The sequence below is a fragment of the Eleutherodactylus coqui genome, chromosome 6 (genome assembly GCF_035609145.1).
Source record: "Eleutherodactylus coqui strain aEleCoq1 chromosome 6, aEleCoq1.hap1, whole genome shotgun sequence".
In the NCBI taxonomy this organism is placed as follows: domain Eukaryota; kingdom Metazoa; phylum Chordata; class Amphibia; order Anura; family Eleutherodactylidae; genus Eleutherodactylus; species Eleutherodactylus coqui.
Genome location: NC_089842.1, coordinates 7,365,456 through 7,437,544, shown reverse-complemented (window position 1 = coordinate 7,437,544; position 72,089 = coordinate 7,365,456). Strand labels below are relative to the sequence as shown.

The 72,089-nt window shown below is 46.9% G+C and overlaps 1 protein-coding gene across 1 annotated transcript; it reads right to left on the bottom strand.

Moving 5' to 3' along the window:
* Positions 1–16,375: 16,375 nt before the first annotated feature.
* LOC136631776 (NXPE family member 2-like) lies at positions 16,376–65,767 on the bottom strand. Its single transcript, XM_066606111.1, has 6 exons — positions 65,703–65,767; positions 56,148–56,248; positions 52,917–53,605; positions 46,874–46,935; positions 29,691–29,909; positions 16,376–17,009 (listed from the first exon to the last, which is right to left on the bottom strand). The coding sequence occupies exons 2-6, from the start codon at positions 56,238–56,240 to the stop codon at positions 16,471–16,473; spliced, it is 1,602 nt and encodes a 533-aa protein (XP_066462208.1). The 5' UTR covers positions 56,241–56,248; positions 65,703–65,767; the 3' UTR covers positions 16,376–16,470.
* Between the last annotated feature and the right edge of the window lie 6,322 nt (positions 65,768–72,089).

Sequence of the window (72,089 nt, the reverse complement as noted above, 5' to 3'; positions counted from 1 at the left end):
GAGCTGTATTGTCTCAGGAAGTCAGAGGGAGATCCGGGTATTGCCCATGTGCGTTCTTTTCATGGAAGTTTAGCTCGGCAGAACGTAACTATGATGTGGGTAACCGTGAGTTACTGGCGATCAAATAGGCCCTAGAAGAGTGGTGACACCATCTTGAGGGAGCTAGACACCCCATTATAATAACATAATAATAATCTTTATTTGTATAGCGCCAACTTATTCCGCAGTGCTTTCAGGCATGGATAATTGCAAAACAATACAACAATTGCAACAAATACAATGTGAGGTACATTGGGTTAGAATAATAATAATCTTTAATTACCGTGTATACCGATCACAAAACTTGGTATATCTCGCTAATGCTAAAAGACTCACCGCTCATCAAGCCAGGTGGGCGTTGTTTTTCGCCAGGTTTAATTTCGTTGTGACTTATATTCCGGGAGAAAACAATGTGAAGGCGGATGCCCTGTCACAGAGTTTAAGGTCGCCCGAAAGTGAGACAGTTGCTCCTGAAAATATCTTGGCACCTGGGGTGGTGGTGGCAGCTGTAGAAACTAACCTCGTCCCCCAACTACAGAACTGTCAGCTGGACGCTCCTTCGGGGGTACTGGAGGGCAGATGGTTTTTGCCAGAGACCTTACGTCTCAGAGTCATTGAAGAATCTCACTCTTCGATTTTTGCAGGCCAACTGGGGGTACAGGGGACTTTGGATCTTTGTTCTGGTGGCCAGGCATGGCTCAGGAGATCCGCGACTTTGTTAAGGGATGCTCTGTCTGTGCACGCAATAAAAGTCGGCGGTGTCCTGCAGAGGGGCCTCTGAGACCGTTACCGGTACCTTTGCGTGACCTACCGGAATCTCAGAAGTTCACCACTATTTTAGTGGTTGTCGAGCGGTTCTCGAAGATGGCACATTCTGTGGCATTAAAGAAACTATCTTCGGCAATAGAATTTTCTAGGATTTTTGTAAAAGAAATCATTCGCCTACATGGGGTTCCCGAAAACATTGTATCTGATTGCGGGGTTCAGTTTGCTGCGCAGTTTTGGCGAGCCTTCTGCAGAAACGTAGGAACGTCACTTTCCGTTTCATCAGCATTCCCCCTGCAAACCAAAGGTCAGACAGAGCGGAAGAACCAAGATTTAGTGCAATATCTACGGTTGTTTGCTAGCGAAAGGGCTCATCAGTGGGCAAAGTTCCTGCCGTTGACAGAGTTTGCGCTGAACAACTGCACTTGTTCTTCCACTAGGGTGTCTCCATTTTTTGTGTATACGGGCAGCATCCTCACTTTCTTACAGCGGTTCCTACTGTCTGTCTGCCCTGCAGCTGACGTCGCCAAAGATATGCTGCTAGGAGTATGGAAAGAAGTATAGAAAAATTTGGAAGCAACAGGGGCTCGAATGCAGTTGCGTAGTGGGAGGAGTCTATTAGTGTCTGGACCTTACAGCATAGGGCAGAAGGTGTACCTGTCTTCTAAAAATCACAAATTAAAGGTCCCGTCCTTCAAGCTGGCGCTGCGTTATGTTGGGCCCTTTGTTGTCACACATGTAGTGAATCCTCTCGCCTATGAACTGGACTTGCCAGCTACATGGAGGGTTCACAGGGTCTTTCATAAGTCTTTATTAAAATCTTTTGTCTCTTCGGTGATGCCCACATCCAGTCCCCCACAGCCCAGCCTGGTTCGGGATGAAGTGGAATATGAGATCCAGGATTCTCGTCTGTGTTGGGGGACCTTGCAATATTTGGTAGCCTGGAAGGGCTTTGGTCAGGAAGATCATTCTTGGGTGGCTGCACGTGATGGTCATGCTCCAGTCTTGGTGTGGTGCTTCCACCGTCTGTTTCCAGATAAGCCTGCACAGTCGGCTGGGGTCCCGGAGGTCCCCTGTAAGAGGGGGGTAATGTTACCATGCGGCGGGGGCTGGGCGCTGGGTCCCGCGGTCAATGTGCATCCCCCTGGCTTGTTGTCCTGCTGCTGGGGACGCGGGTGGCTCATCGGCGCGGTGCGCATGGGTCCGGGCGGCGCTGCACGTGCGCCTGTGATTGCGGATCCGTGCATGAGCTCCTGTATATTGGATCCTGCTGGGAGGTAGCGCCTTCCTCTCTCTGCCCCTGGGCGGAGGCTTCTGTTTATAAGGCTATTGGTTTCTGTCAGCGTGCTTGCATCTTGCCTCTGTCAGTCTCCTGTTTGTCAGCTTGTTTGCTGTTCTGCCAGGTCTTCCCATCTGCCTTGGTCTGTTTGTATTGTTTCGTGTTGGGTCTTGTCATCTGCCTCTCTTGTCGGTGCTAGTAGGTAGTTGTCTCTTGCTAGGTACTGCGGTCCCTGCCTGTCCCCCCTAGTAAGCGTAGGGTCAGAGTTGTCAGCCTGGACGTATCCACCATCTGGGCTATCTCCAGGAAGGGACCATGGCGTGGGTGTAGTTCAGGGAGCCCCGCGCCGTGTGTACATAGCACCCCACTAGTACCGTAACAGCCAGCCTTACTATGGCTGCTGGTCACAAGGTTATAGAAAAATCTTCTGTATAAGACCACGGCCTAATTTACAAATGAGGCAACCCAAGCAATAAATAACCCTCTACTTGTAGGCAGATGGTAATTGCTTACATTATTCGAGCTACTAAGCTGTAGTTCTTATGTCATGTGGCAGGGTGGCTCCACACCATACCCTTTTGTCAAGGAAGCTGCTTCAGTTATACGGAGTGCAGGATGGACTTCTAACCGATTTTGTGAAACAACTTTAAACTTTACTGCAATTGGTTATGCCCATTCCATGTTACCACAGTCAATCATAGCATAACGTGAGGTATTATAAAACAGCAGTAGATGAATGATCATTTGGTTATCGTGACTTTAGAGGTGGCTGCTTTAGCAGAGTAACTGATTCAATTCTTAACATGCACAGTCCAATGTAGATTAGCCTCTGCTGTGGGGTTGCACTCAAATTGCATTACAATTAGAGATGAGCGAGCACCAAAATGCTCGGGTGCTCGTTACTCGGGACGAAATTTTCGCGATGCTCGAGGGTTCGTTTCGAATAACGAACCCCATTGAAGTAAATGGGCGACCCGAGCATTTTTGTACATCGCCGATGCTCGCTAAGGTTTCCATTTGTGAAAATCTGGGCAATTCAAGAAAGTGATGGGAACGACACAGCAATGGATAGGGCAGGCGAGGGGCTACATGTTGGGCTGCATCTCAAGTTCCCAGGTCCCACTATTAAGCCACAATACCGGCAAGAGTGCCCCCCCCCTCCCAACAATTTTTACTTCTGAAAAGCCCTCATTAGCAATGCATACCTTAGCTAAGCACCACACTACCTCCAACAAAGCACAATCACTGCCTGCATGACACTCCGCTGCCACTTCTCCTGGGTTACATGCTGCCCAACCCCCCCCCCCCCCCGCGCGCGCGCGCACGACGCAGTGTCCACACCAAAGTGTCCCTGCGCAGCCTTCAGCTGCACTCATGCCACACGCTGGCCTCATAGCCACACCACCCTCATGTCTACTTATAAGTGTGTCTGCCATGAGGAGGAACCGCAGGCACACACTGCAGAGGGTTGGCACGGCTAGGCAGCGACCCTCTTTAAAAGGGGTGGAGCGATAGCCCACAATGCTGTACAGAAGCAATGAGAAATATAATCCTGTGCCACCGCCATCAGGAGCTGCACACGTGAGCATAGCAATGGGGAACCTATGTGCCACACACTATTCATTCTGTCAAGGTGTCTGCATGCCCCAGTCAGACCGCGTTTTTTTATAAATAGTCACAGGCAGGTACAACTCCGCAATGGGAATTCCGTGTGCACCCACAGCATGGGTGGCTCCCTGGAACCCACCGGCTGTACATAAATGTATCCCATTGCAGTGCCCATCACAGCTGAGGTAACGTCCGATTAAATGCAGGTGGGCTTCGGCCCACACTGCATGCCCCAACCTGACCGGGGTTTTAAATTCATAGACACAGGCAGGTACAACTCCCTATTGTGAAGTCCCTGTGGACCGACAGCATGGGTGGGTGCCAGGAAGCCACCGGCGGTACATAAATATATCCCATTGCATTGCCCATCACAGCTGAGGTAATGTCATGTTTATTGCAGGTGGACTTCGGCCCACACTGCATGCCCCAGTCAGACTGGGGTTCTTTAGAAGTGGACACATGCAGTTACAACTCCGTGTGGACCGACAGTATGGGTGGCTCCCTGGAACCCACCGGCTGTACATAAATGTATCCCATTGCAGTGCCCATCACAGCTGATGTAACGTCAGCTTTAATGCAGGTGGGCAAAAAATTAATTGGATTACACTGTAGGCGAGGGCCCCAAAAAATTGGTGTACCAACAGTACTAATGTACGTCAGAAAAATTGCCCATGCCCAACCAAGAGGGCAGGTGAAACCCATTAATCACTTTGGTTAATGTGGCTTAATTTGTAACTAGGCCTGGAGGCAGCCCAGTTAAAATAAAAATTGGTTCAGGTGCAAGTTTCAACGCTTTAATGAGCATTGAAACGTATAAAAATTGTTTACAAAAATTATATGACTGAGCCTTGTGGGCCTAAGAAAAATTGCCCGTTCGCCGTGATTACATCAGGTTTCAGGAGGAGGAGCAGGAGGAGGAGGATGAATATTATACACAGATTGATGAAGCTAAAAGGTCCACGTTTTTGATGGTGATAGAGAACAATGCTTCCATCCGCGGGTGCAGCCTACGTATTGTTTAGGTATCGCTGCTGTCCGCTGGTGGAGAAGAGAAGTCTGGGGAAATCCAGGCTTTGGTCATCTTGATGAGTGTAAGCCTGTCGGCACTGTCGGTTGACAGGCGGGTACGCTTATCTGTGATAATTCCCCCAGCCGCACTAAACACCCTCTCTGACAAGACGCTAGCCGCAGGACAAGCAAGCACCACCAGGGCATACAGCGCGAGTTCAGGCCACGTGTCCAGCTTCGACACCCAGTAGTTGTAGGGGGCAGAGGCGTCACGAAGGACGGTCGTGCGATCGGCTACGTACTCCCTCACCATCCTTTTACAGTGCTCCCGCCGACTCAGCCTTGACTGGGGAGTGGTGACACAGTCTTGCTGGGGAGCCAGAAAGCTGTCAAAGGCCTTAGAGAGTGTTCCCCTGCCTGTGCTGTACATGCTGCCTGATCTCCGCGAACCCCTTTCCTCTTCGGGTATGAGAGTGGAAAGGTTCTCCTTATACCATGGGTCGAGCAGTGTGTACACCCAGTAATCCGTAGTGGCCAGAATGCGTGTAACGCGAGGGTCACGAGAAAGGCATCCTAACATGAAGTCAGCCATGTGTGCCAGGGTACCCGTACGCAACACATGGCTGTCCTCACTAGGAAGATCACTTTCAGGATCCTCCTCCTCAGGCCATACACGCTGAAAGGATGACAGGCAAGCAGCATGGGTACCCTCAGCAGTGGGCCAAGCTGTCTCTTCCCCCTCCTCCTCATCCTCCTCCCCCTCCTCCATCTCCTCAATGCGCTGAGATATAGACAGGAGGGTGCTCTGACTATCCAGCGACATACTGTCTTCCCCTGCCTCTGTTTCCGAGCGCAAAGCGTCTGCCTTTATGCTTTGCAGGGAACTTCTCAAGAGGCATAGCAGAGGAATGGTGACGCTAATGATTGCAGCATCGCCGCTCACCATCTGGGTAGATTCCTCAAAGTTTCCAAGGACCTGGCAGATGTCTGCCAACCAGGCCCACTCTTCTGTAAAGAATTGAGGAGGCTGACTCCCACTGCGCCGCCCATGTTGGAGTTGGTATTCCACTATAGCTCTACGCTGCTCATAGAGCCTGGCCAACATGTGGAGCGTAGAGTTCCACCGTGTGGGCACGTCGCACAGCAGTCGGTGCACTGGCAGATGAAACCGATGTTGCAGGGTGCGCAGGGTGGCAGCGTCCGTGTGGGACTTGCGGAAATGTGCGCAGAGCCGGCGCACCTTTCCGAGCAGGTCTGACAAGCGTGGGTAGCTTTTCAGAAAGCACTGAACCACCAAATTAAAGACGTGGGCCAGGCATGGCACGTGCGCGAGGCTGCCGAGCTGCAGAGCCGCCACCAGGTTACGGCCGTTGTCACACACGACCATGCCCGGTTGGAGGTTCAGTGGCGCAAGCCAGCGGTCGGTCTGCTCTGTCAGACCCTGCAGCAGTTCGTGGGCCGTGTGCCTCTTCTCTCCTAAGCTGAGTAGTTTCAGCACGGCCTGCTGACGCTTGCCCACCGCTGTGCTGCCACAACGCGCGACACCGACTGCTGGCGACGTGCTGCTGCTGACACATCTTGATTGCGAGACAGAGGTTGCGTAGGAGGAGGAGGAGGAGGGTGGTTTAGTGGAGGAAGCATACACCGCCGCAGATACCACCACCGAGCTGGGGCCCGCAATTCTGGGGGTGGGTAGGACGTGAGCGGTCCCAGGCACTGACTCTGTCCCAGCCTCCACTAAATTCACCCAATGTGCCGTCAGGGAGATATAGTGGCCCTGCCCGCCTGTGCTTGTCCACGTGTCCGTTGTTAAGTGAACCTTGCCACTAACCGCATTGGTGAGGGCGCGTACAATGTTGCAGGAGACGTGGTCATGCAGGGCTGGGACGGCACATCGGGAAAAGTAGTGGCGACTGGGAACTGAGTAGCGCGGGGCCGCCGCTGCCATCATACCTTTGAAAGCCTCCGTTTCCACAACCCTATACGGCAGCATCTCCAGGCTGATAAATTTGGCTATGTGCACGTTTAACGCTTGAGCGTGCGGGTGCGTGGCGGCGTACTAACGCTTGCGCTCCAACACTTGCGCTAGCGACGGCTGGACGGTGCGCTGAGAGACATTGGTGGATGGGGCCGAGCACAGCAGAGGTGAGGGTGTGGGTGCAGGCCAGGAAACGGTAGTGCCTGTGTCCTGAGAGGGGGGTTGGATCTCAGTGGCAGGTTGGGGCACAGGGGGAGAGTCAGCGGTGCAAACCGGAGGCGGTGAACGGCCTTCATCCCACCTTGTGGGGTGCTTGGCCATCATATGTCTGCGCATGCTGGTGGTGGTGAGGCAGGTGGTGGTGGCTCCCCGGCAGATCTTGGCGCGACAAAGGTTGCACACCACTGTTCGTCGGTCGTCTGCACTCTCAGTGAAAAACTGCCAGACCTTTGAGCACCTCGGCCTCTGCAGGGTGGCATGGCGCGAGGGGGCGCTTTGGGAAACAGTTGGTGGATTATTCGGTCTGGCCCTGCCTCTACCCCTGGCCACCGCACTGCCTCTTCCAACCTGCCCTGCTGCTGCACTTGCCTCCCCCTCTGAAGACCTGTCCTCAGTAGGCATAGCAAACCAGGTGGGGTCAGTCACCTCATCGTCCTGCTGCTCTTCCTCCGAATCCTCTGTGTGCACCTCCCTCGGACTTACTCCAATTACTACTACCTGAGTGATAGACAACTGTGTCTCATCGTCATCGTCCTCCTCACCCACTGAAAGCTCTTGTGACAGTTGCCGGAAGTCCCCAGCCTCATCCCCCGGACCCCGGGAACTTTCCAAAGGTTGGACATCGGTCACGACAAACTCCTCCGGTGGGAGAGGAACCATTGCTGGCCATTCTGGGCAGGGGCCTGGGAACAGTTCCTGGGAGTCTGCCTGCTCCTCAGAATGTGTCATTGTAATGGAGTGAGGAGGCTGGGAGGAAGGAGGAGCAACAGCGAGAGGATTCAGAGTTGCAGCAGTGGACGGTGCAGAATTCTGGGTGGTCGATAGATTGCTGGATGCACTTTCTGCCATCCACGACAGGACCTGCTCACACTGCTCATTTTCTAATAAAGGTCTACCGCGTGGACCTATTAATTGTGAGATGAATGTGGGGACGCCAGAAACATGCCTCTCTCCTAATCCTGCAGCAGTCGGCTGCTATACACCTGGATCAGGAGCTCGGCCTCTGCCCACACCCTGACTTGGGCCTCCGCGTCCTCGCCCGCGTCCACGTCCTCTAGGCCTACCCCTACCCCTCAGCATGCTGTATTACCAGTAGTGCAGAAACAGAACGCTGTAATTAAATGTGCCGCTTATTGGCCTGTGGTTGGAGGCTGACTTCCCTTACGGAACGCACAGCAGATCCAGGAAACAATTTTGCAAAGGCTGCTGTAACGCTTAGCTGCGTATTAATTAGGACTACTACCCCCAGCAGATAGATACTGTAGGCAGTGTATAATATTATGTATTCTGTTTCCCTCTGGCGGGATGACGGCGCTGATGTAACAGAGACAGCAGATCCAGGAAACAATTTTGTGCCAGCCTGCTGTAACGCTTAGCTGCGTATTAATTAGGACTATTACCCCCAGCAGACACGCAGTAAACTGAAGACGGTCACAGGCAGCCCAAATATAGTATTTTTCCCCAATTTTTTGGAAAAAGCCCACTGCCTATATAGCCTGAATATCTCTTTCCCTGCCTCACCAGTACTGGCCCTATACTCTGTACAATGACGGCAGACTGCGGACGCAATGCTCTGCACGGCCGAAAAAAAAAAAAATTGTGCAACACTGCTAAAAGCAGCCTCAACAGTACTGCACACGGTCAGATGTGGCCCTAAGAAGGACCGTTGGGGTTCTTGAAGCCTAAAATAACTCCTAACGCTCTCCCTATAGCAGCTCTGGCACCAGCAGCACTTTCCCTGATCTCTGTCAGAATGCATCTGTGGCGAGCCGCGGTAGGGGCCGATTTATATACTTGGGTGACACCTGATCTCGCCAGCCACTCACTGCAGGGGGGTGGTATAGGGCTTGAACGTCGCAGGGGGAAGTTGTAATGCCTTCCCTGTCTTTCTATTGGCCAGAAAAGCGCGCTAACGTCTCAGAGATGAAAGTGAAAGTAACTCGAACATCGCGTGGTGCTCGCCTCTAGTAACGAGCATCTCGAACACGCTAATACTTGAAAGAGTATCAAGCTCGGACGAGTACGTTCGCTCATCTCTAATTACAATATCTACTTGTTATTCACAATTCAGTTCCATAAGCGCTACATGGAAGGACACGTGAGGACGATTCATCAGCATGGCAGCTGACTGGCACTGTTCCTACTGGAGGTTAAGAAACAGAATACGCAGAGTGTCCTTGCACACCTTATGCCCTTTGTCTAGCTTCAACTCTCTTCCTCAGAGCTCATGACACAGTAATTCCCTTCATAGCGTTGACTGGCACAAAAATCAGCATTGCCCAAAAATGGCAGGGTGGGTTAAGATTCCAGGACCTCTCTCTCTCTGTGGTTTTTGTCCTGAGCTCACATGTTACTCTTCTCCCTTCCCCCTCCAAGAGACAACTCACTCTTCCTGCTGTTGGGTCCCTCCCACATTCCTGGGGGCTGTGGGAAATCTGATGAGGGTCTTCTTGATAACCAAAATCACATCTCATCTGTACAATTTAACCCTTACATTTCTGCATAGCCTGAGCTTATGCAAGGTTTTGCAAATATTGGGCTGCACAATAGAAGATGCAAACAATATATATTATTATGCATGTGAAAAATATGCTTTATGCAACCACACAACAACTTTGCACTGGTGTGTAACATTGACTCTGGTTCTGGGACACTACATACATGGTGCTGATACCATCTCATTAATAGTGTGGAATATACTGCTATAAAATGTCCCTGCAGAGGATACGGTGCCACAAGCCGCCATGATAATACATGTGTGCTGAGAACAAATAAGATATTTCCTAATCAGAGAGAGATGCCACCTAAACAAAGTAAAAGATGGACCTTACGGCGACATCTATGATAAATACAGGAATGTCGTATAACCAGTATCTAAAGGATAAAAGGGCAAAGGAGAGTGTCTCATTTAATCCTTGAGGGTGGCAACTACTGAACCGAAAAAAAAAATAATAAAAATCGACTGAGACTCCTTACACAACAACTTTTTGTTGATGTCACCTCTCCGTCCATTTGGCCACAAAATCTCCACCCCCTGAGACGAAATAGCCATAGGGTCATTATTATGGCAATCTCGAATGTGTGTGGCCATAGATATATAATTGAATATGAATATGCTCGCAGCGAGAATAGGGCGGATCTGTTGGTCTCTCTCTCTTTAAAATATATATGTGTGTGTATGTATATATATATATATATATATATATATATATATATATATGCGTGTGTGTGTGTGTGTGTATATATATATATATATATATATATATATATATATATATATATATATAATGTGTGTGTGTGGCCTTTTGCATATATATATTGTAAGGGTGCGCTACAAAAGATGGCCTGTAGGGGGCAACAGACAATCAGTTTGGGGCCTGAAGCAAGAGGGAAAACACCCACAGGTGTGGTCAGTGGTATAAAAAGGGTGGTTACTGCTAAAGTGACAAAGTGTGTCTGGCTGAGTGAGCCCCACACCTCAATACCTAGGAGAGGTGTGTGTTTGGGAGATCCAGGCTGCAGTTAAACCGTGATTCCATTCGTGAGCGGAGAGGCGCTGTGGACGAGGCGCTTCGAGAGGTAGCAGGATCCTTGGGGAACACCTGCCTTGGACTAGAGTCTGAAGAGGCTAAAGGCTTAAAAACCAGCTGCTCCCTGGATACCCACAGGTCTGTGCGAACCTATGGACTTGTATTGCTCCCTCAGCTGAGGATGTACTTGCTTTGCCTATGGACTGTGAAGGGTTAAAGCTATCAGAGGCTTTGTTGTTTAAAGTATTGATTATTGCCCCTTGAGACCCAGTCATCTTTGTTTTGGATAAGGTTTATGTGAATAAATGAAAGTAAAGAAGGAAAGTGACCATTTGGCGTGATATTTAACCCCAGTGTTGTCACATATGGTGGAGGATGCGGGCACAAGCAGTGAAGGTCCCAGGTCAAAGACGCCAGTGAAAAGGCAGACAACCTCTATAAGTATGGAGGAATTGTTGAAGCAGTTGTTACAAGAGAGGCTGCAGCAACAGGAGGCTATGCAAGTGCAGCTGGAGGAAAGGCAACTCCTAATAAAGCAGTTGGCTGCACTGACAGAGTCAGTCAAAGCTACAGAGACTGAGCACCTTATAACGGAGACTGAAACTGATCACAGGGCTTTGTTGGGAGAACAAACCCATAAGTGTGAACAAGACTGTAAAAAGTTGAAGACACGGTCAGCAAAGAGGAATATTCAATGGGAAGTTCAGGTAAAACAGCTCAAAGAAAAGCTGGAGGTGGAGAAAGGCACCTGCAGCAAAGCAGAAAAGCAAGCAGAGGTATTGAGAGGTATACTGGACTTCAAGAAAGCCCAAGAAGCTCATCAGGAGCAGGTGCTGACCCAGCTACAGATAAGCAGGGATGAAGAAATAGAGCTATATGAAGCTCAGATCCAGAACCTTAAGCAAACTCATGCGCTAGCTAAGAGTGAACTGTCCCAACGATTAGAACAATCTGTGCAGTGTGAACAGGACTGTAAAAAACTGCAAATGAAAACCCAAGAGTTGGAGATGACGTGTTGCGAGTTAGAAAGAGCTTCTACAGATGCACGTAATCAAACTACAGGTTTGCAGAATCAAGTTGCAGAGTTGAAAATGCTGTTAGCAAAGAAGAATGGTGACTTGGAGTGCCAAGTAAGTCAGCTCAAGGAAGAGCTGGGAATACAGAAAGCTGCTTGCAGTACGGCAGAGAAGCAAGCAGAAATCTTGAAAGACTTACTGGGTGACAAAGAAAACCAGGAAGCGCTGCATGAGAGACTGGTGTCCCAGCTGAAATACATGGAGCCCAAATCCAGGAGCTGGAACGGAGTCATGATGTAGTTGTTGGGAAACTGTCCAAGCAAATGAAGCAACTTGAAAAAGTGAAAGAAACATGGAAAAGCGATTTTTCTCGAGCTGACCCAAAAGGTGAAGGGGTTGTTGGAAGACAAGTGTGCATATGAATGCAAGAAAAATACAGTAGAGATGCAGCTTCAAGAGCTACAAATGAAAATAACTGAAGGTGACAGTGTGCAGACAGCGTTGTCTGAGTAGGTGAGCAGGCTTCAGGCGAAGCTGGAAGCTCAGAGTGAAGAGTTCCAGAAGTTACTGCAAGAAGAGACGCAGCAGAGGCTTGGTCTCAGTGCAGACATGAAGACTATGCAAGGTGAGAAAAATGTGTTACTCAAGCAGGCAGAGGAGGATGCAGAAGCTAAGAGAAACCTATCAGAGCAGATTGCAACACTTCAGGCTGAGGTGGTGGATCTGGAAGATAGACTGGAGAAGAGGGCTTTGTGTTTGGATTCTGTGGAAGAGCAGGAAAGAGAAATACAAGGAGAATTAGAAACTACAAGGCAGCAGTGTGAAGAGAAATCAGCCACCTGTGATAAACTTGAGAAGGTTAAAGTAAGTCTTCAGCAAGAGGTAGAAGGTGTTACTGTTAAGCTTGGTCAGCAACAGGAGCTTGTGTCCAAACTGGAGAAGAAACAGAAGCTATGTGAACAGGGGCTGACTGAAGAAAAAGCCAGATCTGAAAGATATGCCAGTGAACTTGAGCATGCAGAAGAAAGGGCTAATGAGAGAGAAATAGAGGTACTAACCCTGACACGCACCCTGAAAGTAGTGTCAGAAGAAAGAGCAGCACTTCAGCAGTTCGCAGAGAAGTTGTGCATGAAGATGAAATGCTGTAAGTCAAATAGCCAAGCGGCTGAAAGAAAGGTTCAGAGACCAGAGATGTCTAAAACCCAGTTCAGACAGAAAAGGAAAAAGGTGATCTTATTGAAGAATCTGAAAGAGTTACAAGTAGTAAAGAATGCCGAATTAGGTTTACAAAGGGAGACTACTGAGGCTCAGAAGGTCTCACAAGTGGCGGCAGAAGTCTTGGAAGAACTGCAGCAAAAGAATAATGACGTAAAAAGGTAAACCCAGAAGGTGAAGAAACAGTTTGTCCAAATGGTAGAAGCCTATCACAGGGAGGCTGGCTCCAAGGACCAACTCATCAGTGAACTGCATGCTGCCAAGCAAAAGTCAGAGTCAGAGGGAAAGGAACTTCGAAGAATGCTATTGGTTTTAACTGATGACAACACTGTACTAAGAAAAGAAATGGGATTGTTACAAAGTGAGGGGAAAAAATGATAGTTATAAACCTGAATAAATTGAAAAATGAAGTGGAGACTGTAATCCATAGCAAGGCCAGGCTGGAACCTGAGCTACAAGAGGGACTGGAAGAATACAGAGAAAAGGTTCTTGAACTAGAGGAGACCTTCAAAATGGAGGCTCAGTTAGAAAGCCTCCACAAGCCTTCCTGCACTGAAATGGAGGACTATGTTAGCTCCAAGGATGATGGTGAAAAGACTGTACCTAAACAAGAAAAGTCTACTAAAGCCTTGGAGCAGCAAAGAGAAGAAATGAAGGGTCAGGTAGGGAAACTATAAGTTACAAGCCACAAAGTTGCACTTTGGAGGCAACTTGCAAGGATGTGAGGAGCAGAGTGAAGACAAGAAGGACTCATCAGACAGGTATAAAGAGAAAGAGACCCCCGAGGCTGGAGTTTTGACCCTGGAGGGCCAGAAGAAGAAAAAAGTGATACGGCCTACGGCCTTCATCACGGGGAAGGGATATGTAGGAGTGCGCTACAAAAGATGGCTGTAGGGGCAACAGACAATCAGTCTGGGGCCTGAAGCAAGAGGGAAAACACCCACAGGTGTGGTCAGTGGTATAAAAAGTGTGGTTCCTGCTGAAGTGACAGAGAGTGTCTGGCTGAGAAAGCCAGGAAGACAGCTCAATGGAGCTGGGGCTGCCAGGCCCAGTGTGTGGCTGAGAAGGCCAGAGGTGGACAGAGAGACGCCCCTCACCTCAACACCTAGGAGAGGTGTGTGTTTGGGAGATCCAGGCTGCGGTTAAACGGGGGTTCCATTCGTGAGCAGAGAGGCACTGTGGACGAGGCGCTGTGAGAATGCCTGCCTTGGACTAGAGTCTGAAGATGCTGAAGTCTTAAAGACCAGCTGCGCCCTGGATACCCACAGGTCTGTGCGAACCTATGGACTTGTATTGCTGCTTCAGCTGAGGATGTACTTGCTTTCCCTATGGACTGTGAAGGGTTAAAGCTATCAGCAACTTTTTTGTTTCAAGTATTGATTATTGCCCCTGGAGACCCAGTCATCTTTGTTTTGGATAAAGTTTATTTGAATAAATGAAAGTAAAGAAGGAAAGTGACCGTTTGGCGTGATATTTAACCCCCGTGTTGTCACTCATATATATATATATATATGCGAAAAAACCCCACTCACTGCCTCAACACTAATTTTCTAACTTCCTGGTGTTGTACAAATGTGAAATTTACCATGACCATTCTCTACATCCTAAATAGAAAAAGTAAAGTGGTCACAACTTCAATATTTAATTCTAAGTGAAAAACTGTGCGAAATCTGTGATACAAGAGTGAGAGTTCTTTTCTCAAAAACCTCTAAAACCCAGGAAAATGATTTGTATACTGAGGATAATCTACCTCACCTGTGTGTATATATACTGAGGATAATCTACCTCACCTCTATGTGTATATATACTGAGGATAATCTACCTCACCTCTATGTGTATATATACTGAGGATAATCTACCTCACCTTTGTGTGTGTATATACTGAGGAGAATTTACCTCCCCTCTATGTGTATATACCGAGGAGAATCTACCTCGCCTCTATGTGTATATACCGAGGAGAATCTACCTCGCCTCTATGTGTATATACTGAGGAGAATCTACCTCGCCTCTATGTGTATATACTGAGGAGAATCTACCTCCCCTCTATGTGTATATACCGAGGAGAATCTACCTCACCTCTATGTGTTTATACTGAGGAGAATCTACCTCACCTCTCTGTATGTGTATAATAAATATATAACAATGATTGCTTTTATATATAATTATTGTGAGACACTGAAGGGATTAATTCTGGACAGTCGCTGTGTTTCGCCTGGGCTCAGATATTACGCCCATTAGGAGTGAAGGGAGTTCGTGTCTCATTAGCTGGGCCATAAAGTCGGCAAAGCTGCAGACAGAGGGAGGCCCGGGAGCAGCTAAGTATGCTGGAGGCTGCTGGCCTCAAGAGATGCTTTATTCCTGACCCAGGGAAAAACTGGTCTTTGTGCAAATATTTGGTGTTCGTGCGGCTGCAGCTAGCCGTAACGTATAGTTGGGGAAGGACTCTGTTTAGTAAGTGCGTAAGAAGCAGGATTTTGTTTATGCCTAAAGCTTAGGCTGTGTTTTGTTGATTTTTGTACTTTTTAATAAACGCAGACCAAGCCTGTATATCTATATATATAAAGACGAAAGCCCTCACTGACTCACTGACTGACTGACTGGCCAAAAGTTCTCCAACTTCCCGATGTCGTAGAAACATGAAATTTGGCACACGCATAGATTATCTCCAAAATAGGAAAAGTAATTGGGTCCCAACTCGATAATTCAATTCTAGCGCAAAAGAATTGGCATCGAAATTGTACGTACATAATCTAAATCTGTCACTTTCCAATGTCATAGAAACTTAAAATTTGGCCCGAGCATCGATTATGACATAAATGGGAAAAGTTAATGGGTCCCAACATGATTATTCAATTCTATGCACAAAAGAATTAGCGTCCAAATTTTACGTGCGGAATGTAATTTTCTCACTTTCCGGTGTCATAGAAACGTGAAATTTGGCACGAGCATTAATTATGTCATAAATAGGAAACGCTAATGGGTCCCAACTCCATTATTCAATTCTATGTGCAAAAGAATTAGCGTCCAAATTTTACGTGTGGAATGTAATTTTTTCACTTTCCGGTGTCATAGAAACGGGAAATTTGGCACGAGCATTGATTATGTCATAAATAGGGAAAGCTAATGAGTCCCAACTCCATTATTCAATTCTATGCGCAAAAGAATTAGCGTTCAAATTTTAGGTACATAATCTAAATCTCTCACTTCCCAATGTCATAGAAACATGAAATTTGGCACAAGCATTGATTGTGTCATAAATATGAAAAGTTAATAGGTCCCAACTTGATTATTCAATTCTAAGCGCAAAAGAATTAGTGTCCAAACTTTATGTAGTAAATCTAATTCTCTCACTTCCTGATGTCATTTTATATGAAGGAAACGTTGCATGGTTACCTCCACGCGGTGTTTCCTGGGTAACACAGAGAACTATGCAAAATGGTGAACATATGTTTTTCCTCAGTATCTCTAAAGTAACCACGACTTCATAAGATTTTCCGTGTGAACACCAGATAAATACCAGTACCAAATTAACTCGGGCGAAGCCGGGTATATCAGCTAGTTTATTATACCTGTGTCTTGGTCTCTCACTGCCGTTCACACTGCAACCCCGCGCTCTACCTGAGCTGACTCTCCCACAATATTTATATATATTTTTCCTTCTAGGGGAGGATGTTACTGATAATAAGTGTATTACATGCAAGCTGCACAATGGAAGAACTTTTGTAATAAAAATAACTGCAAATACCTTTTATTTGCAAAAGTACATATGGCGTAATAAAAAAAGTGTTCAAAGGTGTCCCCAGCCTGTAAAGCTCAGGTACATATATAGGTCATCAGCATGTTCACCTCATTCCTTATAAAAGATTCTGGTGGATGTAACTGATTTGTATTAAATGCAGTGGTCATGTCCCAACCATTAACAAAGCCAACATTGAGACCTTTGAAGACTATTTCCATTATGGAGTAATGAACATATGCATGGAAATCGGTCATCCCTTCAAACTCGTTGATCATCTCACTTGTATTCTCAGTCTTAATGATGACTTTTGTTTGTGGGCTTCTGAGGTGGAGACGTTCTATGGCACGACGAATGTTGAGGAGTCTTCGGATGAAGTGCTGGATAGGGAACAGTCGGAAATGTACTCCAATGTATAGTGCGATAACCGTATGATCGTTACCTCCGATGAAATCGATTTCCCGTGGGATAGAGTGGTCTTCTCTGACAGTCGCAAAGTCTAAATACACAAATGGCCTTCCATGTCTCTTCCACACAACATGTATGTTCCTTTCGATGTCCACGTTTATATGCTTTTGTGCCCACCCACCTTCATAGACATTAAGTGGTTTCAGTGCTAGAAAAGAAATAAAGTAAAACTTTAGTAAACATGACATGATCAACTAGCAACCGTATGGGGCAAATTTACTAACACTAAGGCCTCGTTCACACGGGCGACAAAGTAGCGCGATTTTCTAGTGTTGCGACAAAGCGAGAAATCGCATGTATGTAAAGCATGTGCTTTCCTAGGGGTTCCTTCACATTTGTGAAGTTTTGTAGCGTTCTAGATTGCGAGTCAAAAACCTTGCCTGTTTTGTGATATGCATGCGACTTGCGAGGTTTTGTAACCCATGTTTACCTATGGAGCCTTCCCCTCTGTTGAATCGAATCACATAAAAACGCGGTTTTGTGCGATGCAAGTTTTACAATAGGAAATCCTACTGTCAAAGCCCTAGCTGCAGAAAAAAAAACAAAAACAAAAAACACCACATAAATCACCCAAGATGCGCTGTCTGGCTCCAGCCCATCTTCTCCCCGGCAGTGGTCTTCAGCATTTCTTCTGGCCGGGGATTAACCCCTTCCCACCACAGGGCGTAACTGTACGTCTTGACAGGGAAGTGCTTAACGCAACAGGGCATACAGTTACGTCCTGTGGATAATGCAAGATCAAAAGAGATCCTGCACTATCCAACAGTGGGAGGTGGCTGTCTCCGATAGCCGGCCTCCTGCTGCAACAGCAGTGGTGCATCGGGACAGCGACCCCTGCTGTTAATCCCTTCCCTGCTGCAATCTATGTAGATCGCGGCATGTAAAGGGTTCCCAGAGGGCGCGTGCTCCTTCTGTGATGTCATCGGGCTCTTGTCATGTAATCGCAGAGAGCCCGACTAGTTGTCATGACAACAGGACACCACCTACTAGCGTCCTGTACTGCCAATGCCTATGATCGCTAATACAAGCAATAAGGCATTGCAGGGCAGCAGCTCATAGGTGAGTTGGTGCAAGCCCTCTACAGGGACATAAAAAGTGTAAAAAAAAAAATGTAAAAAAATATTTTTTGTGCTTTTCCCCATATTTACATAAAATAAAATAAATTTAAATCCCACATCTTTTGTATCGCTGTAACAACACAAGCAATATATTAGACACGCTTGTTATCCTGCACGGCAAAAAGCATTTAAAAAAAACCCTAAAAAACAGAGGCAAAATGTTTATTTTTTTCCAATTTTCCAATCCCCGTCCAGCAAAGATGCTAAAGACCAGGGGAGAAGATGCAGTGAATTCACACAGCGCTTCCCAGGTGATATTTTCAGCATACGGCTTAAATTTGAACCCCTCCCTCGAAAATCCTCGTAAGTGGTGCTACAGAACTAGTCCTGGAGCTAAGTCATGGAGGAAGCCTAGACATGGAGGCAACTGTAGAGTAGAACAGCAGGACATCTTGAACCTTTATCTGAGGGATTATTGCCAGGGAAGGTCAGCTTGTCAGCAGGAAGGAAGTCAGTCACCACAGTCGTGAGTTTAACCCCTTAGTGAAGAAGCCTGTTTGTGCCTTAGTGACGGAGCCAAATTTTGGAAATCTGACATGTGTCACTTAACATATCATAACTCCGTAAAGGCTTTGCATATCCAAGTGATTCTGACATTTTTTCGCCACATGTTGTACTTCATTTAGGTGGTAAAATAGTCCGATATAATTTGTGTATATTTATTAAAAGTGGCAATATTAGGAAAATTTTGAAAAAATATCATTCTTTTCACATTTTCAACTGTAATATCTCAAATATGTGCAAACATACTGTACAAATTTTTGCTAAGATATATATTTCTATCTGTTTACTTTATTCTGAATGCACCTTTGAAAAATTTTCGTTTTTTTTTTTAAACATTTTTACAAATGTCATTTTAAAGACATGTTTTTTTTTTCTATAGTGCACATAAAAAAGGGAATTGACACCCCAAAATTGACACCCCTGTTTCTCCCGTGTTCAGAAACATACCCATTGTGGCCCTAATCTACTTACAGGACACATGGCAAGGCCTATAATGCAGGGAGCACCCGTTGGATTGCAGGGTACAACTGAATAAATTCTAGGCCTCATTGCTCACTTGTACAGAAAAGAAAATTGACTCCCTAAAAATAACCCCCCCCCCTCCCACACACACACACACACACACACTCCCACACTTTTTGGCCTTCCCCCAATCTTAGATAAAAGTAATAATGTAAACTGTGTGGGTTTTTTCGAAGACAAGGCTAATTACGGGGGCCTGGTTTAGATGGGTACATCAGGCAATAAAACCGGGTATCCCACCTCCTTTCATGCTTTTTGTGGGGTACTTCTTGACCACAGTGGCAGGGATAGAATGTAAGGCTGGGTTCACACTGGGCGGATTTCCCGCGAAAATTCAGTCCGGAATTTCGCTGTGGCAAATCTGCCTGCGGCCGCTAATCCTGGGCTGTCTCAGAAATCTCGTCCACACGGGACGGCAAACTCGCCGCGGCAAAGCCGGCACTGCGGATTCGCCGGCCGCAGCATGTTCCTCTATGGGAACGCTGTCCACAGCGGAGCAGCGAGCGGCCAGGCCGCTTTAAAACCCGAGCCAAACAACAAGATTTCCGCCCGAAATCAGCCCAATGTGAACCCAGCCTAAAAAGTGGTGCTCTGAGTCTCCGAAAGCTTGCGGAAGTGCGGCGTCTCACACAGAAGGCGCTCAACAAGCTGCTCCTGGAACTGCAAGAAGGCGAGCGTTCCCGGGGCTTCTTGTGAATTACGGACTACAAGTAGCGAACTGAATAACGCCAGGCTTACACGGCCGCAAGTGGAATCTGCTTGCGGAGGCCCGTAGCGGTTCCCAGCTGTGAGCCCGGCTGTGGCTCTGCATACGGACACGTAATGTACTGCACATAACTGCCTACTCACGCAGGCAGTCATGCGCAGTACACCTTCTTTTTGTTTGTATTTCCCATGCCGTCGCTTAGCGATGACACAGGTATACAATGTAGTTACGTATGGGCTGCGGTATATCCACAACCATGGAGCACAATAGGCTCTATGCTGCGGATATCCACGGTAAAATAGAACCTTCTGAGTTCTGTTTTCTGTGAGTGGATTACGTAATTCCAACCCGCTAATGTGAGCGGAATTGTGTAATCCAATGCGATTGATCTGCGTATTACCGCAGATCAAACTCATGCGTAATCCGTAATTCCTATCCGGTCATGTGAGACCGGCCAAAGGTAGATCGCTATCTTTTTATCATGTGACCGGTGACCGCTCACTGCTCCAGGCTCTTGGCGATGCAAGGAGACAAGGTTTCCTGGGCTCCCAGCCTCCTGCGCATGTGTCCAGCATTTTGCTGGCAGTCGCATGTGCAGAAAGTCGGGAAGGTCCACGGAGGAGGAACCCATCGGGGTTCAAATACGGAGGCTTCCGGTAAAAGTTTAATCTCCTCTCACCGATCGCATCAGTGAGGGGAGATGAAACTTCAACTTTTTAAAAAACTTTTACGTGATCGCCATTATCCATTGGATAAAGGTGAACACGTGTTCAGAAACCGCTCACCGCGGCCCCCGTGAAATCTGTGGGCTCTTGGCTAAGTTTTATAGCCAAGAGCAGGGAGATTTTAAATTACCCTGCAAATACTCGGCTTTTGCGCATGCGTCTGCCACTTTGGCAACGGGCGCGTGCGCAGAAGTTGGGGTAAGGTACGCGAATAAATCCGGGGGCCTTAGGTACGTAATTTCATCCTCCCTCATGGATACAATCCGTAAGGGAGATGAAACGTAAACCTTTTTTTTACTTTTTCAAACTTTTTTTTTTTTACTTTAAATGATCACTGTTATCCATTGGATAGCAGTGATCATGTCCCCAGTGACATCCCTCTGCTCCTAGCTACACAGGGCAGCCAGGAGCAGACGGATTTTAAATTTTCCGGGGCCTGAGCCCCTCTGTGCATGCACCCGATGTCAATCATTGGGCGCGCATGCGCAGAAGGGGACTTCAGGTCCCAGAAGACCGGGACATCGCGGAGGACCCAGGGTGAATATTTTTACCTTCCCTCATGCATTCGATCCATGAGGGGAGGTGAAGTTAACTTTTTTACAACTTTTTTGTAAAAAAGGAGCCAGGAGATTTTAAATTTAAATTCATTTGTCTGGCGCGCATGTGCAGAACAGCGTCACTGGGTCACGTCCTCAGTCAAGAGTGCTTTAATCCAAAGAGGATGTATGTATTTACGTCCCCTAGGATTAAAGCCAACTTAGCGAGGACGTAAAAAGGCAATAGGGCCATCACAAATGGGTTAATCTATCCCCGTTCAATCGAAAGTCAGTGTCTACAAGAGAGTCTGTACTGTTCCCTCTATTCCTCCACAAATACCCTCCTAATTTAGCTGCCTGGCTACCTCATTGTTGTCCTTGATGGAGAATTAAGAAGAAATTGCATATCATTACCTTGTGTTGGACTCTGATCCGTTTTCCAAGCTACAAGTAAACTGCGTGCCTTCGGTTTCATTAAAGCACTTGGCACTGTTTATTTAGTCCAGTATCGCATCTAGTATCCAGGTGAGTGACAGCCGAACAGGGTACCAGAGCATCCATGCCTGCCTGTATCGCATCTTGTAGTCAAGTTAGAGGCAGACCAACAGGGTACTAGACCCTTCAAGCCTGCCTGTATCACATCTAGTATCTAAGTTAGAGGTGGAGCAACAGGGTACCAGAGTCTCCATGCCTGCTCGTATCGCATCTTTTATCCAAGCTAGAGGCAGCCCAAAAGGATACCAGAACCTCCGTGCCTGCCCGTATCACATCTTGTATCCAAGCCAGGTGGTGCAACAGGGGATGTTACTGGTGATGGGCGTACTACTGCTTCTAGAAGAAGGATGTAACTGACAATGAGTGTGTGTATATATATATATATATATATATATATATATATATATATATATATATATATATATATTATACATACATACATACATACATACATACATACATACCCACCCACACACACATATTACTCCTTTGAGGGGAGAAATGTTACTGACAACAGATATATATATCCCGGGTCTACCATCAAGGCTGGGGATGCTGTTTGTTATTTTGTTGCTTTGAACAGGGGCATATTTGTTTGGGTTGGGGGTTATTTCTCTCCTGAACTTTATGCCTATTTTCAATGGGCCTGACCATGGCATCATCCCCTGACTTTCACTTGAATATTTATAATTTTCTCTGGGATTCACTCGGTAGTTTTTTGATAGCTTTTAATCAATGGTTCCTGATGAGGCTGCACTATTACAGCTGAAACGCGTAGAACCGATCAATTGAACCATTTACTACTTAGTTTATCCATCTCATTTTTTTACACTTGATGGATAAGCGCTTTGTATTCTAAGTGAGAGATTTTCGTTTGGTATAAATTAATTATTTCCCTACTGCATCCTTTTGGGATACATATTGGCTATTGAGCTAATCATTTATGCTGTTACTGTAGATAACAAGCGTAGCACGTTTTGGACGATTGTGTCCCTTTTTTGTGTTCATGTTTGTTCACTTCCTATAGCCGTGGGCTGGTTTTATTTTACTTTAAAGGAGATGTCTCGAGGAAGCAGTGATTTTTTTTTTTTGCCCAATCCCCCTAATTAAACATACATTACTAATTACCCCTGTAAATGACTTTCCTAGCTGGTTTGTACTTACCGTTCCAGCGTTTCAGCAACTTATAAAAGTTTCCCCAAGATGGCCGCCGGCTCTTTCCCCGTCGCTCGCTGCAGCCCGACGTGCGCGCTCCCGAGACGCTGCCAGCTGTGTCTCCATGGCAACCGGACGCCCTGCAGCCGCCGACCAGACGCCGCGCAGCCGCCGACCAGACGCCCCGCAGCCGCCGACCAGTCACCCACCGCCAGGCAGCAGGTAACCGGCGCTAGCCCCCGGCTCCCCAGCGCTACGCTCCCGGCTCCCCAGCGCTAGACCCTCAGCCCAGGTGAAGGCCCCGGAGCCCAGCGCTGGGCTCCGGGGCCTTCACCTGTCAGTGAACATCACCCCCGACCCATCACTTACCCCCCTGGCCCAGCGCTAGTTCCCCCCGGCCTAGCGACAGACCCCCCATCGCAGCGACAGCCCCCCCCGGCCTAGCGACAGCCCCCCCCATCGCAGCGACAGCCCCCCCATCGCAGCAACAGCCCCCCCGGCCTAGCGACAGCCCCCCCCATCGCAGCGACAGCCCCCCCCGGCCTAGCAACAGACCCCCCATCGCAGCGACAGCCCCCCCCGGCCTAGCGACAGACCCCCCCGGCCTAGCGACAGCCCCCCCCATCGCAGCGACAGCCCCCCCCCGGCCTAGCGACAGACCCCCCATCGCAGCGACAGCCCCCCCCGGCCTAGCGACAGACCCCCCCCGGCCTAGCGACAGACCCCCCATCGCAGCGGCAGCCCCCCTGGCGCATCACAGCGACGACAGCCCCCCTCCCCGGCCCATCACTTACCTGGACGGCAGGACAGCTGGACGGCAGGACAGCTGGGCGGCTTCTCCGGACGGCAGCTCCAGTTTCTGCACCTTCCTCTAACAGAGGAAGGTACAGAATGGCCGCTCCAGCGCGCTCCCGAGCAGTGACAGCTCATCTGCGCATGCGCAGAAGAGCTGTAGCGGGGAGCACACTGAAGCGGCTCGTGCTGAAAGGAGAAGACCGGACTGCGCAAGCGCGTCTAAAAAAGCAAGCTGCCAGCGAATTTAGACGGAACCATGGAGACGGGGACGCTAGCAACGGAGCAGGTAAGTGAATAACTTCTGTATGGCTCATATTTAATGCACAATGTATATTACAAAGTGCATTAATATGGCCATACGGAAGTGTATAACCCCACTTGGTTTCCCGAGACCACCCCTTTAATCTAATAAAAGTTATATTTTAGAAAAAAAATAGACACTCAGTGAAGCCCCTTTCAGACCTTTAGTCTCCTGCTACAGTGATATATAATGTATATAGGCATGCAGTACACAGAAGGGCCTGTAGAGGGCTGCATGCAGAACTTCTGGTACTGCAGTGAAAGGGTTTATATCTACGGCTAAATAAAAGTCTTGGTTCCTGACACACTAAGGGGAAGTTATAGCTCAGTGGAACTAGAAAGGCTGCTAGACGGAGGTCCAGTTTGGACTAGTGAGGTCCTATGCGGACCAACTCTGGGATTGTCATGTGTCTAATGAAGGAGGATGCCCTCCAGAGGCCCTGGGCGGGGTAGTGACAGTGGCTCTGTGGGTTTGTGAACCCTTAGATATGGATTTTGTATTACTGCTGTTTGTGTTTGTAGTGGAATAAATGCTGGCAGGTGCCAGTTTTAAAGTAGTCCAAGTCTCCGGGAGCCATTTATGCACATTTATGTTGTGTCCATTCCAGTCTGAGAGAGTTTGGCGATCCGCAAGAGAGAAACCCACCTTGCCAGGGGCGTAACTAAAGGCTCTGGGGCCTGGGTGCAAAAGTTCAGCTTGGCCCTAGTAACAATAGTGACCCCCACAGTTGCCCTAGTAACAATAGTGACCCGCACAGTGTCCCTAGTAACAATAGTGACCCACACAGTGGCCCTCAGTAGTTATAGTGACCCCCACAGTGGCCCTCAGTAGTAATAGTGACCCCACATAGTCCCAGTAATAATAATAATAATAATAACCCCCTCAGTGGCCCCAGTAATAGCCCCCCTGCCAACCCATATACTTATCCCCTCCTTGCAGTCAGCGCCACTCCTTCTCTTCTGGGTGCTGAGCCTAGGTGCACACTGACGTCAGTGTGTGAGCCTGGAATGTTTTCTCTCTTGTCCTCTCCTGCAGAACTATGGGAGGAGGATCCCGGGTACATACACTGAGTGTGCACCCTGGCTCAGCACCGCTGCGTGATTACTGGCTGGGGAGCTGCGGCACCCGACCTGTAATCTGATTCGGTTGGGGCTCAGAGGCTGGTAATCGCTCACCCCTGGGCCCCCTCAGCACAGGGGCCCAGTCGCCATTGCAATTCCGGCAACCCTCACGATATGCCAGTGTGTGTGTATATATATATATATATATATATATATATACACACACACACACACACTCTTTCTAGGGAGGGGTGGTTTTTGACAATGAGTGTACTTACACAGTTACTGAACTTTATGTGCACAGGTAAGCCGAAGCAGTATACCTCTCAGTGACATAGTAACATAGTATGTAAGGCTGAATGAAGACAATGTCCATTTAGTTCAGCCTGTTTATCCTCATATGTTGTTGATCCAGAGGAAGTAAAAAAAAAACCCAAAGAGGCAAAAGCCAATTAGCCCTTTTGGTGGAAAATTCCTTCCCGACTCCCTAATGGCAATCACACTAATCCCTGGATCAACCCCTAATAGTTCCTACCTGCCTGTATACCCGCATTAACAATTAACCTAAGATTTATATCCTGTAATATCCTTCCCCTCTAGAAAGACATCAAGTCCCCTTTTAAACTCCTCTATGGATTTTGCCGTCACCCCATCCTCAGGCAGAGAGTTCAACAGTCTCACTGCTCTTAGGGCTTAGTCACACGGGCGTATCGGCACCCCTACACGGGCGCATCGGCGCCTGTGTAGGGGTGCCGATGCACCTGTGTGACTAAGAGCCCTTACTGCAGGTAGAAGACGGACGTACTTAAAGATGGACGACTCCCTGCAGCGCTGAAGAAAGAACACATGACCGTCAATGAAGCCGGTCACATGTTCTTTCTTCTGGCGCTGCAGAGAGACATTCGTCTTTAAGTGCGGCCGTCTTCTACCTGCAGTAACACAGGCGCCGATGCACCCGTGTGACTAAGCCCTTACAGTAAAGAACTCTTTTCTGGGTTGGTGATGAAACCTGCTTTCTTCTTGACGTAGCGGATGCCCTCTTGTTACCGTCGCAGTCCTGGGTATAAACAGATCATGGGAGAGATCCTTGTATCGTCCCCTCATGTATTTATACATAGTTATTTGGTCGCCCCTTACCCGTCTTTTTTCCAGGGTAAATAATCCCAACTTTGATAGACTCTCTGGGTATTCCAGTCCCGTCATTCCATGTATTAGTTTAGTTGCTCTTCTTTGAACCCCCTCAAGCACTGTAACATCTTTCCTGAGCTCCGGTGACCAGAACTGTCCGCAGTATTCCATGTGAGGCCTGACAAGTGCCTTATATAATGGAAGGATAATGTTCTCATCCTTCGCCCCTATACGTCTTTTAATGCACCCCAAGACTTTATTAGCTTTTGTAGCAGCTGACTGGCATTGGTTACTCCAGTTTAATCTGCAATCCACTAGTACCCCCAGGTCTTTTCCCTAGCAGTACCCCATTTAGTGTATATTGGTGACATCCGTTTCTCCTGCCCATGTGCAGAACCTTACATTTATCAACCTTGAACTTCATTTGCCATTTTTCTGCCCAAGCCCCCGGCTTATCTCGGTCCATTTGTAGCCGCACATTGTCCTCCGTTGCATTAATTATATTGTATAATTTTGTGTCATCTGCAAATATTGATATTTTACTGTGCAGCCCCTCTATTAATTCGTTGATAAATATATTGAATAGAATGGGGCCCAATACTGAACCCTGTGGCCCCCCACTAGCGAATGTGGCCCAATCAGAGTACGAACCATTTATTACCACCCTCTGCTTTCTATCTCTGAGCCAATTCTTTACCCATATACACATGTTTTCACCCAATTCGAGCTGTCTCATTTTATATATCAGCCTATTATGCGGCACGGGGTCAAATGATCTCCCAGGTCCAGCCTAGAGCTTACTTCATCATAGAAGCTGATCAGATTGGTCTGACATAATCGACCCTTAAATGAATGTATGCTGGTGAGTTATTCCATTTTTCTCCTTGAGCTATTCTTCAATGGCATCTCTCAGAAACCCCTAGAATATTTTTCCAGTTACTGAAGGGAGACTTACCGGCCTGAAGTTACCAGGCTCACTTTTGGACCCCTTTTTGTAAAATGGAACCATGTTGGCAATGCGCCAATCCAATGGTACAACCCTGGTCTTGATAGTATCCACAAATACTATATATAGCGGCCTAGCTATTAGAGATGAGGGAGCGTACTTGGTAAGGACAGATCACAAGCAAGTATCGTCCTTACTGAGTACCTGCCTGCTCACCTGCAAAGATTCGGGTGCCGGCGGGGGTGAGCGCTGTGTTGAGGGAGTGAGCAGGAGGGAGCGGAGGGGAGAGAGATATCTCTCCCCCATCCCACCCCCGCTCTTCCCCGCCGACACCCAAATCTTTGCGGGCAAGCTGGCAGGTACTCTGTAAGGACGATACTCGCTCGAGTATCTGTCCTTACCGAGTACGCTCGCTCAGCTCTACTAGCTATCACATCACTTAGTTCCCTTATTACCCATGGGTGTATTCCATCTGGGCCTGGCGATTTATCGATTTTATTCTTCTTTAACCTGTTCCGCACTTCCACCTGCGTTAGGTATGAGGTATTTTGTGAGGGGTTCATTTTATTCCCCTGCATCCCATGTGGCATTTCCTTTTCGATTGTGAATATACTTGAAAAGAAACTATTCAATAGATTTGCCTTCCCTCCATAATCTGCAATGATTTCTCCTGCATTTGTTAAAGGGCCAGTGCTCTCGGTGTAAATCCTTTTGCTGTTAATATAGTTGAAAAATAGTTTCGGATAGTTTTTGCTCTCTTTGGCAATCAGTCTTTCTGCCTCCTCCTTAGCAATTTTGATGTTTCCTTTACATAATTTGTTTTTTCCCTGTACGATTTCAGCGCTTCCTCGCTGCCTTGTTGCTTTAGTAGTTTGAACGCTTATTTTTTTTTTGTTTATTGCCCCTCTTACTTTCTTGTTGAGCCACATTGGTTTCCTTTTTATTTGAAGTTCTTTTATTTTTAAAGGGAATGAACTGCTCACATGACGTGATTAGGATCCTTTTGAACTTTTCCCATTTGTCCTCTGTGCTGATATTTTTGAGGGTGTTGTTTCAATTAATGTTACCGAGTTTGCTTTACTAAAATTTGGCTTGTCGTTCCCTGATAAGGCTTCTTATTGAATGACAGCTGGAAGTTGATTATATTGTGGTCACTGTTCCCCAAGTGCCCCTCAACCTGCACCCCAATTATTCGGTCTGGTTTGTTAGTTAGTACTAAGTCCAGAATGGCCCTCCCTCTCGTTGGTTCCTGCACCAGTTGGGTAAGGTAATTATCTTTAATTACTCTCAAGAACTTATCACCCCTATGAGATTTGCAGGTTTCGTTTTCCCATGTTATATCTGGATAATTAAAGTCTCCCATGATAATTACTTCATTGAGGATTGACACCTCTTCTATCTGCCTTAATAGTAAGGTTTCAGTTTCTTCTGTTGCTTTTGGTGGCCTATAAAAGACCCCTACCAGGATTTTGTTTTTTTTCTCCCTGTATTTCTACCCACAGAGATTCCACCTGTTCTTCTCCTACTCCTATATCCTCCCATAGCCTCGGCATTAAATACGATTTAACATACAGACATATCCCTCCCCCTTTTATGTTTCCACGGTCTCTTCTGAAGAAATTGTAACCCTGTAAAATTCACTGCCCAATCGCACTTATCATCAAGCCATCATTTCGTTATTCCGACTATATCATAGTTTTCATCAGTCATACTCGCTTCAAGCTCCCCCACTTTGCTGATCAGACCTCTTGCATTAATGGTCATACAATTAATACAGCTTTTTTTGTTCTTTAAATTCATTTTGTTACTAATGGTACTATTGGCTGATCTGTCAGTTCTAACTGTACTAACCCCACCCCCTGCTTGACACCCATTCCCATTGCTTGGACCTAGGTCGCTAGCTACACTGACTACCCCCTTATTTCTGTTTTTGCCCTCCCCCCAGTCCCTAGTTTAAACATTCCTCCCCCTGGAGCTGGGTGCTGTATTTGTCATACTCGCCTGCTTCCCGCGGCACCCGCCTGTAAAGTCTATACATCGTCCGAAAATATCTGACTCTTTATCAGTGTTCAGTGCTTACCAATAGACTTGTATAGGAGACTGCATGCACGGAACTTGGAAAAGAGTTGGATTTCTGGCTGGCACACAGACTTCACAGGCTGGCAGCGCGGGAACCAGGAGGCAGGTGAGTCTGAAAAATACAGCACCCGGCTCCCTGTCACCTACCCTAACAGCACCAGAAGTTAGTTTATGTGCTTTAAGCAGCTAACAGGTTCCCTCTAAGTCCCGAAAAGCCTCTTTATATGGATTGGTCCACCAACAACATTTATCGCCTATTCACAGGAATAATTAATGTAGCATTGCTGGGGGGTCTGACTGGTGGGACCTTCACTAGTCACGAGATCGAGGTCCTGAGCCTTCAGTTTAAATGGAATAGTAGTCACACGTGCTCACTACAGCCAATGGAACTGACAGAAATAGCCGAGTACAGATCTGACTTGTATCCATCAGCCTCATGGGCAGTGATAGTGCAGAATTAGTGCGCATGCTCTGTTCAAAAGGGGAACTAGAGACCCCCATCCTTGTGATTGGTGCTGGTCTCAGCAGTTAGACATCCATTCTTGTGATTGGTGCTGGTCCCAGCAGTCAGACATCCATTCCTGTGATTGGTGCTGGTCCCAGCAGTCAGACCTCCTGCAATCATATTTTTATCATCCATCCTGTGTATAAATTATTATTTCCACATCTGCTCACTCAATTTCACAGAGCCCGGCAGATGTGAACATCGAGCCGTGCATTTTGTCGGTTCATGTCCTGTTCAAGTTTTCAATACTTACTTTTTAACTTCTGTTCAAAATATGTCATCCACTGGTGCACGGTCGAATCTCCGTACATGTAAAGAAACTTTCCCTGCAGACACGCATTCAGCTCCTCCGAACTGTGGTAGGTCTTCATTGTGCACGCTTTGGGGTACCAGATTTCCTCTTTGACGTGTCCGCTGGGATATTCTAAGTCGCTTCCGATTGTGCAGTTTTTTTTCTTCTCTAAATGTGAGTCTTTATAGAGAGAAGAAACAATGTAGATGTTACAGATGTGCAACTCAGACACAAAGGGATACATTCCATAAGGCTTGAGGTTACAATGTAGTTTCTAAAAACAGTGTAGATTTAGGAGCTAAAGGTCCATTGTACGTTACCTAGCGCTGTGCTCCCTCCATTCAAAGGATTAGGGGGTCCAGCAGTAAGACCCCAATCATACAATATACTAACTAGATGTACTATAAGGCCCAATGTCCACGGGCAAAATAGAATCAGCAAATCAGCACGGATGTCCCGCACAAGTGATCCGCGCCCATAGGGAATCATTGGACACCTGCAGGTAATTAAATACCTGCGGACGTCATTTTTCCCTGGCACATGGATCGCACTTACAGGAAAACACTTGCAGCATGCTACATTTTGTGCGGGGCTCTCACGGTTTTCAGTGAAGCCTATAAAAGGCGTCTGGTCCCGCGGCTAACCCGCAGCAGCTTAAAAAAATAAAGGAAAGCGCATGCGGCCGAAGAAAAAAGATCCGGCCGCGATAGAGGGGAGATCTGCAGCATCCGGAGAGGTAAGTATAATCAATTTAGAGGCCTCATGTCTGTGGGGCAGGAGGGACCCGCTGAAGGATTCTGCATGGAGAATCTGTACAGGCCCGAGTTTCCCATGGCAGACCCCCACAACATGTGTTTGTTTGTATGTTTTGTCTCACATAATAATGAAGATTTGGGATGTTAGTAAACGTAACCCAAGGGTTCCAGGTGATTCAAACTGGGTGATTCTGTCTAAACAAATGGCTATACATTTTTCATTTAAAAGAATTTATATGGGAGATAAGCGATTCGAAAGGGCGTACTGGTTTTCACTATTGTTGCGCTATTAATATGCGTGCGGCCATTGCAATATATTGCAGGAGCTTAAATGGGGCGTTGTGGATGCCTCAGTGTTTCTCACGGTAAAGTTTAAGGCAGGGGTAGTGGCACCGCTAGCGTGACATGACTGTGCAGGCCGTTCTTTACTGAAGGACCTTCAATGAATTATAACCGTGTGATTGGCCGCACTGTGCACAACGCAGCTGGTCACGTGACTATTATTCTATTCGGAGAAGGCAGACCTTCACAATCAGACAATATACTACCTCTATATAAGCCATTACCAGAACCGCCCAACATGCGGCCTGCGGGTCACAAGCAGCTCGCCAGACGATTTCTTGCATCCTGCAAACTGTAATGCAACTATAGTCATATTATGGTCCACATCACAGTCCTGTCAGCTGCTGGCAATAATGTTTAGGGCAGTGGTAGCGGTGTCACCAGTCTGACATGACTGTACAGGCAGGGAAAAGAGGAGGCAGGCAGCACCATGGGATGAGATGAATGTCCAAACACCCATCAAGTAAAACTTCATACTTGTATTCCAAAAAGTCCGACATGTTCACAGACTGTCTGTGAACATGCCTGCCTTCTCTTTTCCCTGTTTCTATATGAGGGATTGCGTTTGTCCGGATCCTGGATTGGGTGAGCACAGCTAAGTACTGCCGCACCTGTTGTGTGTAGAATATATTGTGCTGCTGAGGTCATACACCGTTATGACTGTACCGGCAGTCCTTTACCCAAGGACCTTCAGTAATGTGAAGGGACGTGCTTCGCAATACAGCAGGTCACGTGACTATACTTCAATTCAGAGAAGGCTCCAGGAGTGGCGGTGTGGCAGAATCTTTATATATACTGTAAGTGTAAGTAGCTAACTACAGCAGTACGGCTAGGCCTGTAGGACAGCTTTTATCTTTAGACAGTGTGAGGGAGATTACATCTTGTATGATTTAGTTTGTATTTCAGCCTAATTTTGGCTGTCAGCAAGCAGAATGTTCTGCAGGGTAAATCCTTCATATAATGTTAATGTAAATTTAATCTTTGCTTACTATCACCTGAGAGAGACATAAAGTCACCAAAGACAAGAAACACAAAATTTCTATCAACACAATGGAGCCAGCAGAGAAATGAGTCAACAGAATGTGATCATTCTCTACACATCAAAGGAAAACCAGTTTGTACCAAATAAATGATGTAGCTGTATTTAGTTTTGTAACACCCCTTTCTGTCTAATCTTGAAACCTACCTATTTGTCTATAAGAAGCTGTGTCTTGATGCAATAAAACAGGGAATTTCTTGGTTACACATCCTATTGTTTTGTGTGAAACTATTTTCTCAGAGCTCGTTCAACCACATCTAGTTTGGCACCCAGAGTATATCGAACAGCGCAATTATGCTGACAGGTAGCATTTCAACAGCAGAGTTTAGTGATTCCACAGCTCAGTACATTATATAGTAGCAAACCATCATGTCCATAAACTGCATCTCATTTCTGTTGTAGCATTTTTTCAGATGTAGTGGATGTGAAGAACTTGGGGGGAGTAACCAGAGAGATGCTTTAGTATGGATCAGAAGTCTGATGAATAATGAACTACCTACCTGGTACTAAACTTTCGTTCCAGTTAGGTAGGTCGTTATTCATTAGACTTCTGATCCACAATGAAAAGTTCAACTTCAGGATTCTTAAAAAAAAAATTGTTTTCCTCTTTTACCCGCAGCAGCAGTGAGAAAGAACGGAGCACTTTTTTGGAGATAATGCAAATTTTTGGGATGACAAAAATGAGTTAAAAAAAAGCCAATGATCGACTTAAGAGTGTTTAATCCAGAGTGGACAGATAGATGCTTGTTTACTTACATAAGAGAAGAAATTGTGCCTCGCTTGCTGAGAAGTTATAGCCGTTCCAAAGGAATACATTGTTTGTCACCACTTCAAATCAAAACATCCTGATTTCAGCAAGTTGGAAACCAATGAAAATCAAATTAAAGCGTCCAAATTATTGAAAAATCTCACTGACGAACAACCGTTTTTCAAGAAAGTAAATGTGACGATTACTAAGGTTAGTTTTCAGATTTCTAAAGATATTGCCGCTGGGAAGTGTTTTACTGAAGGTGACTGCATAAAGAAGTGTTTGCTGATGGCAGTTCCTGGATTATGTCCTGATAAAAAAAAAGAGAAAATAAGTTTGTCCTTTATGACCGTAGAGCGAAGAATAGCGGATGTATCAATAACCGTAACAATCAGTTAAAGCAGATGGCAACTGAATTCAGCTATTATTCTTCAGCAACGGACGAAAGCACAGATTCGACCGATACTGCTCCGCTTCTAATTTTCATTTGACATGTTGATGACCACTTTGAAATAATAGAGAAACCGACAGGTCAAACTACTCGAAAAGAGGGGACTCATAGAATAGTATAGTTGAAAGGGACCTCCAGGGTCATTGGGACCAACCCCCCTGCTCAATGCAGGATCACTTGATCATTCCAGACAGAGGTCTGTCCAAACTCTGAAGATTTCCATTGAAATTCAGTGTCATCCGATTGCTTCTAGTCTTTCCTTGTGCAGATGAGAATAGGGCTTTTTTTTAAATTGGGGTGCCCAGAACTGAAGACAGCATTCTAGATGAGGTCTGACTAAGGAGTAGGGGGGGGGGGGGGGGATAATTACCTCACATTATCTAGACTCTATGATTCTCTTAATACATCCTAGCTTTGTTTTTGCCTTTTTAGCTGCTGCATCACATTGTTGACTCATGTTCAGTCTATGATCTATTAGTATACCCAAGTATTTTTCACTTGTGCTGCTGCTTAGCCCAATTCCTTCCATTCTGTAAGTTCTTTTTTTACTATTCTTGCCCAGATGTAGGACTTTGTATTTTTTCCTGTTAAATACCATTCTGTTTGTTGTGTCCCACTATTCAAGCTTGCCTAGATCTTTTTGAATCCTCTCTTTCCTAGTATTAGTTATTCTAGCTTTGTGTCGTTGGCAAATGTGATCACTTTTCCCATCAATTCCTTCTTCTAGATCATTTATAAAAATGTTGAACTGTAGAACTAAAACATAGGGTATTTTGCACATTTCTTGAAGAGGTTGGTGCCACCTCAATCATGGACTCTATCACACAGACGTTTGTTGGTTGAGTTGCGGAAAAGTATTGCAATGTTTTGTTTCTCTCAAGGAAGAAATCATTCATTTCTTTGAAAATGACTACAAAAATTTCCCAGAGCTGCACAATGAAGGTTGGAATTATACTTGTATTTTTATTTGACATCACAAGTCATCGAAATCAGTGTTCCCCAACTCCAGTCCTTGGGGACCCCCACAGGTCATGTTGGCAGGATTTCCTCAGTATTGCACAGGTGATGTAATTATTGTCGTTGTCTCAGACATTGCGACACGTATTCTTACTACAGGATATCATGACAAAATGACCTGTTGGTGGTCCCCGAGGACTGGAGTTGGGGAACACTGATCTAAATGACTTGAATTTTCAGCTTGAAGGGAAAAGTCAACTTGTTTTTTGCTGCAGTAAAGGCTCTTAAAATGAAACTGAGGCTATTCAAAAGCCAATTGTCAAGATGAGAAATGTGGCCCTTTACTACGTGTATGAAACATTCTGTTGTGTAAACCTGCCGAATAAGGCCGCCTGCACACGAGCGGGTTGGATTCCGCATGTGGAGTCCCGCAGCAGAACCCAACCCTGTGCCCCGCCAGTGACCCTCGCATACCTGTCCGGTGTCTTCTATTCTGTTCTATGGATATGCCAGCAGGCATGGCAGGGCACATGCGCAGTACAGAATAGGCCGTGCCGTCGCTAGGCAATAGGGTGGATACATTAATGATAATTGTGGAAGTGCCGCGGGACGGACGGCTTCCACTGACTTCAATGGAAGCTGTCTGTGTGGACCCCGCACAAAATCGCAGCATGCTGTGATTTCTCCTCTGTGATTAGAAAATCACAATCGTTTTCCACTTGTGGACATGAACTCGCATATTGCCATAGCATGCTATAGGCGGCCTAGGGAGAAAAACATGCCAATGACATTGAATTTTCGATTCAGGAGTTTGACAGAAGATTGATACTATCCAAAGGAGACAACAGTAAATTTAAGTTCATTGAAGGTCTCTTCTCTCTGGATGCGCAGCAACTTCCAGTACAGCTCGAGGTTATTGAACTTCAGTGCTGAACAGTTCAGTGAAAAAAGACAAACACCTTGAAGACTTCTACAAGAGTTTAGACAAGGAAAAGCTTAAAAATCTGCAGGATGTTGATTTACAGGTTTTCAGCATATTCGGGAGTTCCTATGTATGTGAATAAACCTTCTCCATTATGGAATGACAACAAGCAACCATCCACTGATGAACACGTGGAAGATATTTTGAAAACAGTGATTTCTAACATGATTCTGGAGTACGATAAACTGATTGCGGACAGGAAGTGCGATGTGTTCCATTAAAGCCGAATGCATACAGGCATATTTGCACTGCGGGATCCGTTTGCCCTTAGACATGCTATTGAAAATCACTTTTCCCTGCCCACGAACGGAAATCAACTGCGATTTTCCGATCGTGGGGGTAAAATCACAGTATGTGATTTTTGTGATGTGAAAATGTGATTGTTCCCAGAAAAAGAACCCCATAATCTTGTAGATATGATAGATTTTAATGGCTAACAAAAATACATGATGTTAATGCCAGCTTTTGAACCGACGCAGGGTTCTTCTTCAGGCTTAAATTAAATAGATCCAAAGAGGCATATATATGTATACACACATACTTATGACAAGGCACAGACGTGGATGTGATTCATTTGCACTTACAAGAATACTACCACAAAAATACAAACATCTTTAAAAAGGTCACTGATAAGAGAGTGCAGGTTTTATGGTCCATGAATTATTGTTAGGGGGTTACCAGGCCAGCAGTGTTATCTGTGCCATAGATTTCTCATACTTCCCAGTCACGCATAAATCCTCGTGAACAATAATTAAACCCTCTATTGAAGGTGTCAAAGGTTGTTATAAATTTATATTCCCAAATTCTTTTATGGCTTTGTGACTTAAAAATTGCCTTTCAGTATCATAACTTTCATATCTTCTATGTCGTGAACTAGAAAAGTGCTCGGCCACTGATAATACTGTCTTTCCCTCTTGAATCGTGTGGCGATGAGATCTCATCCTCGCTTTAAGTTTTTGTCCTGTTTCTCCAACATAAAGGCCCCAATGGGACATTTACTACACAGGATCAGGTAAACAACATTGGACGTGGAACATCCAATGTTAAAGCGAAACTTGCTCTACTGGCTAAAACGGTACCAAACTTTTTTTCTATTTTAGTGTGGGCCTCGCATGGACCGCTTCCATTGAAGTCAATGGAAGCTGTCCGTCCCACGGCCCTTCTGCATTGAGCAATGCAGAAGGGTTGCGGGATCCAGGTCATCGCCTAGTGATGGCGCGGCACAATCTGTACTGCACACGTGCGCCAGCATGACATCCGGCACATCCGCAGTACAGAAGCCACCTGCATACAAACACATTGGACAGGCATGCGAGGGTCACCACCAGGGCACAGGGTTGGATTCCACTGCAAGATCTCACACCTGGAATCCGACCCGTTCCTGTGCAGGCGGCCTAACTGTTTTAAAACTTGTACTGCTTAGCAATTTAGTTTACAAAATATTTGAATCATTGAACTATAGAAATCAATAAGACTTTAGCAGCTTACTTAAGTGAGTCACTAAAGAAAAAAAAACTATCTGTGATCCTAAGAGGTTTGCCGATTTTAATTTTGACCTCCACCTACAGCCAAGTTATGCAGGTTGTGTCTATGGCAAAAGAACTCCTTGAACCTCTTAATTGCTTCATAACAATACGTAAATTTGCATTGTGCCGTTTTAACATGTTGCCAAGGATCAAGCTTGAGTGTCCCCGGGGGCCACAGGAGGGGGTTGAGCTACTACAGCATTGTTTGCATACTGGTTGCGGCCCACCATGATGTCATGATACTTTGGTGGGTAATAGGGTCATGAGGCGCTCGTGTCCCGCTGGAGCCACATAGATGGCAAAAAATAAAACAAAAAAAAATAGGTATTTACTGCAATACTGGAATATTGTAGTATATAGTACAAGCGATCAAACAAGTTTAATTAAGTCCCCTTTGTGAATTAAATAAAAATGTAAAGATTATGTTGAATAAAAGTAAAAAAAAAAATCTAAACAATTTCAAACCCCACATGTTTAGTATCACTGTGTTTCTAAAAGTCTGGACTATTAAAATATCACAATATTTATCCCAGCTTTTTTTTTAATTTCAGTTCCTAAAAAAATGTAATAAAAATTGATCAAAATGTTGTGTGTACTAATAAGAACTACAGCTCATCCCTTACAAAACAAGCTCTCACACAATCCAATCGAAGAAAAAAAAAAAGGTTATGGGTCTGAGAAAATGACAATGGAAAGCAATTTTAGTTTTTTTTTAAAGAGGGGGCAAAACATAAAAAGCTATATGAATTCTGCATCACTGTAATCATACGGTAACAGAACAAAGTTCATATGAACACCCTAAAAGCTTCCCTCCTCAAATAACACAACTGCATATTTATTTCACCCACTTATAAATGTTTAAATGTTTTCTAGTACATTATAGGGAACATTAAATGGTAGAATTAAATAATTATAACTCGGCCTGCAAAATAACTTTTCTCTCAGAAAGTAGATGGAACATCAACTGATCTTCCCTGTGCTATTGGGGGAATAAAAGAATGCAGGCTATCTGTAAGCAGATAGATGGTGAGGGAACAATTAGCTAACTTAAATGAATTCAAGTCTCAAGGTCTAGATGAATTACATCCTAGGATACTAAAGGAAGCAGCAGAGGTAATTGCTGAACCACTTGTCATAATCTTTGACAATTCCTGGAGAACAGAAGTCCCAGAAAATTGGAAAAGGGCAAATGCTGTCCCTATTTTCAAAAAAGGGAAGAAGGTGGATCCAGGAAACTATAGGCCTGTGAGCCTGACTTCTATATCAGGAAAGATCTTTGAACAAATTATTAAACAGCATGTATGCAAATACTTTGATAAAAATGGAGTAATCAACTAGAGCCAGCATGGGTTTGTAAGAAACAAGTCATGCCAGATGAATCTAAACTCCTTCTATGACAATATCACTGACTAGGTTGATCAGGGAACTGCGGTGGATATAGTATATCTTGAATTTAGTAAAGCATTTGATAAAGTATCTCATAAAGAAATGAGCGAGCACTAAAATGCTCGGGTGCTTGTTACTCGAGCCGAGCTTTTCGTAATGCTCAAGAGCTTGTTTAGAGTAGTGAATCCAATTGAAGTTAATGGGAGACTCGAGCATTTTTCAAGGTGACCCATGTTCTGCATAGGGGAGGGTGTGTGATTCACCTGAAAACATCAGAAAGTGATGGAAACATCACAGAAATGGATAGGGAACAGCAGGCGCAGCGTGCATGGATGCATACGAGGCTCCCGGGTCACACTATTAAGCCAAATTGGGGGCAAGAGCCTGGTGGTCACCCCCCTAACAATTTATTGGGCCAGACCATAATCAGCAAGGCACACATGCTGGCACATCTTAGCTTAGCCCCACACTAGGTGGAACGAAGGCCAATCACCGCCTGCGGGTGACACCACTGCCTCTTCTCCTGTGTTACATGCTGGCATTGCTGTCCAATCCCACCCAGGACGCACGCTCGTGCCTGCGTCCACAGCGTACTGAAATTTCTCCCAGCGCAGCGTCCAGCTGTTTCCATCCCAGACGGGGTAAGGCGCACCCCTTTGCCTACTCAGTAGGCCACAGCATACTGCAACTGTTCCCAGCGCAGGGTTCAGCTGTCCTTATACCACACGCTCGCTTGATAGCCACACCACCCTCATGTCTATTTATAAGTGCATATTGGATGAGGAGAAACAGGAGACACACACTGCAGAGGGTTGGCAGGGCCTGGCAGCGACCCTCTTTGAAATTGTGGGCGATGGCCCACAATGCTGATGAGAATTGCTGATAAATTAACATATGATCGCAATTCCAAACCCATGCCACCGCCATCACAAAAGTTCATGAGCCACAAACGGGAGCATAAAGGGGACTCAGATGCCAGTACTTATACACATCTCCACAATTCAACAACCCATTCTAAAACAAAATATTTTTTTACCCAGAGTGCAGGTGAACCCCTGAAAGAATTGTTTACCAAGACTATAGGCGAACCTCTAAAAAATTTGTGTACCAAGAGTATAGGTGTATCCCTGAAAGATTTGTTTACCCAGAGTGCAGGTGAACCCCTGAAATATTTTTTAACAAAGAACTTGTAATTGCTTAAGGGGATCCAGGTGGCGGTCCACAGACAGGCAAGCTACCGCCTGTCCCAGCCCATGCCTCTCCCCAAGGAGCTTTTTAACTAGTGTCCCAGGGAAAGACAGCATGTACTATGAAGAAATTAGAGTGGCCAAACCTTCAGAAAAAATAATTTTTACAGAGCCTTTTGGCCCTCTGAAGAATTGGCTGTTCAGTGTGCTGACATGCTAGTTTGGGAGGAGGAGGAGGAGGATCACAGGATAGACCAAGCTACTTCTACCCTTCTTTGTGATGATAGAGGGTGCATCGTTCTCCAGTTCCAGCTTAAAGATACTTTATGTTAAGCTGCTTTCCACCGGTGTAGAAGAGAAGTCTGGAGAAATCCAGGCTTTGTTCATCTTAATAAGTGTAAGCCTGTCGGTGCTGTCAGTTGACAGGTGGGTACGCTCATCCGTGATAATCCCCCCTAGCAGCACTAAACACCCTCTCTGATAACACACTAGCGGCAGGGTAGGCCAGCACCTCCAAGGCGTACAGCGCAAGTTCGTGCCACGTATCAGGCTTTGACACCTAATAGTTGTATGGAGCAGAGGGATCATGGAGGACGTTGGTACAGTCAGCTATGTACTCCCTCGCCATCTTTTTATAATGTTCCCTCCTACTTAGCCTAGACTGGGGAGTGGTGACACAGTCTGGCTAGGGTGCCATAAAACTGCCATAGGCCTTGGAGAGTGTTCCCCTGCCTGCGCTCGACATGCTGCCTGTTCCCCTCGTCTCCCCTGCTAGCTGGCCCACAGAACTATGTCCTCTACCACTAGCGTTGCCAGATGGGAAGTTTAGGATCAGCTTTTCCACCAGGGCCTTATGGTATTGCATCACTCTCGTACTCCTTTCCTCTTCAGAAATAAGAGTGGAAAGGTTCTCCTTATACCATGAGTCGAGAAGGGTGAACACCCAGTAATCTGTGTTGGCCAGAATGCATCTAACACAAGGGTCACGGGAAAGGCAGCTTAACATGAAGTCAGCCATGTGTGCCAGAGTCCCAGTATGCAACACATCGATGTCCTCCCTAGGAGGATGACTTTCATGATCCTCCTCCTCCTCTTTAGCCCATACATGCTGAACAGATGTGAAGGAAGTAGTATGGGTACCCTCTGCAGTATGGGCAGCAGTCTCTTCCCCCTCCTCCTCCAATACGCACTGAGAAACAGATGTGAGGGTGGTTTGGCTATCAAGCGACATATTGTCATCCCCCATCTCCTGTTCTATATGCTAAGCATTGGCCTTAATGCTTAGCAGTGACCTTTTCAGCAGGCAAAGCAGCGGGATGGTTACGCTGATAATGGCTTCATTGCCGCTTATCATTTGTGTTGCCTCCTCAAAGTTTCCTAACACCTGACAGATGTCAGACATCCATACCCACTCCTCTGTGAAGAAGTGCGGAGGCAGACTGCCACTCCGATGGGCATGTTGCAGCTGGTATTCAACAATGGCTTTACACTGCTGGTAAACCCTGGCCAACATGTGCAAAGTTGAATTCTAGCATGTGGGCATATCACATAGCAGTCGGTGAAGTGGCAGCTGGAAGCGCTGTTGCAGTCTCTTGAGGGTGACAGCATCTGTGGTGGACTTTCTGAAATGTGCACACATGCGACGCACCTTGCTGAGCAGCTCAGACAAATTGGGGTCGTTTTTAAGAAAGAGCTCAACTACCAGATTGAACATGTGGGCCAGGCATTGCACATATGTTAGTCTTCCAAGCTGTAGAGCTGCCACCAGGTTACAGCCATTGTCACACACGACCATGCCTGGTTGGAGGTTCAGCGGCAAAAGCCACAAATCTGTTAGCTCCGTCAAACCCAGTAACAGCTCTTGGGCGGTGTGCCTCTTGTTACCTAAGCTCAGGAGTTTCAGCACGGCCTGTTAACGCTTCCCCAAGGCAGTGCTGCAGCGCCTCAAGCTACTGACTGAAGGTGATGTGCTCACAGATGGTAATTGAGAAGTGAAGGAGGATTGGGGGGGGGGGTTGGAGGAGGTGGCATAATAAGCCAGAGAAACCATGACCGAGGTAGGACCCGCAAGCCTCCGTGTGGGTAGCACGTGAGCAGACCCAGGGTCAGACTCGGTCCCAGCCTCCACCAGGTTAAGCCAATGTGCTGTCAGGGAGATGTAGTGTCCCTGCCCGCCAGCACTTGTCCACATGTTGGTGGTTAAGTAGACCTTACCAGTAACCGCGTTGGTGAGGGCACGGTTGATATTTCATGACACGTGCTGATGTAGGGCGGGGACAGTGCAGCGGGAAAAATAGTGGTGACTGGGGAACGAGTAGCGAGGGATGGCCACCGCCATGAGGTTCCGGAAAGCCTCTGTTTCTACCAGCCCACATAGCAGCGTCTCAAGGCTCAGCAGTTTAGAGAGATGTACGTTTAGTGATTGTGCATGCGGGTGGGTGGCTGCATATTTGCGCTTGCACTTTAATGATTGTGTTATGGACAGCTGAACGTTGAGCTGGGACACATTGGTGGAGGCAGTGGAGGACCGTGCAGGTGAAGGGATGGGTGCAGGGCGGGAGACGCTTGTGCCTGCGTCCTGGGAGGGGGATTGCATATCAGTGCCAGCATGTGACACAGGGGGAAGAGGCAGTGGTGTGACCCGCAGGTGGTGATTGGCCTTCATTCCACCTCGTCGGGTGCTTAGCTATTATATGCCTGCGCATGCTGGTGGTAGTCAGGCTTGTAATGGTGGCTCCCCTGCTGATCTTGGTGTGGCATAGGTTGCACACCACTGTTCGTCGGTCATCCGCACTTTCTTTAAAAAGCTTCAGACCTTCAAACACCTAGCCCTCTGCATGGGAACTTGCCGCGAAGAGGTGCTATGGGAAACAGTTGGGGGATTACTTGCTCTGGCCCTGCTTCACACTCTGGCCACCCCACTCCCTCTTCCAACCTGTTCTGGTGCTGCACTTGCCTCCCCCTCTGAAGCCCTGTCTTCAGTAGGCTTACCAATCCAGGTCGGGTCAGTCACCTCATCATCCATCAGCTCTTCCTCAGAATCCTTAGTCTGCTCCTCCCTCAGACTTACTGCCCTAACAACAACCTCACTCATAGACAACTGTGTCTCATCATCATCAACAAATACCTCTTGAGACGTTACTTGGAAGTCCTCACCCTCATCACCCTGAGACTGTGAAAGTTCCAAATTTTGGGCATTGGTCATGACAAACTCCTCAAGTGGCTTATGAACCATTGTTTGTGACTCAGGGAAGGGACCTGAGAACAGTTCATGTGAGTATGCCTGTTCTGAATCTCTCCTTTTCCTGGAGTGAGCTGGCTGGGAGGAAGGAGGATCAGCATGAGGATTCACAGGTCCAGTCCCTTGGCTAGTGTGAGTGGACTGCGTGAAAGACTGTGTGGAGGATAAATTACTGGATGCGTTATTCGCTATCCACATCATCACCTGATCACACTCTTGTGCTTTTAATAATGGTCTACCACATGGACCGGCAAACTGTGAGATGAAGCTAGAGAGTGTAGATACGCGGCGTTCTACTTCTCCCACCCCAGCAGGCACTGTTTCACCCCGCCCAGGACCTCGGCCTCTGTCCACACCCTCATTCGGACGCCCACGTCCTCAAACCTTATCCCTAGTCTTGATCATGTTGTATAATGGCACTGCATCAAAATACTATGCAAACTGCGAAGTATTTTGCGTACACTATAGAAAAAAAAAATAACTTGAAAAAGGTGTACAGTCTGGTTATATAGTGTGGATCGATAGGACACACACTGGGGTATTTTGCGTACACTATAGCCAAAACAGACCATGATAAATGTGTATAGTCTTGTACAAAAACAAATAAATAAAAAATGAGAAGAGTTTTTGTTAGTTCCTAAGTAGTCGGTGTACACCAGTAGCAGTATACGGTATAGAAGCGGTAACAGTATGCAGTATACAGCCGTGATGCTTGTGAATGCTTTGTGTGCACTACTAGACCCAGGCAGCCAAACTGCTGATGCACAAAAGTGGAGTGGTAGTCCTAAAAAGGACTGTTGGGTTCTTTGAAAATGGATCCCTGCCTAAACGCGCCTTCTAACCTACACTATCACTCTCCCTCATTCACAGCAGCTCTGTCCCTCAGCTAATCCAGCCTGCCTGTGAGGTGAGCATCAGGTGACATGAGCTTTTATGATCCCAGGTCACCTGTTCCGGCCAGGCAATCATTGCTATAGACGTGCACAAGGTTGGCACGTCATAGCAGGAGGTGCTCACTTAAGTAACGAGTACTCTCGAGTATGCTAATGCATACCGAGCATCAAGTTCGGTAGAGCATGCTCACTCATCTCTAATCTCATACCATACTTATTGAAAAAATGACCAAATTTGTGATTGACAAGGTAACTGTTAGGTGGATTCACAACTGGCTGAGTGATCGTACTCAAAGAGTGGTCATAAATGGCTGCACATCCAAGTGGAAGAATGTATCAAGTGGGGAACCACAAAGCTCTGTCCTAGGCCCAGTGGTGTTCAACATTTTTATAAATGAAGCTTGAACAGTGGGCGGCAACTAACAGAATGACATTTAACAAGGTGAAATGCAAAGTCCTACATATGGGCAAAAAAAAATATGAAAAAAGCACATACAGAATGGGAGGAATTGGGCTAAGCAGCAGCACATGTGAAAAAGACTTGGGTTCGAGAGTGATGCTATACCACAGGACCCTGGCAGACAAACTGATGGTAAAATTCCCATCCAACAGCGCTAGTGGCAGAAAACGCAGTTCCGAGGGCCAGGTAGCAGGGGAGGCGCGGAGATCAGGCAGCATGTACAGCACAGGCAGTGGAACACTGTCCAAGGCCTTTGCCAGCTTTATGGCTCCCCAGCAAGACTGTGTCACTGCTCCCCAGTCAAGGCTGAGTTGGCGGGAGCACTGTAAAAGGATGGTGAGGGAGTACGTAGCCGATCGCACGACCGTCCACCGTGACGCCTCTGCCCCCTACAACTACTGGGTGTCGAAGCTGGACACGTGGCCTGAACTTGCGCTGTATGCCCTGGAGGTGCTTGCTTGTCCTGCGGCTAGCGTCTTGTCAGAGAGGGTGTTTAGTGCGGCTGGGGGAGTCATCACGGATAAGCGTACCCGCCTGTCAACCGACAGTGCCGACAGGCTTACACTCATCAAGATGAACAAAGCCTGGATTTCCCCAGACTTCTCTTCTCCACCAGCGGACAGCAGCGATACCTAAACAATACGTAGGCTGCACCCGCGGATGGAAGCATCGTTCTCTATCCCCATCAAAAACGGGGACCTTTTAGCTTCATCAATCTGTGTATTATATTCATCCTCCTCCGCCTGCTCCTCCTCCTGAAACCTCACGTAATGACGCCGAACGGGCAATTTTTCTGAGGCCCACAAGGCTCAGTCATATAACTTTTATAAACAATGTTTATACGTTTCAATTCTCAATTCAATAAAGCGTTGAAACTTGCACCTGAACCAATTTTTATTTTAACTGGGCCGCCTACAGGCCTAGTTACAAATTAAGCCACATTAACCAAAGTGATTAATGGGTTTCACCTGCCCTCTTGGTTGGGCATGGGCAATTTTTCTGAAGTACACTTGTACTGTTGGTACACCAATTTTTTTGGGCCCTCGTCTACATTGTAATCCTAGTAATTTTTAGCCCACCTGCATTAAAGCTGACGTTACCTCAGCTGTGCTGGGCACTGCAATGGGATATATTTATGTACCGCCGGTGGGTTCCAGGGAGCCACCCATGCTGTCGGTCCACACGGAGTTGTAACTGCATGTGTCCACTTCTAAAGAACCCCAGTCTGACTGGGGCATGCACTGTGGGCCGAAGACCACCTGCATTTATTCGGACGTTACCTCAGCTGTGATGGGCAATGCAATGGGATATATTTATGTACCGCTGGTGGCTTCCTGGGACCCACCTATGCTGTCGGTCCACACGGAGTTGTAATTGCATGTGTCCACTTCTAAAGAACCCCAGTCTGACTGGGGAATGCAGTGTGGGCCGAAGACTACCTGCATTAAACCTGACGTAACCTCAGCTGTGATGGGCAATGCAATGGGATATATTTATGTACCGCCGGTGGCTTCCTGGAACCCACCCATGCTGTCGGTCCACACGGAGTTGTAACTGCATGTGTCCACTTCTAAAGAACCCCAGTCTGACTGGGGCATGCAGTGTGGGCCGAAGCCCACCTGCATTAAACCTGACGTTACCTCAGCTGTGATGGGCAATGCAATGGGATTTATTTATGTATAGCCGGTGGGTTCCAGGGAGCCACCCATGCTGTGGGTGCACACGGAATTCCCATTGCGGAGTTGTACCTGCCTGTGACTATTTATAAAAAACCCCGGTCTGACTGGGGCATGCAGACACCTTGACAGAATGAATAGTGTGTGGCACATAGGTTCCCCATTGCTATGCCCACGTGTGCAGCTCCTGATGGAGGTGGCACAGGATTGGATTTCTCATTGCTTCTGTACAGCATTATGGGCTATCGCCCCACCCCTTTTAAAGAGGGTCACTGCCTGGCCGTGCCAACCCTCTGCAGTGTGTGCCTGCGGTTCTTCCTCATGGCAGACGCGCTTATAAATAGACATGAGGGTGGTGTGGCATGAGGGCAGCTGAAGGCTGCGCAGGGACACTTTGGTGTGCGCTGTGGACACTGGGTCGTGCGGGGGGGGGGGGGGTTGGGCAGCATGTAACCCAGGAGAAGTGGCAGCGGAGTGTCATGCAGGCAGTGATTGTGCTTTGTTGGAGGTAGTGTGGTGCTTAGTTAAGGTATGCATTGCTAATGAGGGTTTTTCAGAAGTAAAAGTTGTTGGGGGGGGGCCCACTCTTGCCGCTATTGTGGCTTAATAGTCGGACCTGGGAACTTGAGATGCAGCCCAACATGTAGCCCTTCGCCTGCCCTATCCGTTGCTGTGTCGTCCCCATCACTTTCTTGAATTGCCCAGATTTTCACAAATGGAAACCTTAGCGAGCATTGGCGATATACAAAAATGCTCGAGTCGCCCATTGACTTCAATGGGGTTCGTTACTCGAAACGAACCCTCGAGCATTGCGAAAATTTCGTCTCAAGTAATGAGCACCCGAGCATTTTGGTGCTCGCTCATCTCTAATTTTAATCTTTTTGTTGATTGGGCTGTGTTAGGGCTCGTTTTTTTGCAGGTTGAGCTGTAGTTTTTATTAGTACCATTGGGAAACATACATATTTTTATTCACTTTTAATTCAATTTTTTGGGACCTGGGATATCAAAACAAAATTTGCAATTTTGGCATTCCATCTTTTTTTTTTTTAACGGCCTACACCGTCTGGACTTGAACTCGCGAGCATTTGACCTTTTGTGAGATATGTTGCTGCCATCAATTTCTAATTGAGTTAATTTTTTAAAGTGAAATAGAAAAAGGTCGCCCTTCCCCCTTCTTATAAGTGTTCTGTGTTTTAGTGTTAATAAAGTATAAGAGATTTCCAAATAATTACATTCTTTTTCGTTCACATTTATTTACATTTTGCACAGCGTCCCAACTTTTTTGGAATTAGGGTTGTACACGGTATTGCATTATACTGTATTCTGACAAACATCCTATTAAGGCATGACACAGGCCACAGGCACATCATCATATACAACCACTCGAGGCATTCAAGGGTCTTTAGAAGGCCCTAGGCAGCCATGACACCTGAATGGTTCCCAAACTCTCCTGTGACATACCAGAAGCTCATTTCCACTTTATATAATGGTTCGTACTTACTGTTACAGAGAACGACATTCACTGCCTCAAAATTTACGGGAATTTCTACTCTGACATTCGACCTAAAGGAAAAAATTGGAGCTCTTTTAATTTAGGAAATAGAATTTACCAAAGAATTTAACATTTGCTTCCTACACATCTGCACAAGAATGATATATTCCTACAATCTCCTACCTGGCGTATTAATCTTCTCAACAAAGTTGAAAACCTATTAGAGGGGCTGTCCACCTTGTCACTACTGATGATGTGTCCTCAGGATAGGTAGTCAATTGTTGATTGGCAAGGGTCTGCTGCCCCCGGCTGCCAGTGTGTACACAACAGGAAGCAGACAGGTCTGTACTAGAGATGAGCAAGCGTACTCGTCCGAGCTTGATGCTCGTTTGAGTATTAGGGTACTCAAGATGCTCATTACTCGAGGCGAGCACCACGCAGTACTCGAGTCAATTCCATTTCCTTCCCTGAAAGTTTTTCGCCATTTTCTGGCCAATTGACATGCAGGGAAGCCATTACAACTTCCTCCTGTGACGTTCCAGCCCTATCCCACCCCCCTGCAGTGAGTGGCTGGCGAGATCAAGTGACCCCCGAGTATTTAAAGGCAGAGATATAGGGAGAGTGTTAGCGTCTACAAGAATCCCAACGGTCCTTCTTAGGGCCACATCTGACCTAGTGCATTACTGTTGTGGCTGCTGGTAGCAGTTTTGCAAATTTTTTTTTTATATCGGGTGTGCAGGCTATAGCTTTCTCAGGCTGCAGTCTGTACTACATATTATAGGGAGAGTGGTGGTGAGGCAGGGACAGTGGTAGTGTGGAATCCTGTCTACAAGAACCCCAACGTTCCTTCTTAGGGCTACCTGTGACCGTGTGCATTTAACTCCGTGGCTGCTGGGAGTAGTAGTACCTCACTATTGCACAGCTAGGCCTGCTTGCAGCCTTCCGTATAATAATTTATTTCTGGCTGCAGTTTGCGTAACATAAGCGCTGTCTGCCTCCAACTGCACACCAATAATTCAAAAATTTTTTACACCGCTCTGTGTCTGCTGTCAACTGCACGCACAGCGTAGGGCGAAAGCCCCTGATAGAGGGGAAGTCAGATACATGCTATATAGCCTGCACTACATTTCCCCCCCCCCCCCCCCCAAATTTTTTTAAAATCCTTCTTAGGGCTACCTGTGACCATGTGCATTTAACTGCGTGGCTGCTGGGAGTTGAGGTGCATCACTATTGCATCACTATTGCGGCTGCAACTGAAATGTTACTGGGGTCTGTCTATACTGCTGCAACTGAAATGTTACTGGGCTCTGCCTATACTGCTGCAACTGAAATATTACTGGGCTCTGCCTATACTGCTGCAACTGAAATGTTACTGGGCTCTGCCTATACTGCTGCTACTGAAATGTTACTGGGCCCTGCCTATACTGCTGCTACTGAAATGTTACTGGGCCCTGCCTATACTGCTGCAACTGAAATGTTACTGGGCTCTGCCTATACTGCTGCAACTGAAATGTTACTGGGCTCTGCCTATACTGCTGCAACTGAAATTATACTGGGCTCTGCCTATACTGCTGCAACTGAAATGATACTGGGCTCTGCCTATACTGCTGCAACTGAAATGATACTGGGCTCTGCCTATACTGCTGCAACTGAAATGTTACTGGGCTCTGCCTATACTGCTGCAACTGAAATGATACTGGGCTCTGCCTATACTGCTGCAACTGAAATGTTACTGGGCTCTGCCTATACTGCTGCAACTGAAATGTTACTGGGCTCTGCCTATACTGCTGCAACTGAAATGTTACAGGGCTCTGCCTATACTGCTGCAACTGAAATGTTACTGGGCTCTGCCTATACTGCTGCAACTGAAATGTTACTGGGCTCTGCCTATACTGCTGCAACTGAAATGTTACTGGGCTCTGCCTATACTGCTGCAACTGAAATGCTACTGGGGTCTGTCTATACTGTTACTACTGAAATGTTACTGGGCTCTGCCTATACTGCTGCAACTGAAATGTTACTGGGGTCTGTCTATACTGTTACTACTGAAATGTTACTGGGCTCTGCCTATACTGCTGCAACTGAAAATGTTACTGGGGTCTGTCTATACTGTTACTACTGAAATGTTACTGGGCTCTGCCTATACTGCTGCAACTGAAATGTTACTGGGCTCTGCCTATACTGCTGCTACTGAAATGTTACTGGGCTCTGCCTATACTGCTGCAACTGAAATGATACTGGGCTCTGCCTATACTGCTGCAACTGAAATGATACTGGGCTCTGCCTATACTGCTGCAACTGAAATGATACTGGGCTCTGCCTATACTGCTGCAACTGAAATGTTACTGGGCTCTGCCTATACTGCTGCAACTGAAATGATACTGGGCTCTGCCTATACTGCTGCAACTGAAATGTTACTGGGCTCTGCCTATACTGCTGCAACTGAAATGTTACTGGGCTCTGCCTATACTGCTGCAACTGAAATGTTACAGGGCTCTGCCTATACTGCTGCAACTGAAATGTTACTGGGCTCTGCCTATACTGCTGCAACTGAAATGTTACTGGGCTCTGCCTATACTGCTGCAACTGAAATGTTACTAGGCTCTGCCTATACTGCTGCAACTGAAATGCTACTGGGGTCTGTCTATACTGTTACTACTGAAATGTTACTGGGCCCTGCCTATACTGCTGCAACTGAAATGTTACTGGGGTCTGTCTATACTGTTACTACTGAAATGTTACTGGGCTCTGCCTATACTGCTGCAACTGAAAATGTTACTGGGGTCTGTCTATACTGTTACTACTGAAATGTTACTAATACTGGGCTCTGCCTATACTCCTGCTACTGAAATGTTACAGGGCTCTGCCTGTACTGCTGCAACTGAAATGTTACTGGGCTCTGCCTATACTGCTGCAACTGAAATGTTACTGGGCTCTGCCTATACTGCTGCAACTGAAATGTTACTGGGCTCTGCCTATACTGCTGCAACTGAAATGTTACTGGGCTCTGTCTATATTGTTACTACTGAAATGTTACTAATACTGGGCTCTGCCTATACTGCTGCAAGTGAAATGTTACTGTGGTCTGTCTATACTGCGGCTACGGAAATGTTACTGGGCTATGCCTATACTGCTGCTACGGAAAGGTTACTGGGGTCTGTCTATACTGTTACTACTGAAATGTTACTGGGGTCTGCCTATACTGTTACCACTGAAATGTTACTAATACTGGGCTCTGCCTATACTGCTGCAACTGAAATGTTACTGGGCTCTGCCTATACTGCTGCAACTGAAATGTTACTGGGGTCTGTCTATACTGAAACTACTGAAATGTTACTAATACTGGGCTCTGCTCATATTGCTGCTACTGAAATGCTACAGGGCTCTGCCTACTTCTGCAACTGAAATGTTACTGGGGTCTGTCAATACTATTATTACTGAAATGTTACTGGGCTCTGCCTATACTGCTGCAACGGGAATGTTACTGGGGTCTGTCTATACTGTCACTACTGAAATGTTACTAATACTGGGCTATGCCTATACTGCTGCTACGGAAATGTTAATGGGCTCTGCCTATACTGCTGCTACAGAAATGTTACTGGGGTCTCCCTAGACTTCTTCAACATAACTGTTAGTGGGGTCAGCTTATACCGTTGCTACAGGAATATTACAGGGGTCTGTGCATAGTATGGGTGCAGTAAGTTTTCCCATCGCGGTGTTCTATGTATCTGGCCTTATAAAAAAAAAAACCCAGACTGACTAGGGCATGCAGTGTGGGCCAAAGCCAACCTGTACTGTATCTCACGTTAGCTCAGCTATCTGGGGCACTGCAATGGGATTTATTTATGTACAATCGGTGGGTTCCAGGGAGCCACCCATGCTGTGGGTGCACACAGACTTCCCATAGCGGAGTTGTACCTGCCTGTGACTATGAAAAAAGCCCAGACTGACTAGGGCATGCAGTGTGGGCCGAAGCCAACCTGTATTTTATCTCATGTTACCTCAGCTATTCGGGATACTGCAATGGTATTAATTTATGTACCGTCGGTGGCTTCCTGGGACCCACCCATGCTGTGGGTGCACACAGACTTCCCATAGCGGAGTTGTACCTGCCTGTGACTATGAAAAAAACCACAGACTGACTAGGGCATGGAGTGTGGGCCGAAGCCAACCTGCATTTTATCTCACGTTACCGCAGCTATCCGGGGCACTGCATTGGGACAAACAAGAGGAGCGATACAGCGCTAATGAGACGTTCACAGCTACGCTAGCACCGGAGTCCGCTGTAGGCCCGCGATTGCTGAGGGTTTGTGCAGTGGCCTATGTCCTGGGTGCAGTGAAAGTCCGCTTCCTGCCTACGATTGCTGAAGCTGTTGGCCGAGGCCTATGTCCCGGGAGAACTGCAACTGCGCCAGGTTGGGGCTGTGCAACTTTTTCCTGGCTAATCCAGTCATTGGAGCGGGGAAAGAAAAAGTAACTGATTTACTGAGCCCGTCGCAAATGAACTAGCATCGAAATCCGCTTCATGCCCGCGTTTGCTGAGGTTGTGGGCGGAGGCCTAGGTCCCGGGGGAAGTGCAAGTACGCAGGTTGGGGCTGTGGAGCTTTTTCCTGCTAATCCAGTGATTGGAGCGGTGAAAGGAAAGCTAACTGATTTAATGAGCCCATCGCAGATGAACTAGCATCGAAGTCCGCTTCATGCCTACGATTGCTGAAGCTGTGGGCCGAGGCCTATGTCGTGGGCGCGGTGCAAGTCTGCCATGTTTGGCCGTTCTAATTTATTTATTGTTCATGTCTTGGGTTGCCTAGGACCCACCTATGCTGTTGGTGCACACTTAGTTCCCATCGCGGTTTTTGACCTGTCTGGCACAAAGACACTGACTGACTTGGGTAGGGGGCAGAGTGCAGATAGCTTTCCCCTTGTGGTGTCGATTGAGCTATGCGACACGCAGACAGAATGAATACTGTGTGGGCACATGGATTCCCCATAGCTATGTAACTCATGCCCACGTTTGCAGCTCCTGACGGAGGTGGCACAGGATTGGAATGAAGATCGAACGTCAATTTCTCATTGATTCTCTACAGCATTGTGGGCTATTGCCCCGCCCCTTTTAAAGAGGGTCACTACCTGGCCCTGCCAAACCTCAGCAGTGTGCGCCTCCGGTTCCTCCTCATGGCAGATGCCGCGCGCGTGGCATGAGGGCAGCTGAAGGCTGCGCAGGGGTACTTTTCTGTGCGCTGCGGATGCAGGGTCGTGCATGGTACATTGCGCAACTTAACCAATGAAGATACTCTTGGCAATTGAGGTCCTTTTGCCTCAATTTTGTGCCTAATTCATAACTTCCCATTACTGAGCCATACAAAAGCTGCATTAATACTGGTGATTACTGCCTGTATCACAGCTTTACTGATGAAGAGGCCCCTTGCTTTGAAACGTGTTTTTTTGCTGGTGTTTTACTCAATAACAAATTTATCTGTCACTGCTTACCTGCTTTCAGTCGACGCCGCTGACCTCAGCCCTATTTTTTGGACTCTACTATTGTTTCTTGCCTACCCTCACCTTCAGCTTGGACCTCGTTTATGCACCTGTGCTTCCAGCCCAAACTTCAGCTGGTTTCCTCACTACATCCCTGCTCAGACCTCCATGTACCACGCCTTGGCCCACTGCAATGTCAGCAGCAAGACTATCTGTGTGTGTAATGGCTTTGGGTTAAATGTGAAAACCAGGGTTCTCCAGGTGCTGCCACCTCAGATAACCCAAAGTCAAACCACTGTGTGGCAAGGCGGATCCACATCTGTCTGCCTGACACTATCTTCAGCCACTTGCCAAGAGTATCCTAATTGGAAGGTTGCACCATGTACCAGGTTTTTACAGTTCATTCACGAGATGTATACGAAGCTGTCTGCTTCCTGTTCTGTACACACTGTCAGCGGCCCAGCAAGCAGCTGATTTGTGGATGTTCCAAATGGCGGTCTGCCTGAGGATAGGTAAAAAGTTTAGCGGTGGACAACCTCTTTAATGTGTTCTCTAAAATAACGGTATGATCACCTACCTGACCAGCAGACTCCCCTCCAGTCGGGACAGCCGTGAACGGGAAGTTTTCCAATTTTTAAACTCCGCATACGAATCACAGCTGTAATTTTGAGGTTTGACACAATAAAAGTATTCCTCGTTGTCGTGGTCAGCGTATTCACACAGCTCCTCTTTTGTATCGAGTGCAAATCCACACTTTGTCACCTTCTCTTCCCCTTCTCTTATGAATTTCCCTTCGTGCTCTACATAGCCGTACCAGCTGTTTCTTGCCTTCCAGAGTGCGGAGACTGCTTCACTTGGGTGTATGAGAAATACGGTCACCACCACTGCACCTTCCCAAAACAAGGTATAATCAATGTGATACGTTCCATTGTTAAAGTCTTTGATACTTCCCGAAGAGCCTGCTCTCGTCTTTGGGTTGGAAATTCTTGATCTAAGATAATCTCCTCCGTAGGTTTTTCTCTTTCCTAGATAGTCATATACATCGACCCGTACGGTTAACTGGTCCCCAACACAATAACGGGTTTGGGGGTTCTTGATGAACACTTTGCTGTGAGTGGCGCTGGTTGTATTGTCTTTATCGGCGAAAGTTACTCTAGGCATCCTCTGGTCTATCTGATTGTAGATTTCATTGACCCGCATTTGAATTGCTGAAGGTGGTTTAGTGGCGCCATTAGTTAATTCAATGCGATCCTCTTTATTAAAAGACTGTCAAAGAGAAAAAAATAATAGAAGTGCTACAGTCATCAATGAGTCTACAATGGCATTGGTGTAGTCGGTCTAATGGTTTTCCAAGCTTTCTTTTGCTATTATGTCTTTGTTTGGTTTGTATGACTTTAGTAACTATCGCCTTTGTTGCTTTACCTGAAGCACCTTAAAGGGATATATAGCATATAAATCAATGGCGGTTAAGGAAACCGTGTAGCACCGCAAGCAACACTGTTACTTTGCTACACTGTTTCCATAAGGTTACCTTCACACGGGCGACCACAATATGGGACCGAGAAATCCATCCCAATATCGCACCTGCCAATGTGCGTTTTACTCACACATATGAGGCGTTTTTTATGCAAAACCGCCTTACATCACTTCTGATCCTCCAGCGCTTCTTTCACAATCATTGGAGGATTGGCAGGAGTTTACCATTAATTTCAATAGAAATATGACATCGAGCTCACATGCACATCGCATGGCATGTGGTGTGTTTGGCTGTCCCAATGAAAATATTCGGCGATGCGTTCTGAGGAACGCGAAAAAATAGAGCATAGAGTCAATAGAATGGAGTTCATATTTGCAAAAGTTTTGTGCGACTTGCAACTTTCATGACCTCCATTCACCACGTGTTATGCACGGGAAATAAGCGTTGACAATACGCCCATGTGAATGAGCCCTTAGAGACTTCTAAGAGAGTTACATAAATAGTGCAGTTAAGTCCGTTCGGGTGTTTCTGTACGTCCTGATTACCCCCGCCATCACACTCCACTGGACTGGGGGCAGTGTGGGCCAGAACTAGAGATGACATGCAGTTGGCAGTGACATCCCGGCCCTGGCTAGTCTAGCACCGATGACCGGGCTCATTGAAAGTCGCTCCGATCGCTGGATCTTCCATCTAATGTGGATTCACACTGAAACTGATCCACGGAAAACTTGTCACGTGATTTTATGCCGCACTCCGGGGTCACGGGGAGAATTACCGTACAGGGAAGCGCCAATTGTGAGAGGCAGGGGGTCTAATAAAGGTGCAAGGTATCTAATAAAGGGGCCGTTCAGTGCAGCTTTGTACTTTTAATATGTCTGGTATCCTAGATACACTCTTCCTTTTTAAATGGAGCGCACAACTAAAGATGGGAAGGCCTGGGAAAAAAACTGAAAAATTGGGGAAAAAACAGGTTTCTTTCTGTTTTTTTTCCCCAAAGCCATTTGTTTATGTTATACAGTTTGAATACCCTGTCATAGATAGATTGTTTATTATTTAACATATTCCACACACTTTTTTTTTTCAATTTTTTGGGGAAAAAAATGGCTTTCGAAAAAAACTAACTATTTTTTTCCCAATTTCTCCAGTTTTTTTCACAATAAAACCAGAATATACACAGGTGGAGCAGCAGTGATCTATGAAACGACCTAGTTGTATCTTCCCCAACACATTATAATTAGTCGGCAATCCAGGCATCGCTACCTCTGCTGTTCGCCGTACGGCCTCTGACACGCTGGCATTTTCTTTATCCGTGTGCTGGATATGTACAACGCCTGAGGGCTCCTTGACGCAGGCGTATTTTTCATCAGTATTTTGTGGGTCAAAACCAGCATTTGCATTTCTTCCATATTTTGGACTCACTTCTGTTTTGACTCACAAAATACTGATGAGAAGTACGCCCGCATGAAGGAGCCCCGACACGCAGACAGCACGCGGATTTTATTCACTATCGCAGGCACAGACTCCATTGCATGACCTAATCTTGTCCGCATCACAGACGACAGTTAGGATATGCAAATACATGTCAGTGTGCAGGCCGACGGGCGTGAAAAACGCTGGTTTAGATGCCCCAGTGCAAATCAATGGGGATTCAGTACTCCATATTTTGCACGTGAATATATGTGCGTAAGGGCAAAAACTGATGACCGTAATCGCTGCGAATGTCGCTTGTGTAGCCACAGTGGAGATTCTGCAGTGTTTACAGTACAAGTTAATGCGATCCAACAAATCTGCTTTACACGTCACAAGTTTTTACTTCTCAAAAGAATAATATTTGAAAGACGCTGCGGTTTTAAAATCTGTCCATTTATGTTGCGGTAACCGTGCGCGACTGCTGCAGATATTCTCCATGGAGATCAATGGGTAACAAAAAAGCATTGTTGTGGTTTTTGCTGCTTTTCCACTGCGGAAATGCTCTGAATCTGCCTGGAAGTCTGTGTTTGCTGATGCTTGGAAAAGTTTGCCAGCGTGACGTCCGTGCAGGATCTATCGGATCACGAAACCGCAACACATTCCGCAGTGGAAAACTTACACATAAAAATGCAATTACAGATACAAATTCTACAACAAAAAACGCTGCAAGTTCCGCAAAACCCGTTAACTCCGCCAATCTGTAGAAATGCAAAAAAACAGTGGCGCAGCTCAGATGCCGTGTGTGAAGGGAGCCTAAAGGCTGTGGGTGTTCGCTTTTTCACTGCCTTCTTTAGTAAATGATCTGCCCCCATGAATTCCTACTATACTGACAGTACAAACATTCAGTGATCACAAAGTTACCTTTTTTAAGCTTTGGTGATAAATCATGCTGACCAGGAGACAGAAGGCCACCAATGAGATCAGATAACCCTTATATGACAGGCGGGAGCTCATTGTGCCTGCTGAGAAGGGATACAAAGTGTCACAGAAAACTAGATTTCACAGAATAGCTACAGTATATCTATCTATTTATCTCATTGTAAGATCACAGGTAGGGAGTGACAAGGGCTCGGATACAGCACAGCAGATGGAGGCAAAGTACACAGGTTGTAATAAATCTGGGATTTTTATAGACTGCAAGAAATTCAGTTTAGAAGAAGTTAGCAAAGGCAAAGTAAGTACAAATATAACACACAGCCCATACACAGTGCAAATATAACACACAACCCATAGACAGTGCAAATATAACACACAACCCATAGACAGTGCAAATATAACACATAACCCATACATAGTGCAAATATAACACACAACCCATAGACAGTGCAAATATAACACATAACCCATAGACAGTGCAGATATAACACATAACCCATACACAGTGCAAATATAACACACAGCCCATACACAGTGCAAATATAACACATAACCCATAGACAGTGCAAATATAACACACATCCCATACACAGTGCAAATATAACACATAACCCACAGACAGTGCAGATATAACACATAACCCATACACAGTGCAAATATAACACATAACCCATAGACAGTGCAAATATAACACACAACCCATAGACAGTGCAGATATAACACATAACCCATACACAGTGCAAATATAACACATAACCCATACACAGTGCAAATATAACACATAACCCATACACAGTGCAAATATAACACACAACCCATACACAGTGCAAATATAACACACAGCCCATACACAGTGCAAATATAACACACAACCCATACACAGTGCAAATATAACACATAACTAGAGATGAGCGAGCACCAAAATGCTCGGGTGCTCGTTACTCGAGACGAATTTTTCGCGATGCTCGAGGGTTCGTTTCGAGTAACGAACCCCATTGAAGTCAATGGGAGACCCGAGCATTTTTGTATATCGGCGATGCTCGCTAAGGTTTTCATTTGTGAAAATCGGGGCAATTCAAGAAAGTGATGGGAACGACACAGAAACGGATAGGGCAGGCGAGGGGCTACATGTTGGGCTGCATCTCAAGTTCCCAGGTCCCACTATTAGGCCACAATAGCAGCAAGAGTGCCCCCCCCCCCCCTCCCAACAACTTTTACTTCTGAAAAGCCCTCATTAGCATGGCATACCTTTGCTAAGCACCACACTACCTCCAACAAAGCACAATCACTGCCTGCATGACACTCTGCTGCCACTTCTCCTGGGTTACATGCTGCCAAATCCCCCCCCCCCACGACCCAGTGTCCACAGCGCACACCAAACTGTCCCTGCCCAGCCTTCAGCTGCCCTCATGCCACGCCACCCTCATGTCTATTTATGAGTGCGTCTGCCACAGGAAAAGCAGGCACACACTGCAGAGGGTTGGCACGGCTAGGCAGCGACCCTCTTTAAAAGGGGCGGGGCGATAGCCCACAATGCTGTACAGAAGCAATGAGAAATCCAATCCTGTGCCACCTCCATCTGGAGCTGCACACGTGGACATAGAAATGGGGAACCTATGTGCCACACACTATTCATTCTGTCAAGGTGTCTGCATGCCCCAGTCAGACCGCGGTTTCTTATATATAGTCACAGGCAGGTACAACTCCGCAATGGGAATTCCGTGTGCACCCACAGCATGGGTGGCTCCCTGGAACCCACCGGCGGTACATAAAAATATCCCATTGCATTGCCCATCACAGCTGAGGTAGTAATGTCATGTTTAATGCAGGTGGGCTTCGGCCCACACTGCATGCCGTGACTGGGGTTCTTTAGAAGTTGAAACAGATGCATTTACAACTCCCTGTGGACCCACAGCATGGGTGGGTGCCAGGAAGCCACCGGCGGTACATAAATATATCCCATTCCATTGCCCAACACAGCTGAGATAGTAATGTCATGTTTAATGCAGGTGGGCTTCGGCCCACACTGCATGCCCCAGTCAGACTGGGGTTCTTTAGAAGTGGAAACAGATGCATTTACAACTCCCTGTGGACCCACAGCATGGGTGGCTCCCTGGAACCCACCGGCGGTACATAAAAATATCCCATTGCATTGCCCAACACAGCGGATGTAACGTCAGCTGTAATGCAGGTGGGCTAAAAATTCATTTGATTACACTGTAGGCGAGGGCCCCCAAAAATTGCTGTATCAACAGTACTAATGTACATCAGAAAAATTGGCCATGGCAAACCAAGAGGGCAGGTGAAACCCATTAATCGCTTTGGTTAATGTGGCTTAATTGGTAACTAGGCCAGGAGGCAACCCAGTTAAAATAAAAATTGGTGGAGGTGAAAGTTTCAACGCTTTAATGAGCATTGAAACGTATAAAAATTGTTTAGAAAAATTATATGACTGAGCCTTGTGGGCCTAAGAAAAATTGCCCGTTCGGCGTGATTATGTGAGGTTTCAGGAGGAGGAGCAGGAGGAATATTATACACAGATTGATGAAGCGAAAAGGTCCCCGTTTTTGATGGGGATACAGAACGATGCTTCCATCCGCGGGTGCAGCCTACGTATTGCTTAGGTATCGCTGCTGTCCGCTGGTGGAGAAGAGAAGTCTGGGGAAATCCAGGCTTTGTTCATCTTGATGAGTGTTAGCCTGTCGGCACTGTCGGTTGACAGGTGGGTACGCTTATCTGTGATGATTCCCCCAGCCGCACTAAACACCCTCTCTGACAAGACGCTAGCCGCAGGACAAGCAAGCACCTCCAGGGCATACAGCGCGAGTTCAGGCCACGTGTCCAGCTTCGACACCCAGTAGTTGTAGGGGGCAGAGGCGTCACGGAGGACGGTCGTGCGATCGGCTACGTACTCCCTCACCATCCTTTTACAGTGCTCCCGCCGACTCAGCCGTGACTGGGGAGCGGTGACACAGTCTTGCTGGGGAGCCATAAAGCTGTCAAGGGCCTTAAAGAGTGTTGGCCTGCCTGTGCTGTACATGCTGCCTGATCTCCGCGCCTCCCCTGCTACCTGGCCCTTGGAACTGCGCCTTCGGTCACTAGCGCTGTCGTATGGGAATTTTACCATCAGTTTGTCCGCCAGGGTCCTGTGGTATAGCAACACTCTCGAACCCCTTTCCTCTTCGGGTATGAGAGTGGAAAGGTTCTCCTTATACCGTGGGTCGAGCAGTGTGTACACCCAGTAATCCGTAGTGGCCAAAATGCGTGTAACGCGAGGGTCACGAGAAAGGCATCCTAACATGAAGTCAGCCATGTGTGCCAGGGTACCTGTACACAACACATGGCTGTCCTCACTAGGAAGATCACTTTCAGGATCCTCCTCCTCCTCCTCAGGCCATACACGCTGAAAGGATGACAGGCCAGCAGCATGTGTACCCTCACCAGTGGGCCAAGCTGTGTCTTCCCCCTCCTCCTCATCTTCCTCCTCCTCCTCCTCACCGCGCTGAGATATAGACAGAAGGGTGCTCTGACTATCCAGCAACATACTGTCTTCCCCCGGCTCTGTTTTCGAGTGCAAAGCGTCTGCCCTTATGCTTTGCAGGGAACTTCTCAAGAGGCATAAAAGAGGAATGGTGACGCTAATGATTGCAGCATCGCCGCTCACCACCTGGGTAGACTCCTCAAAGTTTCGAAGGACCTGGCAGATGTCTGCCAACCAGGCCCACTCTTCTGAAAATAATTGAGGAGGCTGACTCCCTCTGCGCCGCCCATGTTGGAGTTGGTATTCCACTATAGTTCTACGGTGCTCATAGAGCCTGGCCAACATGTGGAGCGTAGAGTTCCACCGTGTGGGCACGTCGCACAGCGGTCGGTGCACTGGCAGATTAAACCGATGTTGCAGGGTGCGCAGGGTGGCAGCGTCCGTGTGGGACTTGCGGAAATGTGCGCAGAGCCGGCGCACCTTTCCGAGCAGGTCTGACAAGCGTGGGTAGCTATTCAGAAAGTGCTGAACCACCAAATTAAAGACGTGGGCCAGGCATGGCACGTGCGTGAGGCTGCCGAGCTGCAGAGCCGCCACCAGGTTACAGCCGTTGTCACACACGACCATGGCCGGTTGGAGGCTCAGTGGCGCAAGCCAGCGGTCGGTCTGCTCTGTCAGACCCTGCAGCAGTTCGTGGGCCGTGTGCCTCTTATCTCCTAAGCTGAGTAGTTTCAGCACGGCCTGCTGACGCTTGCCCACCGCTGTGCTGCCACGCCGCGCGACACCGACTGCTGGCGACGTGCTGCTGCTGCTGACACATCTTGATTGCGAGACAGAGGTTGCGTTGGAGGAGGAGGAGGAGGGTGCTTTAGTGGAGGAAGCATACACCGCTGCAGATACCACCACCGAGCTGGGGCCCGCAATTCTGGGGGTGGGTAGGACGTGACCGGTCCCAGGCTCTGACTCTGTCCCAGCCTCCACTAAATTCACCCAATGTGCCGTCAGGGAGATATAGTGGCCCTGCCCGCCTGTGCTTGTCCACGTGTCCGTTGTTAAGTGGACCTTGGCAGTAACCGCGTTGGTGAGGGCGTGTACAATGTTGCGGGAGACGTGGTCGTGCAGGGCTGGGACGGCACATCGGGAAAAATAGTGGCGACTGGGAACTGAGTAGCGCGGGGCCGCCGCTGCCATCATACTTTTGAAGGACTGACGCTTGGCCACCGCTGTGCTGCCACGACGCGCGACACCGACTGCTGCCGACGTGCTGCTGCTGCTGACACATCTTGATTGCGAGACAGAGGTTGCGTTGGAGGAAGAGGAGGAGGAGGAGGAGGAGGGTGGTTTAGTGGAGGAAGCATACACCGCCGCAGATACCACCACCGAGCTGTGGCCCGCAATTCTGGGGGTGGGTAGGACGTGAGCGGTCCCAGGCTCTGACTCTGTCCCAGCCTCCACTAAATTCACCCAATGTGCCGTCAGGGAGATATAGTGGCCCTGCCCGCCTGTGCTTGTCCACGTGTCTGTTGTTAAGTGGACCTTGGCAGTAACCGCATTGGTGAGGGCGCGTACAATGTTGCGGGAGACGTGGTCGTGCAGGGCTGGGACGGCACATCGGGAAAAGTAGTGGCGACTGGGAACTGAGTAGCGCGGGGCCGCTGCCGCCATCATACTTTTTGAAGGACTCCATTTCCACAACCCTATACGGCAGCATCTCCAGGCTGATAAATTTGGCTACGTGCACGTTTAACGCTTGAGCGTGCGGGTGTGTGGCAGCGTACTTGCGCTTGCGCTCAAACACTTGCGCTAGCGACGTCTGGATGCTGCGCTGACAGACATTGCTGGATGGGGCCGAGGATAGCGGAGGTGAGGGTGTGGGTGCAGGCCAGGAGACGGTAGTGCCTGTGTCCTCAGAGCGGGGTTGCATCTCAGTGGCAGGATGGGGCACAGGGGGAGAGGCAGCGGTGCAAACCGGAGGCGGTGAACGGCCTTCGTCCCACCTTGTGGGGTGCTTGGCCATCATATGTCTGCGCATGCTGGTGGTGGTGAGGCTGGTGGTGGTGGCTCCCCGGCTGATTTTGGCGCGACAAAGGTTGCACACCACTGTTCGTCAGTCGTCTGCACTCTCAGTGAAAAACTGCCAGACCTTTGAGCACCTCGGCCTCTGCAGGGTGGCATGGCGCGAGGGGGCGCTTTGGAAAACAGTTGGTGGATTATTCGGTCTGGCCCTGCCTCTACCCCTGGCCACCGCACTGCCTATTGCAACCTGCCCTGCTGCTGCCCTTGCCTCCCCCTCTGAAGACCTGTCCTCAGTAGGCGTAGCAAACCAGGTGGGGTCAGTCACCTCATTGTCCTGCTGCTCTTCCTCAGAATCCTCTGTGCGCTGCTCCCTCGGACTTAATGCCCTTACTACTACCTCACTGATAGACAACTGCGTCTCATCGTCATCGGCCTCCTCACCCACTGAAAGGTCTTGAGACAGTTGCCGGAAGTCCCCAGCCTCATCCCCCGGACCCCGGGAACTTTCCAATGGTTGGGCATCAGTCACGATAATCTCCTCTGGTGGGAGAGGAACCACTGCTGCCCAATCTGAGCAGGGGCCCGAGAACAGTTCCTGGGAGTCTGCCTGCTCCTCAGAATGTCTCATTTTCATGGAGTGAGGAGGCTGGGAGGAAGGAGGACCAGCAGCCAGAGGATTCTGAGTTGCAGCAGTGGACGGCGCAGAACTCTGGGTGGACGATAGGTTGCTGGAAGCACTTTCTGCCATCCACGACAGGACCTGCTCACACTGCTCATTTTCTAATAAAGGTCTACCGCGTGGACCCATTAAATGTGCTATGAATGTGGGGACGCCAGAAACGTGCCTCTCTCCTAATCCCGCAGCAGTCGGCTGCGATACACCTGGATCAGGAGCTCGGCCTGTGCCCACACCCGGACTAGGGCCTCCGCGCTCCGCGTCCTCGGCCGCGCCCATGTCCTCTAGGCCTACCCCTACCCCTCAGCATGCTGTATTACCAGGAATGCAGAAACACAACACTGTAATTAAATGTGCCGCTTATTGGCCTGTGGTTGGAGGCTGAGTTCGCTTACGGAACGCCAGGAAATAATTTGGCGCAAGCCTGCTGTAACACTTAGCTGGCTGCGTATTTATTTGGAGAACTACTACCCCCAGCAGACACGGACCCAGAACACTGAGCAGAGTGACAGGCAGGCCAAATAGATTTTTTTCAAATATTTTTTTCAAAAGGACCACTGCGTATATTCAATCTATAATATATGTCTTCTGGCCCTGCCTACACAATTCTATCCCTGTAGTATTACTGCAGGGCGCAATGCTCTGCACGGCCGATATACCAAAAAAAAAAAAAAGTGCAACACTGCTAAAAGCAGCCTCCACAGTACTGCACACGGTTAGATGTGGCCCTAAGAAGGACCGTTGGGGTTCTTGAAGCCTACACTAACTCCTAACACTCTCCCTACAGCAGCTCCAACACGATACCACTGTCCCTCAGCTATCTCACAACGCATCTGAGGCGAGCCGCGGGAGGGGCCGATTTTTATACTCGGGTGACACCTGATCTCCCCGAGTTATAACACATAACCCATACACAGTGCAAATATAATACACAACCCATACATAGTGAAAATATAACACATAACCCATACGCAGTGCAAATATAACACATAACCCATACGCAGTGCAAATATAACACATAACCCATAGACAGTGCAAATATAACACATAACCCATAGACGGTGCAAATATAACACATAACCCATACACAGTGCAAATATAACACATAACCCATACACAGTGCAAATATAACACATAACCCATACACAGTGCAAATATAACACATAACCCATACATAGTGCAAATATAACACATAACCCATACATAGTGCAAATATAACACATAACCCATACGCAGTGCAAATATAACACATAACCCATACGCAGTGCAAATATAACACATAACCCATAGACAGTGCAAATATAACACATAACCCATAGACAGTGCAAATATAACACATAACCCATACATAGTGCAAATATAACACATAACCCATAGACAGTGCAAATATAACACATAACCCATGCACAGTGCAAATATAACACACAACCCATACATAGTGCAAATATAACACATAACCCATACATAGTGCAAATATAACACATAACCCATACATAGTGCAAATATAACACATAACCCATACACAGTGCAAATATAACACATAACCCATACACAGTGCAAATATAACACACAACCCATAGACCGTGCAAATAACTCCCGTCTTGGCAAAGGCACTATTATGAGCTGGCAGGAGCACCGTGCCCCCTTACTGTCCAGATAGGTGCAGTAGTATTGTACTGAATACTGCTAGTGGCGTAATGCTTGTATAGGAAGAAAGTTCTGGAAGCCACCACTTGTGTCCACCGATGATCAGAATGCTAGCACAGTTGTACTTACAGTCGGGGGTACCCCTTTCTCATCTCACAAGTGTAATGTCCTCACCGGAAGTTCCCAAAACGATCAGGCAGTGAATTCTGAAGTTAGCACTTGCTCCAACACCTAGGTTAATGCAGGTAGGTGCCTCTGTTGCTCCACAGTGAATGAAGGGTTAAAGGGGTTGTCTCGCTGCAAACCTCAAAATTTTACCTTACCCCATTCCCCCTGTCACCCCCCTGGCATAAAATAGCAAATTAAAGCGGTTTTTAAACCGCTTGCTACTCATCGATCCGAGGAAATAAGGACTTTAAAAAATCTTCTCCCAAAGATGGCCGCCGGTCCTTTCCCAGGGATGCACTGCGGTTTTCTCCCATGGTGCACCGCGGGTCTTCTCCCATGGTGCACCATGGGCTCTGTGCGTTCCATTGCCGATTCCAGCCTCCTGATTGGCTGGAATCGGCACACGTGACGGGGCGGAGCTACGATGACGACGCGGTGACCAGCTCTCCGGCACGAGCGGCCCCATTCACCAGGCAGAAGACCGCACAGCGCAAGCGCGTCTAAAAACGCCAGAAGACATCAGAATTAGACGGATCCATGGCGACGGGGACGCGAGCAACGGAGCAGGTAAGTGAATAACTTCTGTATGGCTCATATTTAATGCACGATGTATATTACAAAGTGCATTAATATGGCCATACAGAAGTGTATAACCCCACTTGCTGCCGCGAGACAACCCCTTTAAGCTTTTTTTTCCCTTGCAGATCTTAGCACAGTCCAGCACTCTGTATCAGCGATCTCCAGTCTTTATATCTCTTGTCAGGCTTCTCTAGCTTTCTGAGTGTGCGGGTGCGGGCAGACGAGCGCATAAACGGCCCGTTTTTGCGACCAAACGTATATACGTGACCATCTGAGGCAATGGTTTCGAATGTATTCGTTCACATGGGCGATTTTACGGCGCGTAAAAACGGCAATTCGAAAAAAAACGGAACATATGCGACCGAAATACGCGCCAACGCATATTCGATCGCCGAAAAGACCGTTTGCAAAGTAGGAACAAACGAAAATACGCTTTCTAGCTCTGGTCGTGATCGGTGAAAAACGATCGCTCGGGCGATTGTACGTTGCGCTCGTGCGAACGTAAATACGCCTACGCTCGTCTGCCCGCACCCTGCTGAAGATCTGGGACTTGTTCCTCATGGGAAGTTTCTATCTCCAGCAGTCCGAGCTCGGCACAACCCTGCAGAACACTACTCCAAAACTGCTTAGAACAGCACAAAAACTAAATGTCCCCCGAGCATGCTCAGTTCACGCTCTCTAGGAACGCTTGGAATTGTAGTTTACAGCAAATCAGGGAACTATGCATATAGTTCAGGTTTTCTTGTATCTGTAGCCACTACTAAAGTGAGCCCCTTACATCATATCTATCTCGCTCTACCTAATCTATCCCATATCTATCTATCTATCCCATATCTATCTATCTCTCTATCTCATATCTATCTCCTATCTATCTATCTATCTACCTCATATCTATCTCATATCTATCTATCTATCTCATATCTATATCTATCTCTGCCATTTCTATCTCTACACTACACAAAGTTGAACTTACCACGCCGCTCTCTCCGTCATCTATGAATTCTGTTTAACTGGAACAGCAGAAGCGATACCTTGTTAAACCAAAGCCAATGAAGTAGGACAATGGGTGTGTGCTGAATATATCACTAGAAGGAGGTTTTATTTTTATTGGCTGCTTGTAACACGGTATGCTAGGCTGACGAAAGACTTCTGTCCATCTAGTTCAGCCTATCACTCCCCAATTTGATCCAGAGAAGTCAAAAACAGCCCTGGAGATGAAGTTACCGTAGAAGCTTCTGGTAATAGATAAGAATATGCGGTTATTCAGACATGTTAGACAACCTGACTCTTAACTGATGTCCCTTTTACACGGTGAGAGTCCGTCTAAACATCTGCACGAGCGCTGACGTGACCGCGAAGGTTGTTGACGCACGTGTAGAGCGTTTAGACTGACAGACTTCACCGCTAGATCGCGGGCTTCTCACTCAGCGCTTCACCAGAAAGTCAGCGATAATGAATAGAGAACGAATTGTAAACTAGGTTTTTGTATTTACACCGGGCGATTATCGCTCAATTTAGCTAGTTTGAACGAATTTTGAGCGGTAATCTTCCCGGACAAATGTCCCATAAGAGTCTGCTGAACTCAACCGTGAGCGGAGGGATGGTAACAATCTGTTATAAATCAGAGATCAGCAACACATTTCACTATAGTACCACCCAACACGTCACCCAGCAATGGTAGTCGCCCACAGGTGTTGTCCAATAACTTGTCCGCAACTGGTGGATGAATATATGTTCCTCTGTTGTTGGCTTGAAGTCAAGTATTTTGATGGCAGGCCTGCATTTATGTCACTGCCCATGAGGGCCAACCTCACATATCTCCAGCGTGGTTGGTACTGTAATGTAGGTGATGCATCTTTGGACATCTGTTGGGAGTACCCCGATTCGCAGGACAATGTGAATCCTTTGTAGTTGTCTCTTTAGTTGTAGTCCCTGCAGCTTTGTTCTCTCATTGATGCTGTTTCTGGTGCATTATTGAGCTGAGCTTCTCAAATACCAGCTGCCTCCTTTCTTGCGCAACTGTCCCTTTCCAACAGGAACAGATTCTCCAGGACAAGTCTAACATGGCTCCCCAAGCCAACCCCTTAGTCTTTTGCAGCTCTCTCTCCTAGCAATCCAGTCTCTCTTAAGGTTAGTACTACTGAAATTGCTCCCCAGCTTGTAGCTCTCTATGATATCAAGTCCTTCAGATCTCCCACCTGATCTCTGCAGCCGTTAGAAGTCACATACAACACTCCATAGAGAAATATATAAAGTGCAGTAATGTACAACGGCCAGTAGAGGCCGGTCACCCTTGTACCATCCAGAATACATAACTATAGGAAACATAACAGAGCTCATTACAGCACAACTCAAACCTGGGCTCCCTTCCTACACTTGGCCAACAGAGGGGGAACACACATAGTGCTTCCCAGTGCTCTCTCCAGCAGGAATCCCTGTCCCCCTCTCCTGTTTGCATCTTGAACTGGGAAGGGGTGGGGTTACACTGAGTGGCTATCAGCTGCTTTAATGCCACTACTGTGTAAGGGGGAGCGCTGTTTAATGCTACTCCCTTACAAAAGATTTTGACACAGCTCTGGTCACGTTTGTGCTGCTGGGACCTGTGGTTCTCTGGGATTCCATAAGCACACTGCTGCAGCTGTGGTTGATTTGGTTGGCTGATGGTGTGGAGTTCTCCAGCCAATCAAGACTGGTTTGCTGCATGTAAATACCAGCCCTGCTTGGTTTTAAGCATGTTCTGCTTTGGTTTTATGCATGAGGTTATGGGTAGGATTCCGTTTGTTGGTGAGAACAGTTACCCATTCAGGGTGTATTTTCCTTGTCTGTTTGTGTGTGTGAACGGTGTCCTGTTCAGTGTTGTATTCCATCTATGGCGAGCCAGGCCCCTAGGTTCTAGCATGGGGCCGTCCCTATTGGGACGGTCACACCGCTTGTGGGCAGGACTCCTGAAGTTGTTATCTAATGTTTGTGTTGTGTATGCACTTTCTCTCTCCCTGTGTGAACACGTCCTTTCGTTCATCCTGGGCATGGTGTGTCTTGTGCTCAGGGTGAACGTGGCCGATTGCCATATTTGGGTTGCATCCATGTGGGTCGTTTTCCCATGGCCAACAAGAACATAACAGTTGTGTTCTGTGCTTATTTTCACAGCTTCCAGATGAAGCAAGTTCCACAAGAATCTCAGGGCTGTAATTACCAGGCTCATTCTGTACAGACACCTGGAATGTTACATGGTAATTAAGGTTCTAAAGAAGACCATCAAATATCATAAAGCCGTATATAAAGTATAAAAATAGCATAATTAATTAATGTCATATAAACCTCCTAATCATAGCTGTCATGTAGGGATGGAAGCTGGAAGTGTTAATTTTTTTTAAAAAGAGAACAGACGTGGTTACTCTTCTTTTTATTTTGTGCCACAGACAAATGCAGCCATTAATTCAACTGTTAAAGTGGTTGTCCAGTTTTCAACAATTGATGGCCTATTCTCAAGATAGACCACTACTGCTCTACTATTGATGACCTATCGCCTGGTACCTCTGTCAATCAGCAGTTCTCTGGGCTGCTGTAATTGTGCCCCTAGTTGATTTCAGCAGGAAGCAGACAGCTCCGTTTTTCAGTGCGGTGGCCATGCTTTATATTACATGCTATACACTTCAATGGGAATGTGGCCTGCAATCGCAATCCAGGCAACTACAATAAGAATGGAGCTGTCTTCGTCCTGCAAAAATGAGCTCGGGAAACGAGCACATTGGCCCAGATGACAGTGGAGGTCCTGAGCAACAGACCCCAGTCAACATACTAACAACCACTTGTCCGTGAGTGACTGTGTGAATTACATGCCTCGCCCCTGATCACATGATAGTCACATCATCAAAGGTCCTCAAACAAAAAACATGCAGAGCCTGATAGCAGCCGTGTCCTTCCGGGACCTGTGATGATGTCGCCATCATGTGATCAGTCAGCTGGGGTCTGTGTCTCTGAGTGAGTTACATGCTCCATCCCTGATCACGACAGTGACATCACCCCAGGTCCTTCATCCCTGTGCAAATTACTGGTGGACTACATCCCCTAAAAATCCCCGAGCCCTTAGTTGCTATGGAATACTAACGACTACCTGTCTGTAAGTGAGTGACTATGTGAGTTACATGTCAAGATACTACAGTCATGTGATCAGTCACCGGAGCTCTACGCTCTGCCCCTGATCACATGACTATGACGTCATCACAGGTCCTTCACTTTACTAACAAAAACCTGCAGAGACGGAAAGCAGACGGGTGCTTACAGCACGTGCATATAGCAGAGCAGTGTGTGCGTGTGTGACGTGCGTGTACCAGAGCAGTGTGTGCGTGTGTGACGTGCATGTACCAGAGCTGTGTGTGCGTGTGTGACATGCATGTACCAGAGCTGTGTGTGCGTGTGTGAAGTGCATGTACCAGAGCTGTGTGCGCGAGTGATGTGCGTGCACCAGAGCTGTGTGTGTGAGTGACGTGCGTGCACCAGAGCTGTGTGTGTGAGTGACGTGCGTGCACCAGAGCTGTGTGTGTGAGTGACGTACATGCACCAGAGCTGTGTGTGTGAGTGACGTGCATGCACCAGAGCTGTGTGTGTGAGTGATGTGCATGCACCAGAGCTGTGTGTGTGAGTGACGTGCATGCACCAGAGCTGTGTGTGTGAAGTCCATGTATCAGAGCTGTGTGTGTGACGTCCATGTACCAGAGCTGTGAGTGTGTGTGACGTCCATGAACCAGAGCTGTGTGTGTGTGACGTCCACGTACCAGAGCTGTGTGATGCACTGTGCCACTAGAAACACTAGTGCTATAATTTCCTAATAATTTCTAGTCTATATTATAGATAGTATATAGATATCCTGGGGATAGGCCATCAATAGTTTGCAACTGGACAACCCCTTTAAGCTAGGGCTACATGGGAAGATGTGTTGCAAGACACAAACATCACAGTGTCGCACAGCAACACTACATCTAATGATTGTCAATGGTGTTGTGTTTCAGTCATGTTAGGCTACAAATTTCAACACAAGTTGCAGAAAATCCAAATTGGTTGGATTTTGGTTGCAAGTTGCATGCAACGTTTCCACCATAGATATTAATGTAAGTCGCATGTGACTGTGACATGTCTGCGATTTGGCTGTTTACGGCTAGGGCTACACGGCAACACAGCAAGCATGTAAGTCACACAAGAAAAAAAGTTTGTGTGATTTGCTGTTAGCAACTGGTTCAGTGCTTCCCTTTGGCTGTTTAACCCCTTCCCACTAGTGATCTGGTCCCTCGCTGTTAAACCCCACTTACATGCCACGATCAATGTTGATCGTGGCATGTAAAAGGTTCATAGATGGAGGGTGCTCCCGCTGTGATGTCATTGGCCCTCTGCCATGTAATCTTGGAGGGCTGTTGGTTTGCCATTGCAACTGGATGGCAGTCAATGGTGTCTCAGTCTTTCATATCCTGGGATCACTGGGACAAGTGATAATGCATTGTTGTACAACAGTACTGAAATGTATTATCATAGCGATCATAGCATTAGAAGTTCAAGTCCCCTATAGGTACGTCAAAAAAGGAAAACAAAAATTGTAAAAAAAAAAAAACAGAAAAAAACCCAAACATGTTGAGTATCATGGCATCCTGCCTAAAATGAACACAGTTTTTAGCCCACACAGCTAATGCTATAAAAAGGCAATATAAATGATGAAAAAAACAATCTATATGCCTAAACGGTACCAATAAAAACTACAGCTCATCGTACAAAAAAGACCTCACAGAACTTCATCAATGGGAAAATAAAAGCTTTGGGGCTTTGAATGCAACGATACAAAAAAAAACAAAAAACATTTTATGTACCGAAAAATGGTACCATTGTACCAATTGTAAAAACTACAGCTTGCACACAAAAAAATACCCCTCGTAATTAAATGTCGACAGAAAAATAATAAAGTTGTGACTTTGGAAAAGTGAAGTCCCCAAAACAATCGCTGTGGCCTTAGGTCCAAAATAGGCCACACCACTAAGGAGTTAAAAATCTGCCAAATCTCAGACCGGTCACAGGCAAGGCATATTCATGTGTAACAAGTATTATTGATGTCAATGGAGCAACCAAAACCAATAATAATTGGATTGCTTGCAATTGTGTTGTCTCAGTCACATTAGGGTGGGAAACGCTATCTTTTCTCCTTAGGGAGAGCACCTAGATGGTGAGTGAGGAGACTCAAATGGCCATGCACGCTCCTCTGGGTAATATACAAATAAGGGCTCCCACACACTTGCGTTTGCGTTTTTTGTTAATGCGTTTGTCAATGGGACTTTCTAATGGTAAAAACGCATGCAATGCACCAAAAACACAATTGCGTTGCGTTTTTATCATTAGAAAGGCCCATTGACAATCGCATTAACAAAAAACGCAAACGCAAGTGTGTGGGAGCCCTAAAGGAGATGGAATAAAACCTCTACAGTGACACCTATTGGAAGGCAGCATTCCTTCAAGCCAAAGTCAGACTTTTTAAACAAGCCTTGTAACAATGACTGGGAATTAACCCTCTCCAATCCTCTGTCTGACGTCTAAAGACATTATGATTTAAGGCTGTACAGCTCAGATGTTGGAAGACGTCCGTCGGGGTTCTCCTACTGTATATTGACAGCTTCTCTGCTGTCAGAGCCTATCCAATGTGTCACCTCATGCAGTACTGGCTTTAGCCAGCATATAGTGCCGTTCTATAACAGCAGAAAAAGAGTAAGCCCCCTAGGAAAAACAGGATACAAATTGGATTGGAAAGGGTTAAACAATGTAACACTACTGACAATAGCGGGATGCAGCACTGCGATCTTCATCAGCCGTGACAGAAGTTGCCGTGTAGCCCTAGCCGAACAGCCAAATTGTAGGCCTGAAACACTCATGTGACAGCAAGTCAAAGAGAAGTCGCACAAATGTTTTGCTCGGGTGACACTTGTTCTCTTAACCTGTTGACGACAGCATAACGCACATCATGCAGTCAGGATTGGGGTATGGAGTAGGCTCAGATTCGTCTGCTCTACTGGTTTTTGACTCCCGTCCTTCTACTCAGTTTTCCCAACTACTCTTTTCCTGACCTTGACTTGTTAATTGTGGATGCAGCCCTGACCCCCAGGCTGCATCCACACAGGCGACGCTATTTAGTGGTGAGAAAATCGCATCGGTGGTCCGTGCGATATCACTGCGTTTTCTTGCAGCGATAGCGTGATTTTGTGGCGCTACAAAGTCACATGTGGTACTATAAAGTTGTGCCACTTTGTAGTACCCCATGCAATGATTTTCGGGAGGGAACTTGAAATATAAGCTTTACCCTGAAAAAAAGAGATTATACCTACCTGAT

Bases quoted from the DNA above. Each gene is read 5' to 3' on its own strand.
- LOC136631776 (XM_066606111.1), bottom strand. From the start codon at position 56,240: ATGAGCTCCCGCCTGTCATATAAGGGTTATCTGATCTCATTGGTGGCC. The intron at 53,606-56,147 runs GTAACTTTGTGA...TCTCTTTGACAG, and splicing joins ATCACCAAAGCTTAAAAAAG to TCTTTTAATAAAGAGGATCG. The intron at 29,910-46,873 runs GTAAGTACGAAC...CTCTCTATAAAG, and splicing joins GAATGTCGTTCTCTGTAACA to ACTCACATTTAGAGAAGAAA.